We start from the raw sequence: 72,089 nt of genomic DNA on the forward strand, positions 1-72,089 counted from the left end.
AATTATTTATATTTTCTAGAAGGAAACATATATTCTCAAGATTTTGGATAATGACAAAAAAGTTTCACTTGAAATTCTTGGAGATGTTGTTTTTGCACCAAAAATAGATTAGTGGCTTAATTATCTTTTTAAAATAAAAATTAAAAATCATAGTTAAGAAAGAATACTCCATCAAAAATTTACTTAACAAATGTCTTATTTTTTTTGTTGATACTTCAACTTTTGACCATATATATACATTGTTGACGTCGTTCGATAATAAAAATTATATGTTCAAAAAATATCTAATAATTAATGTGTGCTAAAAATTAAGGTGTCAAATAAAAATAAAATAGATTAAGTAAAATTAAGAAATACATTTTATGTACTTTTAACACATGGGACTTTGTCCATTTGGCTTATTATTAATTTTTTTGTTACCCAACATAAAATTTGTAATAAAATATTTTGAGTTCAATTCCTAGCTATAATAAGCCCTAAATTACTTTAAGCTGCGTAAGATTGAACTAGTATCAAACAAGCACAATTTGTGATTACTGGACTTAGGTTACCATGATCTACAAAAACTCCAAACATAACTCACTCAAGATTTAAGAGTATAAATAATAATATTTTTTGCTCTTCAATGGAAGGCATTACAACTTTAGCTTCAACTTGAGCCACGAGAAGCAACACCCGCCTACTTATGCCCGAAAAGTAAACATTCCTTGTAAAATCTCCGATAAATAAATAAGATTGCTCTAGTCATGCTGCATATATCATACGTACGATAGTTATGATTATTATTCATCAGCTTGATATCTCCCATCTCTCTCATTTTTGTTTTGTTTACAACAATATGCAAAAAGCTGCTAGTGACTAAAGCTCTGAGGCGACTAAAAGTGATTTTGTTAGCTACTTTGATTTGGTTCGATTTGGTAGTTACTTTTGTTTGTATCAAAGAACAGTTAATTGGGATGTTAAATACTATAATTTCAATTTCTTTCGGAGGATAATGTTGTCTTTCATTGATTAAATGTTGCAGCTAATATAATTTTATTTTATTTTTTTTTGACAGAATTGCAGCTAATATAATGAATGTTGAAATATTTGTTTAATGTTGTAATAACTCATACATATGTTGCAGTAGCTCATATATATGTTATAGTTGCATAACAAAAAATGTTGACACATATCTCCACCTGGTAGAGACACGTGACAGGTATTGGACAGACACGTGGCACCCAGGTGGGCCCAACAATGGGTCCTACAATTGCGACCCACGTGTGGGGCTCATACATGGGTTCCGTTTTTTTTTAAAAATCAGACGAACTAACGTCACACAAAATTTCAGTTGCTATAGGGTAGTTAAATGTTACGATAGCATAACTTTTGTAATAGAAAACCGCATGTCACAGTAGGTGGCCATTATGTTACAATAGGGCTACGACAACATCGAAAAAAGCAACTTGAATATTATGTTGCAATAGTCATTTTTCGGGTTATTGCAACATATTTTGGGGTTATGATATCATTTTTTGCTGTTACTATAGGCCGTTTATGATGTATTTATAAGATATAACCATCATCTAAAAGGATTGGGATTTCTATTCCATACATCGAAAAGACTAATCCAAACCCTAAGCATGAGAGATTGAGATTCCGCATGAGATTGATATTCTGATTCGTGTTAATCGACCCATTAACCATGAACCAAACATCCCCAAATTAGATTTCACGAGTGGTCGAAGAAAATTTGGCCGAAATTACCACCTTGATCCTTATTTATTAAATAAGGATCCTTATTTAAGATGAGAACATCAAACTCAACCGTTAAACACCCAAATTTCTCCCCTAATAGGCTAATATTGAATTTTAGTAACTGTCAGAAAGCAGAGAGAACATACAAAGGATACAAATACTACCAACACACAAACTACTACAGTGGCTCGCACGAATGTTCATATAAATTTTAGTAATTGCCTTTGTCTTGCTATGTCCTTTGCTGGAATTAAGTCCTGCATAGAAGACTTCGACTATAGAGCATGCAAGTATTACCTGACTCGCACAAATCTTGATATGTTTTTCTACCAAGACCAGTTTTGCTGCAACATTGGTATTATGTCAAGTAAGATTTATATAAGCACCATCTATAAAGCAAAGAATCTACACATTACATTAACTGCAGTACTGACTTAAATGCTATGAAAAGGACTTTCCTGGGTTTACTGAACAAATCAGCTACACTTCTTTTTATAATCTAACTTTTCAGAACAGGAAGACTGAAAACCTTAAGATCTATGCATAAGTGGAGGAGATGCCATTCCACCACTGAAGCAAAACACTATACAGTCAGTTTGAAGTTGCTCCAACTATATCTTTGCTTTAACATGATTGTCTAGAAAGAAAGAACTCATAGTCAGGTTGCCTATTTACGGTGGTCTCGTTCCCTTTCGCTATAACAGCTCTAGCCATCAGAGATGCAGTTTGCTCTAGAGTCCTCAACCGCTCTTTCAATATTCTAGCAGGATCAGAGTTCACAACATCTTTAGAGTGCCTTTGCTGGAACCAACATTCTCCCTGTAAATAATCGATATATAAAAATCAGTGCATCATGTCTCAGCCATGTACATAATCAATTTAGGTCCCAGGCTAAAAAAAATTACAACGGCTTTGCCAAATGAGATGTAAAAGTATCCAAGATCACACTGGGACGAAATTAGGAACTCAAATTTGTGTACCAATTGCTCTCCCCATCTTGAAAAACAATGTTACAGAATCCACCCACAACATATATTTTTCTGCACTCCTTGAACACTGGGGTTCTTTTCTTTATTTTCCATTCCTTTTTCTTCTCGGGGTGGGGTGGGGGGGGGGGGGGGGGGGGGGGGTGTTTACTCTATACATGTTACATTAAGATGGTATCAGAACTTAATTTCTATTCAGTAAACAGCAATTGAAAATGAATAGGCAGCTCTACATAGAGATATGGAGCATAATACAATTTTGGACGGAAATGATATTGGTGAAGGCTACCTGAAGACTCGAATTCAACATATTAGTACCAACAATGCACCAAGGGGTAATAATTTAGACTAGCAACTAAGGCTCCTTGTCACTACCCCTGCTACTCTTATATAAACAAAATTATATGAAGAAAAAAGATCTTGAGCTGACCAAGGTCTCAAACTCACATACAAACATATATAGTATATCTTGAGAGTATATTCGCAGATTATATTATCTTCACTTCAGCGCCTAAAAGATATTTTTTAGCAGCCTAAATCTAGCATATTGATCTAACAAAGCCTAAATCCATTAGTTTTTTATATCACTAAATAACTTAGAAGCTGGGATTCTTCACTCACCCGCCGCCTTACGCACTCGATTCTTTGGAATTCCTGGGTGCGCAGGGATTGATCTACTAAAGTCTAGAATCCATTATTTTTTATATCACTAAATAACTTAGAAGCAGGGATTCTTCACTCAACCCCCCCGCTGTGCACTCGATTCTTGGGCATTCTTGGGTGCACATGGATTCTTGTTATATAATTAATTATGTAGCTAGTTGACTACTTAATTACTTAACTACCTTATAATACAACATTAGTGTTATCAAGTAATTATATGTAAACAATCATCAAAAATGTAATATTAGTTTGTCTTCGTCAAAGTACGCATAAATTGTCATCTTAAAATTACCAGACCGGGTAACAGGAATATCTGTTGAGTGTTGGAAGAAGACAGTAGAAACTATCCAGTAAACAGCAATTGAAAGTGAATAGGCCGCTCTACATAGAGATATGGAGCATGATACAATTTTGGACAGAAATGATCCTGGTGAAGGCTACATCAAGACTCGAATCCAACATATTAGTACCAAAAATGGAGTAAGGGGTAATCATTTAGACTAGCAACTAAGGCTCCTTGTCACTACCTCTGTTACTCTTATATAAACAAAATTATATGACGAAAAAAGATCTTGAGCTGACAAAGGTCTGAAACTCACAAATAAACATCACTTCAGTGCCTAAAAGATATTTTTGAGCAGCATAAATCTAACATATTGATCTAATAAAGCCTTAATCTATTAGTTTTTTATATCACTAAATAACTTAGAAGCAGGGATTCTTCACTCACGCGCCGCACTGTGCACTCAATTCTTGGGAATTCTTGGGTGCGCAGGGATTGATCTACTAAAGTCTACAATCCATTATTTTTTTTATATCACTAAATAACTTAGAAGCGGGGATTCTTCACTCAACCCCCGCGTTGTGCACTCGATTCTTGGGCATTCTTGGGTGCACATGGATTCTTCTTATATAATTAATTATGTAGCTAGTTGACTACTTAATTACTTAACTACCTTATAGTACAACATTTGTGTTGTCAAGTAATTATATGTAAACAATCATTAAAAATGTAATATTAGTTTGTCTTCGTCAAAGTACGCATAAATTGTCATCTTAAAATTACCAGATCGGGTAACAGGAATATCTGTTGAGTGTTGGAAGAAGACAGTAGAAACTATCCAGTAAACGGCAATTGAAAGTGAATAGGCGGCTTTACACAGAGATATGGAGCATGATACAATTTTGGACAGAAATGATCCTGGTGAAGGTTACATTAAGACTCAAATCCAACATATGAGTACCAACAATGGACTAAGGGGTAATTATTTTGACTAGCAACTAAGGCTCCTTGTCACTACCTCTGTTACTCTTATATAAAAAAAATTATATGAAGAAAAAAGATCTTGAGCTGACAAAGGTCTCAAACTCACAAACAAACATAGAATATATAGTTTATCTTGAGAGTATATTCGCAGATTATATTATCTTCACTTCAGTGCCTAAAACAAATTTTTGAGCAGCATAAATCTAGCATATTGATCTAATAAAGCCTAAATCCATTAGTTTTTTATATCACTAAATAACTTAGAAGCAGGGATTCTTCACTCACCCGCCGCACTGTGCACCCGATTCTTGGGAATTTTTGGGTGCGTAGGGATTGATCTACTAAAGTCTAAAATCCATTATTTTTTTATATCACTAAATAATTTAGAAGCAAGGATTCTTCATTCACCTCCCGCACTGTGCACTCGATTCTTGGGAATTCCTGGGTGCACATGGATTCTTGTTAAATAGTTAATTATGTAGCTAGTTGATTACTTAATGACTTAACTACCTTTTGATACAACATTTGTGTTATCAAGTAATTATATCTAAACAATCATCAAATATATAATATTAGTTTGTCTTCGTCGTAGTAAGCATAAATTGTCATCTTCAAATTACCAGATCGGGTAACAGGAATATCTGTTGAGTGTTGGAAGAAGACAGTAGAATGAAACTAGACACATAATAATATATGGATTACAGAATCAGTGATATGTTGCAGCTATCTGGTCAGTATAACCTTAAAAACGTAACAGTTATGAACATTGATGTTTAGTTCGTACAATGCCGATCTCATTGATCACATGTGATTCGAGTATGGGTTTGTCAAGAAAGATTATGCTTATATAACCAGTGTACAGTAACTATTTTCAATTGACATTATAATATCTACCTGAGTATTGTAGCTCTGAAGGCCCACAACAGGACTAACTACAGATGCATCCATACAAGCAGAATCAGAAACAGTCTGTCTTTGAACCAAGTGACCAAGTGAATGATAGGTCAAGAAAGCTGCACGGAAATTACCCTCTGGTATCCTATAAATGGGATACCATGCCACTGAGTACCTGATATTTTATAGAGATTAGTCTTAACTCCTAATAAATATATTTTTTATTATAGCCAGTAAGACACTTTAGTTTGTTAGATAACAGCATACTGTGTTTTTAATTTCATCTATGATATGACCAGCATTGTGATAAAATCTGTAGCATGACAATAGTTCATACAAATAATAGGGACAGAACTCTACTTACCATGACTCAGGGTGAAGATCACAGATACTCACAGAGTTCAAAATAGCCCCATCTCCTAGCACTTTACCTCTTGATGATGCATTGCCTCTAACCAGCTCATTAATCCTAAAATAAAGTAGTTAGAGAATGACCAGCTTTGGTATATCAGCAGTTACTTCATACCTTTATTCATGAAGTTGGAATAAACGTAGTTCTTCCAAACCAAATAAGAAAATGATGTACTGTATTTCAGTAGGCAAATACATATATTAAAGGGAAATTTAATTATCTAACTTAATCAAAACACAACATGAAGCCCCCATTGTGATATTAGTCCCAAAAGATATCTAGTGCCACTTTCTTTACAATTTTGCAAATATTACAACCACCTACTTCAGAAAGTCTAAACAAATGATGCCATTTGTGAGTAGTGTGCTAGAAGCCTTCTCTGAACAGTCATGTGTTTTGTTCAAAGAAATATTGCTAAGAAAGAGAATGGTTCTACATTTATACACTAGCTAATCTTCATTTTACGAGGGGGGTTAAGTGGCAGCTTTATGGCTAAGTCTGTCGATAGCTATTCAATCTCTAAGTTCTTGCGATAATGTGGCATAGAAGTTAGAAATTACTTTAAAGTAGTATTTTGGTATGTTCGTGTAAAAAGTAGAAGTGCCATAAAATTAAATTTTGAGAACTAGAAAATAGGTACTTATTAAAGAACTAGGAAATAGTTATTTATTTAAGTTTTCACTCGTAGATTTTGAATTTGAAATTTGATTTGTAAAAACGAACATTAACCTTTCGAGTTCTATTTACAGAAATTTTAGTTTTTTATATATTACCAATAAAATTATTCAAATAACTTAACAGTATGAAATTAATTTACTAAAAAGTAATAATGCTACTATTAGTAAAAAGTAATTTTGTTGTAAGGTAAGCATACAGGCACAATTTTGTCCAGGGTGCATTTGTCTCTCAAATCAATATAGAAGAGTTGTAGTCGAGACTGCATCTTGAATTAATTCTAAATGAAAAAACTTCTGTGGATGTCTAATATTAGCGCATTGTACACTGGAATCTGTTGGTTCAAAAAGGCATACACCATTTCACAAACAGAGATGTCATGTAAGGATTATCTAAGATACACAATATACAGAGAGGCCACACTAAGGATATATTGTACTCCCTATGTCCGTCTCATTTCTTTATAGTTTTCTTTCCCTGCTTGGAACGCATAAAGTATAGTTTCATAACTTATTTTTAAAACTTTCTTTTTTTGTTTAAAAATTTAAACATTAAACTTTTATCCAGAAGGAAAACAAATATATGAAACTATACTTTATAACTATGGGAGCCTTAAAATGCATGTTGAGCCCCCTGTCTCCGATGTAAAGAAATGAGGGGGGCAAAGGGAGTACTAGTAGACTCAAGTCAGTTTAAGAAGAGAGGTGATGAATTTATCATCAACAAGATGCTAGAAAAGACAAGGAGAAGAATTGTTTTTTCTAGCTACAGTAATATGAGCCAACAACTATGCTTCATCCAGTGTCCTAGTTCACAATTTTAGTTCAAAAAATTATATAGCACTAATACATGCCAGTCACACAACATGATCAAATAGCTTGATCAAGAAATTGAACACTGCACGAATTAGAAAATAAAAGATATTTCAGTGTACAATATTCCAAAATAAAAGATTTAGAAAGACCACTTACATGTCATATAAGGGTCTTCTTCTTTGAGGCTGATCAGATTCAAAATATTCGAAAAGAATCTCCAACTCATCAGACCGTCCACTGTCAGCTGGTGAGACAGATACGTCCTCAATGAAAGATCCTGAAGATGGCTTAAAACACAATTGCGCCTCTGGTGCCAACAAGCTTTCACTTTCCCGCGGCTGAGGAACAAGTAAGGAAAGTAGGTGACTGATATTAGATATTTCTGATGATTTAACCATCTCAGCTTTTTCCGTAGCAGAAGCAGCAGGGATCCCACTTCCACAACGAAGGTCCTTACTTTTGGTGAACAACTGAATGGCAGACAGGTATGGTACAAAATATGCACGAAAAGTTCTGCTATCAATACCCAGTCTACATGAATTTTCACAATCTACCTTTACTTCTAAACCATAGTTTCCATGTTTCTCATACCACTGCCACAATTTACCCAAACTGATATTTGGCACCTCATGTTCGCACAGAAATGCATGAAAAATATTATGCGAACATTTCTGACAGTTCACAGTAGTTAGTGATGTACAGATCACCGGAGAAGCAGAATGTAAAAATTTCTCAAACTCGGCAATTGGAATACCTGTAGCTAACAGAATAGCTTCGGAGGCTACTTGTGCCCTGTAAGAATCGATCACTGCAGAACACAACTTGCTTGAAGTTTTATCTGGAGTCAAAATTTGCTGGTTGCTGGATCCAGGGGTAAAGCAGTTTGCACTTTTACCATATTCTTTAACAATGGACACATTCCGATTCCCATAATCCTCAACTTGGACCACATTTTTCAGAGGGGGACTCTTAACATCAGTTTGGCTGTATGCTGAACCAGAACTTTCTGCGCAAAGAGAGCTACATAAGTCGGCAACCAAATCATCTTGTATAATGTTTTTCTGATTCCTAGTTTCACCACTTGCTTCGTCAATCTTCACCATTGACAAAGAACCATGTACATTCAAGTCCTCAAAACCTGCATTTCTTGTGGGTTCCCATTTCGGCCATACAGGTCCAGAGCCAAAGTCTTTACTGTGATATGAAGGTGCAAAAGAATTTTCATCTGCTTTGATATCTCTGAGTTCTACATGTGTATTAAGCTGTATATCTGAAAAGTTTTCAAGCCGTTCTGGTATGTTCAAAGAGCTTGATGAGGTCAGAGAATATCGGGTTCCACTATCGTGCGTATGATTAATCAAATTTGAAGTACTAGCATAGCAGCTTTCAAGTGGTTCCGCTTCATTAATACCAGCTTGTAAACTCTCAGGCCGCCTCATTCTTGTAGATCCAACTCTCCTTGAAGTTGACCCCAATTCCCCAAATTTCACTTTTGAATGAGATGTTGACTCTATGTCTGGTCTGGTCTCTCCATTCATATGCTTAGGGATAGCAAATAATTCATCGTGTTGCATATTGGAACTTTTACACATATCTGAGTTACCACCAACTTCTACGCAACCATTTCTGTAATGATTGTTGAACTCTAGCTTTGATCTGAGATTGTTTTTCCGTTTCGTCTTGGCAAGAAGTTTGCTGTTTGTTTGCTTTTTTAATGCTGAATCTGACTTTAGAACGCAGCAAACAGCATTTAGGTGTTTTTCATGTGTAGAAGATTTTTTTGACTCATTATAAAACTGTGAGCAACCGACATTCACATTTTCTAGGTCACGGTTATGCTTACAACCTTCCCTATTCTGAACTTTCTGCCAGACAGAATGAACAGTTTCCCTCAGACCATGACGAGGCAAGTTCCTAAAACTACTAACATTACATACACCTATATTTTGGGTCCCTCTTTTAATCTTTTTAACTCTCTTTTCAGGAATCTCCGAGTGACACGGCTGCCTACAAGAGTTTTTCTTCAGATCTTGAATATCATTGGCTACAGTATGATTGAAACTATTACCAGGACATTCCTCTCGCACAACACAATCGGGTGACGGTGAAAGCTTGATGTTATCATTTTTCTCTTCACACGGTGTTAAACAGTGTTCGGGTGATGTTGAAAGTTTGATGTCATCATTTTTCTCATCACAAAGTGTTGAACGGGACCCAGAATTTGGCTTTTGACAATTAGAACAGGGTGAGGGTGAGCATAATACAGGTCTCTCTGAAAATTCATCAGGATAACTACTCACTCCACATGGCATGGCCTGTACTCCAGCAGTCTGTATTTCATTACCAAACTCAGATATATGATGATCTCTACTACAATTTGGAACCAAAGAGGGTGTTAGAGATTTTGAGACACCTGTCTCCTTAGTACAAGATGTGTTCTGATAATCTCTCGCACTTGTTCCTTGAGAACAATTTTCATTCCCACTCTTCTCTGGTGATAAATCTGCCAATTTGGTTGCTGAAGCAAGTGGGATAACCCTATCATTAATGTCATTCCTGTCAACAGTTCGTGATGCTCCAAACTCAGGAACATTTTCCGAGCCAGTTTTGCCAATTTCTCTTCCAAGCTTTTTCTTACGCTTTCCTTTCTTTTTCTTCTTCTTTCCTGAATTCCTTTTCTTATATGTCTCTTCCTTCGAAACAAGAAACTACATAACACAAAATTGATAGTGTCAGCAGTGCAACAGCATCTAACTCAACAATTACATATCTGAAACACGAGGTCATTAAATCAAAATAAGTAAATTTATAACATGTCCAAGTCAGCAGACATTGGGAGCCATATATAGTCTACATGATCTAGAAGTTTACAAGCCAACGCTTAGTATTTCTTAGAAAAAATTAATTTTGCTATGAAGGGTTCAGCATACACTTTTGGCTTAGTGAAGTTTTCATTTAATTAGCACTTTGGCCCAGAAACATATTAAATGTATTTGGAACTCCTAATTTGCCAATTTCAAGGTCAGTTATTTAGTTATAAAAAGAACTTTAATCATTCGTAGTTTGCACAAGTCTATTTAATTTACTTGTTCTTAAAAAAAAATATCGAGAGGAAAAGATAAGCATTGGTTGTAGCAACTTATTAAGTGCCCCTGAAATCATGCAATTTGTTGTTTGAGCCCATATATAATATTAGACTGCAAATGGTATACTTCACTGAATGAACAAGAAAATATTTAGTTTGTCATTAATGTTTTCTACTCTTTTTCCCTGAGCGATTAGTCAGTTCTTAACAATTTATAAGTGTCACTTCCCTCAATTCGTTCTGTGAGAGTTATTGCCATTGAGAACCAGTACAGGATGTTAATGGACTTATTTTAAGCTTTGAAGATATAATTTCCTGAAAACATACGTAACTACAATAACTCACTTTGTTTCCAGTGTCACCATTTTTAGGCTGTGGGCAATCAACGGCAGTAGACTGTGTTGTGGAACCCAGCTGATTAACATGATATACATATCCCAGAGGTAATGCAACAAGTTTGCATTGTCCATCAGGTTCCGGAGTCAAAAGATACACGGCACACCTGAGAATCAGTTGGAAGATCTACAATTAGACATTTAAGAAAGAATACAATGCATGATTTAGCAACAATATATGTTTGCTACTAAAGTAAAAAAGTCCATGGACGTAATTATTATAAATGAGTGAACTTTTAGAAAGAGAATCTTTACTATATCATTGAAGCCAAACATGCAAAAGTTTGGTCGTTGGTTTGTAGTCCAGTATAGTGTACTATAACTGTTGGATCACTTAAATCAAATTAATGAGAACCGTTAGATTGAATTTTCTATATTTCATTAAGATACTACAAAAATATTAAGGTTCGAATCCCGTCAACAACATAATAAAATCAATTATTAATTTATAACACATATAAAAATTATTAACTATTAATATACAACTGTGCGATGTTATATATATACGAAAAAAGGGAATTCACCCAAGTTTGTACATATGACCATGAACTTTCTACACTCAATTCCTGAAGTAAGATCACATATCCTCCTCTAGGTGCCGGGTAAGGTAAAATACATTAAGACAAAGAAACAACTAAATTTCAATGGTTAGCTAATATGATGAGCCTGAAAGGGGGAAGGAGGCACACATAAACAATATCATTCGCTGATAGTTTTTATCAAGTTTGCTATTGATATTAGGCACGCATTAATTCATATACAAATGGCGGAGAAGGACTTTTTTGTGCCAGTTATATAAAATATTCAAGAGACAGAGTGCGGGCAAGGGTAATTACTGCAGCATCAATATGATAGTACAGAAGTATAGAGAAATAAGAAGAGGAAGGAATAAACATATATAACACAGAGGCCAAACGTCACAATGTAGGTTCTAATTTTTTCAGTCTATCTTGTTTATTTTCTAAATACTAGTCATGTAATATATGAAACAAGGAAATATTTGAAGAATATAAAACCACAGGAGATGCTATAGCAAGGTCATAAAGAACTGAGGTGAATTGCAGAAGGGGTTCAGTTCCAGGAATTACAAGAAACCAAGCTCGTTAATCTGTCACCCCTTTCTGACTAATCTGATTCTATTATTAAGAATAAATTAATTAATAGACACTACGCTATATGGTCAATACCTGAACCTGACATGTTAACGGGTTTCAAAAAGCTCTTGCTGCTTAGGTACGCGTTCTTTGTTTGCACCTTTTACTAAATATCCTTTAATCCTGTTACTTTTTATTAAAATATGGTTTTAGATGGTTCCGATCTTTATGCAGACTATTTACTTGGCTTTTCATACAATGTTTTCTTTATAAATGTTCTGTTCTTCAACAAAATTAAGATTATAAAAACAAAGACATATTTCACCTGCGATCATGGGTCCGCCAGCCAGCTGAAAGTTCAGAAGAGTCCTGCAAAAAAAATAGTCCCAATTTGGGTTGTCAGTAAAAGTTCAGAAATCAAAATAGAAAGAAAGAAGATATTTAATCAATCGAATATCCAAAACCTTTGGAGAAGAATTTATATTTTCCTTCTCTACGAATTTTCTTGACTGGAAGTTGCTCTTCCTGCCTTCCTCTTCAGATTTACTTGTACTGGTTCTAGGGAGAGTACAATGCATATTGTGACGTCCCTTTTAATTGCAACGTAAAAATAATCAGCACAGGAATAGGTAGAACGGTATGCTGATGGAATAAAGATAAAGTAAAATAATCCAGAACACATTCATACTTCACATACATGATCGTCTACTGATTTTTAAAATATGGTGAAATATAATCCAGAAAAGACAGACCTACTGAATAATAGACGTGAAAATGCTTTTCCGGGGAGTAAAATAAAATAGCAGAAGGTTTCATGTTTAGGGTAAGAGGGTATGCAGTACCCTCTATAACCAAACAGCCACAACATTCCACTCTAACGTATATATCATACATTTGATAATTTTCATCTGAACGGAGAGCAAAGAATGCTATAATTATTTTATCACGTCACCATCAACCTAATTTCATATTTTCTTCACGTTTTTAAATGTTAAATGAAGATTAAGGTCTCCAATGCATTGAACTCTATTCATCTGATCAGGTCATTATTAAAACTTATGATGGTAATTGCAGCAAAGTAATTACAAATTATTTTACATATAGTTGGTAGAGATATGGGAATCTGTAATAACGCAAACATATTTATTGGTCAACTTCTACTGATAACTTGTTTTGTTCTCAAAAACCATCTAAAAAATTTAATAAAATATATCAAGGACAGGAATCAGACTTATTCATACTGAAGCAAACAAACACTTTAATACTAATGGAACTCATGGACTCAACAAGTATAAACTTAAGCAGTTTGACAAGAAGGGCAATATAATCTGCTAATCAAAAGGCAGACATCTTACAAACTCAAAATTTTCCAAAAAACTCATATGGTTTCATTTACAATAAAGGAAGGCTACAACAGTGATCGATGTCAGTAGCATTATAACTATGATTGTCCGGAAGAACAAAGGGAACTGCTTAAGATATTATAATACAATGGAACTTTATATCACAAAGATGCTGTCTAAACCAATTTAATTTGTAACTGATCGACTCATAATGCTGGAGAAATACCCATTTTCAAATAGAAGAAGCCCCAAGCAGTTTTCCTATGGGAAACCCGATCTCAAAGCATGTTACAAGTTAAACACGGGGATAATAAATTCAGAATTATATAACAGGGACAACAATGGAGTATTAGTTTTGAGATCTATTCAAGTCAAGATTATATAACAGATATTTCCAGCTAAACTTGGACGCAGCGTATGTTGTACAAGGCTCCTGCATCAAGAGGGTGTACAAAGCTCTTCATATATGTAGCCTTACTCATGGCAAGTGTCATAAAAATTGACCTCAATCATACAAATTCGTGCATCAACTTGACCCAAATAATACACAAAAATAAATGTTGTTTCTAAATTATCAAATAAAATAACGTTTGTGCAAGATGTTTGACATAAATTGTAAAAGTTTGAAAACTGAATGCCATACCAACCGACATGAAAGATAATATTCTCCAATGTGCAAACCATTTCATCTGAAATCGTGATAAACCTCCAAGCATTGCAAAATATTATTGTAAAATAAAAAGTAGAGAATTCAAAGAGCTGGCTAGAACTCAAATTGGGTAAATCCATATTGAGGAACTGGAAAACAAACAGACCATAGAAAACCATGGAACATAATTCAACCACCAGTCCACAAAACAAATTTTAATTAATAACTACCAAACAAAATATTGTTGCAATTATAACCAGAAAATACACAAAATTATTAATAACCAATAGACTAGTATTGTCAAAAAATAGATATACCCATATGAGTCCTGATGAAATAAAAACTTTGAGATAACAACCTTAAATAGAAAAACTTAAAAGCCACCAATCTTGAACAGATTTTAGCATGTCAATTATCCTAGCTTCAATTGGGGTATTGTCACTCCAACAAACAGTATCTATGCTCTTGTATACCCTTCGAGTATTCACCTCTGAATTATACAATTATTTGAATTTTCATAGTAAAATCGTATTTACTTAAACAGTTTACTATAACTTGACCAAAATCCGAATTCACCTATGATCAACATATTTTCAACACCGTATACACGCCCGGTCCTAAACATTTTAGCCTACAAACTCTAGATATCATGATTCAGCACATAATCCGATCAAAAGTTTATACCTCACAAATACAAGGCCTCACAAAATTGACCAAAAATATAATCCAAAATGAACACAAGTCAATATACACATACATACATCATCAAACAATTTATAACATCCATACAACGAAAAAACAAAACAATTCCTGAATATGAATAAATAAATTAAAAAACAAAGAGTTCAAAATTTCCCCAAAAATCTAGCTTCGTATCTATATTTGTTCAACTAGGCACAAACAGATACTCATCAGTACTAATAATAACGAGAGAGCGAGAGAGACAGAGAGAGAGAAAGAGGGAGAGGGAGAGAGAGAGAAAGGATCAGACCAAAACACGAAGCTGGAGCTCAAGTTGCTTTTGCTTGTGTTGCTGTTGCTTGTGCTTAAGCTCATTGAGTGCCTCTTTGTTTGGACCCAAAAGGGCCCTTCTTATTAAATACTCCGTCTTGCCCTCTTTTTACTACCAATAAAATATTATTTTTTTATATGTGTGCTCTGTAAATTACTTATCAAACTCTATTTGTACATGGTTTTATTTCCACGACTGCACTGAAAATGACTATCACTGTATGTAATAATATTAGTATGTGAAAGTGACTGTATGAAGAGGTTGTGTACTAACAATGGCGGAGATTAATTTTTATGTTTATGAGAGAGGTGATGCACAAAAGATACGAAATTATATAAAGTAGTGCTAAAATACAAGATATTACGTTTGGATTATTAACGCTTGGGAGAACATTTTGCCTTGGTGGCATATTCGAGGTATCTCACTTTTGTAGTACATTTTATAACGTCTTTTTGCAATACATAAAAAAATTATATTTTATTTTATTCAAGTCAAATATATATATATAAGTTAAAATCATGGTTTGAATTTTCTAAGGGCTTGTATAGCATAATTTAAAAGAAATGTGTATTGTTTCTAAATGAGAAATTCATTATAAGTAAAAGTAACTTTTATTTTATGTGTTTGGATAAATTTTTAGTGTTTACAACTTATTTGGTATAAAAATTATTAATATAATATTAAATTTTATAAATCATCTTTTAAAGTGGTCATGTACATTTATGTAAATTAAAATTTCAAAAATAAACATAAGTTACTAAAAAAATTAGGATTTTCAAATTCTTATGATTATAAATCGTAAATTGACTTAGGCAACTTTAAAAAAAATGATAGATAATTTATAATGTTTAATCAAAAATTAATTTCCTCAAAAACTCAAATGGACATGTAAAAGAGGACAGAGGCTATATAGTCTCAACTTTTCGATCGAAAATACGTAGAGTAACATGAATAAATTTCATGTACTCCTCCGCCCAACAATACAAGTCTCTTTTGAAAGAAATTATTGTCCCATAATACTTGTCCACTTTTAGTTTCCAATGCAAATACATTGATGTTATCCCAAAATTAACCTTTTTAGAAATTGTATAACAATTAATGAGGGTTGAATAAGAGTCTACATTCATGCATTTATTAAGGGGTACAAGTGGGAAAATATTATCTAATTAATGTTTTCTTAATATGCGTAATTGTTCTAAAAGAGACTTAGAGTCAGTTTGGGAGTGCTGTTAAAAATTGATGTGCTGTCAGAAAAAATGCTGCTAAAATAAGTGTTGTTGTAGAAATCAGATAACTGTTTGGTAATTTTTTGATATTTACTTATTTTGAGTTATAATATAAAAAAAAATAATGATTTTGGTGAGGTTTTATAATGAAATCTATAACAGCATTCTGCAAAAGCTGAAAAGCAGCTTTTTCTAAAAGCATGGGAGGACCTGCTTTTTCTAACAGCAGCTTTTCAGATAAAAGCTGCTGTTCGAGAAAGCTGCCTTTAGATTTACCAAACAGTTTTACACCTGTTTTTTAGCAAAAAGCTGCTGTTGCTGTCTGCAACAGCTTGTAGGACGGATGGAGTAGCATGCTTTCACTAAGCAATAAGCATGTTTTGGTAACCGGTTGATTACTATAAGACACTCCCCGAACAAGTGAATAGTAAACTGATCTCTCAAATACATAATGTTATAAAATATTGTAATTGAAATTTTTCGTTGAAAGCATTGTTTGGAGATTAATTGGATAATTGAGAATAAATATTCAGAATTTATTAAACTTTATGCTTTAATTATATATATATATATATAATATTAATAATTCTAATATAATCAAAATAACAAATATTTATATACCAAAACAAACATGTATGTATATTAACACAGACAAAAAAATACATATTTTTAAGTATTTTGCATAATTACATGACGTAATTTAATAAAAAAAATCGTATATCATGCAGCAATTAATCGCCGACTTATACAACACTATTCACAGGCTTTTCACTGTCATCAAACCAGCCTAATGAAAGATTTGGCAGAAATCTTGATGATGTGCTAGTGGATCTTGGATAAATTAAATTAAGATGAAATTGGTGGAATCAAAGGTATCTCTGTCTAAATTCCGGAAATTTTAAATGATATGTTGTAATTCAAAGGATTATATGATGATTTGGTCCTTCCAGTTACTAGCTTAAAACAGGATTTGTCATTTGTTTGATGATTTGACTAAACTAAATCAATTAAATAGTGTTTGTGGAAAATCGCCTTCTACTGTTACTCTTAACTCAAGGACACATCTCTTGTTTAAGGTGTGTCGTGCAAACATATGTCCATGCATAGGAAATTGTTCTATCATGTCTTGTCAAAATATTGTTATCATGTCTTTTTTGTTCATAGAGCGTAAGTTTGATGTTACGGGTTTGATCCCCAAGAATATGATGGATTGTATAAAGATGAAACATAAGGCTCATTCTTATGATTTGCTTCTTATAAGAATTTCTAAATATTCTCGTGTTAAGTTAGATAATCGGGATAAAGTTGATGCTTCAGAGTTTTTTGAATCTGTTAGTCTTGCTCACTCTAGTATCCGGGTTAATGATCTTAGTGAACTCAAGAGAATTTCACTACCTCCACCACTAGCTCCGCGATGTCTACCTCCAGCCAATCGGATTCTATATCTGCTGACCTAGACTACTTCAGATGTATCAAAAACTAAAGACCCTTTATTCTGAGGTCAAACATGATCTTGCAGATACTCTCAAGGTCTCTGAGCTGAAAGTAATTAATACTGATCTTACAAAGATGCACACCGAGTTACTCAACAGGACTCTTCGTGTCAAGACATGCATGGCTGCAATTAAGGGTGCTATTCACCTCCTCTCAATACAGTTAATCCTGAATTAAATAAGAATTTTTTGGTGATCAAGGGGGAGCTAATTTCAGGAGATGCTTGATTCAGGAGGAGGGTCAGAGTAGTAATATTTTAATTTTCTATCAGACTAAGTTTTGTTTTGTGTTTTATGTGGTTCAGACTTGGTTTGCACTACAACAAAGTCAGGTATTTACGATGGAAATTAAGTCTTAAATTTGTCATAAGTTCCTGTTATTTTACACAGTACTTGAAGAAAGTAGAAGGGGGGTTGAATACAATCTTTTGCAAACTAAAAGACTCAAGAACAAGCACACACAAATTTGCAGTAAAGAAAACAACACCAAGTATTTATATATACGGGTGGATTGTTTGATCTACCCATGAAAATATATTAAGAAGAAATATGTGGATTTTACAAACTCACAGCTGCTGGTTTTCAACACTAGAACCCTAAGAAATCTCTAACTTTGCTAATGTTTCGAATAGTTCAAATATTGCTACTAACTTGGTTATATATTCCAAATTTAAAAAGTTAACTAGAATACAAGAATTGCACTTTAAACTAAATTTTGTTGCATCACATTTGTCTTATGCATGTCTTCTAAATTGTCTTCATCTTTGACTGATCTTCTTGATTTAATCTAGGTTGCATTATATAAAACAAATGTGTTTCTTCTTCTTCATTATTGTCCTAAGTAGGCTTCCATGTCTATATTAGTGAAATCAACTCATGTGATCTGTCAGATGAAGCACGGGTCGTTTTCAACGGATGTAGACTCATCCATTGAAATATGCCTCATCCGTTAATTAATTTACAAGATCCATCCATTGACTGGTTTGCATAACCCATCCGTTGAGATCTCGAACACTCATCCATTGAGAAGCTTACAGCCTTCATCTATTGACATGTTGGTGATACATCCGTTGATCATCCTTCACTTATATAAAATTACATGGCATTGGATATTTACAATTAGCCATCATATTCAATCTATCCGTTGATATATCTCAAAACGATACTAACATTGATTTCAACTGATAAATGGATAAAATATCTAACTAGAACATGTTACATTGTATTATGTTATCATCAAAACTAGTGAATCTTAACCGTTCTTAATTTACGACGGAATTTTTCTCTCATTTTTGCTCAAGTAGTAATTCGAAAAAACGTCACAATTTTTCACAAGTGTCGTAAGTATGTCCAAGCATCGCAAGTTTTACCTGGTGGGACCCACATTTTCACTAAAATAATAGCTAAACTTACGACGCTTAATTAGTTCGTTATGAGATTGAGAATTTACGACCGAATTTGACTACAAAATCCACGCATCAAATAAAAGTCATGTTTTTTTAAATTTATTCTAATCAATATTAACATGTTACAATAACATCCGTACGGTTGGATCGTCCAAAATGATTTTTAAAAATCATTTGACCGCATTCGTACAAAATCCACACAACAAAGAAAAGGCATATTTTTTAAAAATTTATTTTATTCCATATTAACATGTTACGATAAAATCCATACGGTGGGATCGTCCAAAGTGATTTTTAAAAAACTAGTTTCATGTTTCGGATAAATATGTCATTAAAGGCTAATTAATTTGACCGCATTTGACAACAAATCCACACATCAACTAAAAAGCATATTTTTTTTATAATTTATTTTATTCAATATTAACACGTTGCAATATCATTTGTACAGTTGGATCGTCCAAAATGATTTTAAAAATAATAGTTTCATGTTTGGTATAAGTATGTCATTAAAGGCTAAGTAGTTTGACCGCATTTGACTACAAAATCCACACACCAAATAAAAGGCATATTTTTAAAAAATTTATTTTAATCAATATTAACACGTTATAATAACATCTGTACGGTTGGATTGTAAGGTTGGATTGTACAAAATAATTTTTTAAAAAATAGTTTCATGTTTTGGGAAATTATTTCATTAAAGACTAAGTACTTTGACCGCATTTGACAACATAACACACCAAATAAGAGACTTTTTTTTTTAATCATTATTATCATGTTACAATAACATCTGTATGGCAGGATCGCCTAAAATACTTTTCTGAAAAATAGTTTTATTTTTCGGATAATTTTAAATAGGTGAATTTACGACTGAATATAAATAATTGTAATAAGTTTTAATACAAAAACGACATCATTTTCAGGATTGAAATTTTTTTGATTATGTTTTGAATAAAGGAAAATATTTATATAAGTGAATTCACCATAGAATACTATAGTCGTCGTAAGTTTCAACACAATTTTTTAAATTATTTTAAATAAAAATATATTTAAATAAGTAAATTTACGATAAATTGGATTTTCGTTGTAAAAAGTTACGACGGAATCCAACTTTCTGTCGTAAGTTGAGCACCCAGAAAGTCTTAAACGGTCGTGTTTGTGGTAGTGATGCCTGTGTTTTGATTTAATCAGCAAGTATTTAAATTGTTGGTTGATTTTGAGCCAAACATGTTTGAGTTGGTTTAACTTATTTTTTTTTTTTTTTTTTTTGAATATGAGAATAAATCTCAACGAGAATCGGCAATTCACCGTGATAATTCTTTCATTCAAGAAAACTTATTATCTAACCGTCGGACATGCAAGATGACCGGAGAAATTTAGACAATAAAACTTTAATGTCCGAAAAGAAAACCGGCCTTCTTCCAAGAATCCTGAAAATAAAACAATAGAGACAAAAAGAATATAAGTCGATATATTTAACAGATTACATCAAAATATTCCCACAATCATGATAACTCATGATTGAGACAATTAAGCTCTTAATTAAGGCATAATAATAAAATATTAATATCCTTAATTAAGACACAATTAACGCCCTCAAATAAGGCCCAATTAACGCCCTCAATAAAGAGGCATAATTTACGCCCTCAATAATTGAGGCACAATTTATGCCCTCAATAAAGAGGCATAATTAACGAGGCACAATTACCGCCCTCAATTAAGGCATAATTAGCGCGCTTTCCTTTCTGTAACCGGATCCCGTCCTGAAACCGCCGTCACCGCCACCATCGGCCACCACCGCTATGCTATCGATCAAGTTGCCTCGTCGTATGCGAAGCGAACAACGAAGCGTATCACATGTAACATGAAAATCGCCCAAAACACCAAAAACCAAACAAAACACAGGGATTAAACAAACAAACAAATACACACAAACAAACAAGATTAAAATCAACATCTTTCGCAATTCCACTCAAAATCATGAGAAAAAGAGAAAATATTGTAAATAATTGTAATAGAAAGGCATACCAGTTGAGCCATGAGGAACCCCATAGGATTTGAAAGTCGGAGCAGTATCATGTGACAAACCCATCTTCTCAAAGGCTTTTGTCTGAAATAATCCCTGTAATCTGACTTTTTACATATTTTGCAATCACAGATATTTCAAGATTGTGGACACAGAAAAAAAATGAGTTGTTGTAAAAATGAAACAAAAGGAGTGCAAATTGAGGAAGAAGAAGAGCCAATACGAATGGAACAGCCCCAGAAGTTCTGTATGTTCCCTAAAGCCACAATCTTTAACTTCAAATCCAACACCCATCTCTCAAAAATGATTCAGCTAGATTAAAAAACAATAAGAACTAACAAAGACCCATAAATCAGATTGATTAGTCCATATGAATAACAAGATTAAGTGTATACTTTAGAGTGGTACACTTGTGATTGTAATGTGATTTTATCCGATCAATCATACCATGTGATGAAATTTCTCAAATTTGAAGTATGACATACATGTTATATTAATGCATTCATATCATATAAAGATTAATGATAAATATATTGTATTTGTGTATATTTATGACGTTGAATAAATTCCAAATTTTATCAATTAAAATTTTCATTTTTTTTTTTGAAACTAATTAAAATTTTCATATTATAATACAAATTTAATTATAATAATTCTATATTTACTTTTTATTATAACTATTAAGAATACATTTGAATTGGTGCATAATTAACATATTACATGAAAATAGAAAATTATTATATATTCTAACCAATTATAATAATTTTAGTTAAAAGATGTGGTTTTGAATAGATGTTATAATTTTAGAGAAAAGGTGAATCGTTCTTATTGATTGCTAACATATAAGTATTTCCTTGTTATGGAAGGTTATACTCTCTTGGTATATTAGGTTCTTAGGAATTAGAAAAATTGGTCGGTTTGATTTTTTTTTTTTTTTTGAGATAAAACGCAATTGCATTAGATTAAATCATTAATGAGTACATCAGACAGGAAATTCGGAGCAACATCACTCCATTCCTATAAGTCTGGCATAGAATGAGACACTCTTGCTAACACATGAGCAACCTCATTCGCAGATATAATATATATGAAGTTAAATCGATAGAAGTGCGAGGAGGTGGGTAACTCTAACTTTTTCATGTTTTATGAGTATTCACATTTTTATAAGAATTTCTTTAATAATCATAATTTTACATATTTACTGGATATATGAACTTACTCAATATTTATGTCAACCAAATCACGTCTTAATCTCTTGTGGATCTTGTCTTTATTGGGGACATATATCCTAGAGCAAATAATCGCCCCGTTCAAGAATCCAAACATTGAATCCCCAGTATTGGTCCCAGGTCGTTGATTTGTTCTAGTAATTACTGGCGCTAACCTTGTGTTTATGTCCAGCAGTTGAATAGACTGAAATGAATCTGTTGGGTGATTTTGGAACAAAAATGATTGAAATTCTTGAATATGCATGCTTCTTTTGATTCCACATTAATTAGAGATGTAGCAAGACCGTATTGTTAGATGCCTTATTCAAAATTAAGCTGCAGCTCGAGAATCACGGATAAGCCATATCCTATAAGAAAATTGTTGAGTTTATTTTCCGAGATGATTCTGACATAAAATATTAAAAATAAAATAAAACAATCTAGGATTAATGATAACATTCATTTTCAGTACCCTGTTGCTGAAACGCAAAGGGCGTATAAAAAGTCTTTGCATCTCTACGTGGATGGCTTATCTTTATTCATTTGAAGAAGGGCAGGGCAGAAGGAGCTGAATACAATTTGCAAAAGCGAGAAGAACCAAGAGAAGTGCAAGTATAGAATTCATATTTATACAAACTAGTCCAAATAAAACTTAATTATCTTTTTTCTACGTTTTTTTTGCAGCAAAAAAACCCATATAATATAGCGTCTGTTTGATTAGAGGGAGCATAAACTAACTTTTAATAAAGTGAGAATGTTAGTTTCTCTCAGAAATTCTACTTCTTTTTATTCTAATCCATTTCTTTACTTTAATGAGTCACCTTTTAAAACTTGCCCAAACGGCCTGTGTTACCCGTCTAATTAACTAACGTGATCTTATCCATACAGACATAAAATATACTACTAGCCACCTTGGTTGTCTTCCAAGACCAAAACACTTCTATGCATGCACGTGTAAACAGAGTTATTAAAATCTCATCGTGTCACAAAATTTCTTTATAAATAGGAAGCTTCTGCTACTGCAGTTTTATAAGTTTGCAGAATAATCAACACAAAAGTATTGATAGAATGAAGAAAATTAGGCTATACATCCCATTCCTCCTTGTTGCTTTGTCAACTTGCTCTCTCGCTGCAGCGGACGCATCTCCTGATCCTGTTCGGGACATGGACGGTGATATACTCCGACCAGGTGTTGATTACTACATCTTGCCCGGTGTCCGAGGCATGGGAGGCGGTGTGACACTAGGCAGCACCAGGAATGAATCTTGCCCCCTCGACGTCGTCCAAGAAACATTTGAAACAGACAATGGAAACCTTCCCTTGTCATTCACAATGGTTGATCCCAAAAAAGGTGTGATACGTGAGTCAACTGATCTGAACGTCGAGTTCAATGGGGTAACCATTTGCATTCAGTCATTGGTTTGGAAGCTTGATAACTACGATGGAGAGTACGTTGTTAGCACTCGTGGAGTCAAAGGGAACCCGGGAGCTGAAACTCTGGAGAGTTGGTTCAAGATTGAGAAATATTCGAATAACTACAAGTTTGTTTACTGTCCAACTGTGTGTGATTTCTGCAAACCAGTTTGTGGAGATATCGGCATCTCGATCAAGGATGGTTTTAGAAGATTGGTTCTTAGCGATCAACCGTTCATGGTTATGTTCTTAAAGGTTTGAAAATATTGCTGTGTTTATCGGATATTTAAAGTTGTCTTTGTAATTCATTTGAATGCAATGCTTGTATGAAACTTCACTTGATGTATAAATCAATAAAAAGTATTCTGTTGTTTTCTCTTAACTATCTGCTGTGCCGCTTCCCCTTGCACTTCCTAATGAGACTTTCCCTGATTTACTCATAATTTCTGTTCATCAGAAAGTCAAATATTTTTTCTTAATTATCTTTGAACTAGAATATGTGATTGGGTCATCGAATATTTTATGAGAAGTATGCTTAACTCAACATCTGTATATTAAGTTCGAAGCAGAGGACTCTAAAATTTAAAAAGATAGGAGCTCCAAATTGCATGCAAATGCAAGCGATTAATTAAAAGCTAGAAATGATACAATCTGGGTTTGTAAGCGCCTATAATTTTTTCCCTTATGCAGGGCATTAAATTTTTTGTTATTTATGTTATATTCATTTTTAAATATTTAATTTATTAAATTAAGTAAAATTGTGTTCGAGCTTTGTTAACTAACGAGCCGAACACGAGCTTGTTCACGAACAATAAGAGCCGAGTCGAGTCGAGCCGAGCCGAGCCCGAGAAAAATAAGGTCAAACTGCTACTTGACTCTTAAAATAGCAAGTCAAATAAAATATTTAGTGTGTTTTATTATATGTAAATATTCTCCTGATCGATTTGATATATTATATGTTGAATTCGGCGTTCAATAACATGTATATATTATGAAATTATCTTGAAAATATTGCATATTTTCGAGTTTTATCGAGCCGACCTCGAGCCGAACGAGTCCGAGCCGACCTCGAGCCGAACACACTAAAAGCTCGGCTCAAGCTCGTTTTCTTAAAGAACACATTTATGTGTTCGAGTTCGAGCTCGAGTTCTACTCGAGCTTGTTCGCGAACAGTTCTGCCCCTAGAACAGCCCTAGAACAGATGAAGTAGAAATTCACAGGGATCTATGAAGAAATTTCATAGTAGTTATTTAAGAAGAAATTTTAGAATAATTGATGAAGAGTTAATTCAGTTATATAGTATATAGATATATAGAGATGGCAAGACATTTGACAGTAGTGGTAGGTATAGCGCCAGTTTGGGAACCAGAAACAACATCTGCTTCTAACTTCTATTTTTCTTGACCCGTATGTGTAAAGAAGTAGAAGCATTTTTAAGAAGCTGAGACTGCTAGCTTATTTCTCACAGCTTCTGCTTCTTTTCCAAACATTTTATTAATTTATAATTTGTTTCTCACTTCTATTTCACTTTTTTTATTTTAAACAAGAAGTCATTTTTTTTTTAAGTTTGACCAAACGGTCTCATAGTTTGAGCCAAAGAGTTTTTGTGATACTAGATGCAGACATGATATGACTGGTGTAGTTTAAGTGGAGAGTTTTTATGGTACTGGATGTACACGTGTTTCCACATTAGTAAAGACTTCTGTCGGCACATATGTCTTTATGTTTTTAATTAATTAATTAATTGATATGTTTAATATTTGTTTAATTTGGACTTTATGTCAACTAAAGTATCATAAACACCATTCTCTCGTTACAGGTAATATAGGATGGATATTTTAGTAAATTGTAGATTGTGTACCTGTGCTTTGCGATATATTCGATATGTGTACCTGCATTTTCGATTGTAGCAAAACTGTACACCAACTTTGACAAATTTTACATAGTGTGTACAAACGTTAATTTCTTGTTAACGCCGTTAGTTTGTTTTTTTAAAAAGGCTGGTAAGTAAAGTGTAGTTTTACCTACACTGGGTCATTTCTTCCCTAAATTGAAAAACCCTACACCTAAAATTATAATCTGGAGAGAAATACATGGACGAATAATGTCGTTATGGTCGACAAGCCGTGCAATGTACAATGTGGACTGAATTGAATGCTTGTAGGAGATTTGTTGGTTGTGTTCGAGGGAGGAGTGGCTGCAACTATTTCCGGTGGATCGACGAACCTGTGTGCCTTCGAGGTCGAGTTGTTATTTATGGTTTGCGAGAGAGGGTTAGAGCAACAAATATATGTTAAGCAGTATACAACCTAAAAGTAAATCCTAACAGAAGATAATCAAAACAATCTAGACCAAGCAACAAAAATTTTGGTTTCTAGCCAAATATTTTGGACAGCAACATAATACATCAACAGATTACACAAATATATGCACCCTATGTTGTGTTTCATATGGAACATTAATAAAAACCGAGTAAGGAAAAGCTCGAGAGATTAGATGCTCACTCCTGTAGTTGGGTGCTTCATCAGGAGCATAGACATCCGACTGATCACCATCGCGCACAAGTCAAGTCATCTCACAAACAATGCACACCTGCTGAGTTTAGCACATAATCAGATTTTTAAGAGTAAAGATGAGGTGATGTAATGGATATTGGCGGCAAATCTTACTGAAGACGGGAGTAGATTGCTTTATGTGGTGCTATTACAAGAAAGCCCACCCTTGCCTCTGTTAATTACTAACGGCGATATCAATGAACTGACGGTAGTACACGTATCGTACGTTATCTCAAAGTTGGTGCACACGCTTTGTTGTATACGAAACTACAGGTACACACATCAAATATATGACAAACTTCAGGCACACAATATGTAATTTACTCTAGATATTTTCTATTTTTTGAATCAAAAAATGTATGTTATATATAAAGTCGAATACCTACAAAATCTATTGTGTTCTTATGGAATTTGATCAAATACAGAGTAATATCTATTGTGTTCTTATGGAATTTGATCAAATACAAACCAATCTTAAAATAAAAACTAAAAACCACTAATGAAACTCTTGTAATTACTTAAGGCACACTACTAAAATAAATCCCCACACACTTCCAATTAGTAAACCCAACATAACAACTATCTCCCACCCACCCAGATCCAACCAACTCTCACAGCCTCTACCTCTCGTGATTTAAGCTAACACTCACCAGCGCTATCACCTGCGATCCGCCATCATTGTCCATCCATCTCTGACCTTGATTTCGTCATCATCGTCACCAGCTCCACCTTTCATATTCCCGGTTATCACATCATCTTCCTTTCCCCGCCATCACCACCTCTGTCCATTCTCCATCATCACCTCCATCTTTTCCTTCCCATCCCCCAATCTTTTTCGACGACCTCTCTCTTAATGTCTTGAATGACTAAAACTCGGTCATGGATTTTGGTTTTGTTAAAGCTTTGATATAGTTATAGAAATCAATGATTTGAGATATACAAATTAATTAGTGATATTTGCTTTATGAATTAGTGATAACTGTTTTATAAATTAGTGATATTCGTTTAAAAAATAGTGATTTGTGTTTTTGAAATTAGTGATTTCAATGTCTTCTCCCATGACTGCATCTCAGATTACCTATCACGTTACTTCTCAAACATAGAAATTAAAGATCGAAGAAGATGAAGGTTAGAGAGGGTGAGTTTGTGTTAATTGATAATCATTTTGTATGTATATGCTATGTATAGATTTGTATGTATATGCTGTGTATATCAGTTTTCTACAAATTATAGATAAACGGTAAGCAGCCGTGATTAGATAAATGGGCTGGACTTGTTAGAATAGTGGGTTCGATCACAAGTTTTTAGTTCTTAGATTTAGGTGGTTTGTAGTTGAATAGGACTCGTGTTCTTATGAAAGATATACACCGGAGAAAGTGCAAATTTTCTCATTGAAAATTTTTATTATACATGTCATAAAACTAGTGACAACATTGTTCTGTGCAATTTTCTCAATGAATACTTTTATTTTTGAATATTCTAAATAATATATATTTTTAATTTTTGACTTATAAGTGGTGTCCTTGTATTCTAAATTTCACGTATATCATGACATTCTGTTAACTAAATGTAAATATTTAAATAAATTACTTAATTAGCCATTTAAACTTCAATTTTTTCGCACTCTCAACATCCGTAACAATCTAGTTTATTAAAAAACATAATCATAAAAATATATGAGAAAAGCTTAGTTTAAGATTTCAGAAAGTATTTCAAGGATTATTTGTTTATTATACCCTTGTGTTATCAACTTTTCCAAAAGATCTTTTGGAAAAGTTAAGAGAATAATGGTATCTGGATACCATTATTCTCTTAACTTGTCCATATGATAATACCCTTATATTTTAATATTTGAGGAACGGAAAAATGAACTCCTTGAAAAAGCCAAAAGCAGAAGATTATGGTTGATAATTTCCTTGTTTTATTTAAGACATAGATAAAGCACCCTCTGCAAAGCTAAGATTTCTCAGGATGCTTAAGCCTTTTTAAAGAAAACCTGGAAAGGCTTTCCGGCGTTTAAAGCCAAACGTCTAGTTCCACTTTTTTCAATAACTATACCAAGGTCCCCGCAAACGGGTCTACACGTGTTGCACACCGCGGGACAGTACACCAGCTTATACCACTGGTTTCGACCGGGAAGTTTCTCAATTCTGAACCAGTTACTTACCGTAGCCCCGCCAGGGTTCCCCACAACTCCTCCTGTCGAGACGAAGCGCTGACCATCAAGCTTCCACACAGTTGATTGTGCGCAGATGGATGCACCAGAGAATTTCACATTTAAATCTGATGATACTCGTATAGTTGATTCCTTAGGGTTCACAGGTGAAAATTTTACTGGAATACCTCTGTTGAGCTCATTGGGCTCCTGGACAACGTCCATCGGGCATCGGCTAGTTCTTCCGCTGTACAATTTGAGTCCACCGCCGTTGCCTCGGACAACAGGCAAGATAAAGTAATTTGTGTCTCTCCGGAGTTCATGGCCGTCTATGTCGAGGACTTTATTGGTTTCTGCGGATGCGACCAAAGGGCTGGTTACCAGAATGACGAGGAAGGAAGCTAAGAAAATTGTGGACTTCATTTTTTACTCTGTGGTTTTGATGATATGCATTGCAACATTATAAACGCTTATTTATATAGTGCAGAGCTAGCTCATATCGTAGAAAAGTTTGAATTGTACAAGGAGCCGACTATATGTAATAGGTCCTGTTCTGACATATGTATGTACATAATTGTGTACAAAAACATGTACATAATGACATGTGGTGGATTCTAATTGGATGGCCCCTCTGCATTTACACCAACCACCCCAATTAAAACCCACCACATCATCTGCCACATCATTATGTACAAATTTTCTGTACACAATTATGTGCACCTAGCACTACTCATATCATTTTCTGGTGGTTGAATGGATGTAAGTTGTGATTCTAGCCGTGGAATATTCATGTGATGGTCAGAAAAATATATATCAGGAGAGCCCTGACATAGATGTTGATTAAAAGACCCTGGCAATCGTTTCGTTTCGTATACTTTTGTTTCGTGTATTTTCGTGTTTCGTGTACTCAAAGGTGAAACCCGTATCCGCTCGTTATCAATTTCGTGTAGCTAATTTGAAACCTGTATCCGATCCGAAACGTTTCGTGTACTTTTCGTGTACATTATATATAAAAATATTACTCCATATATTTTCAATCAAAAAATAGCTTTAATAAATATTTTTGAGTATAATTTTACTAAATATGGATGATATATTTATGCTCGCATACAATTATCTACAAATTTGTTAATGTATCTATAATATGTATCTACATATGCATATAAATATATATTTATTTAACACAATTATATATATAATATATTATAACATATATATAATGAAATCTATGTACAAATATTTCGTGTATTTCATGTACCCAAAATGAAAACCTATATCCGACACGAAATCTATCGTATAATTTCGTGTTCGTGTACTTTCGTGTATCAAAAATCAAAACCTATATCCATTTCTTTCGTGTTTCGTTTCGTGTTAGCGTGTTACGTGTCAAATTGCCGGGCCTAATAAGGACTAGAATCCATATTTAAATAAAAACAAGGCGCCTACAATATGATCCAAAATGTCAGTATTTCTTAGCACATATATACGGCACATTTACATCTTTATCATTTACTCGTATACAATAACGTTAGCAGTTCAATCATATCAACAACTTGAATCGTAACACAAATATACGTGCAATTTTTCTGTGCAATCTACTTGAATTGGAAAGTTTGATAATATCAGGTTATATTAAAATATAGTTTCAGATAGAACGTATTATCCCTCAGAAACTATAATCAAACATATGTTTGAATTTACTTTCTAGAAAGAGCTTGTCAGCTTGGATACTTTACTCCCACGAATCAATATACTTATGTAAAAGAGAAGCGAGGGACGTGTTGATGCTGTCTTCTCAGACAGTTCCGTTCAATTTTTCTAATTCTCTGGGATTTTTGGATGAAAAATATCAAAAATAAAAATTACCTTTTCTAGTTTCGGATTTATCGGAAGCAAGTTTCAGAACTACCTTTTTTCAAAATATCAAAAAAAAACTACCCACCTTTTTTAATTGGGGAATTACCTTCTATACTGTTTTTTCAATCTTATTTTCAAAAATACTACCTTCTCCAATCTTATTTTCAAAAATACTACATTCTCTAAAATCTTTCAAATATACTACCTTCTCTAAAATCTTTCATATATATATATGGGTCCTACTCTGTTACAAATCTTCTTAGCGTACAAACTACAAACCAAAATTAAAAAATCTCTAAATCAAATCGGAATATGGCACATATGGTATGGAAATTGATCGTTGCGAGATGAACAAAAATACAGTGAAGTCGGATTTCAAAAAAAGTTCACGATTGACGGAAAAATTCAAATTAAAAACGGAGGGGATTCTATGGATCATGTGTGGCAGAGTGTATATTAGCTGGTGTGTGGTTGCCCCTGCGAGGCCATTGGATTAGATTCATCCGAGGGCTCATATTGAGTTTGTAGTTTGTACATTAACTTAGTTTGTATTTGAGCACTTCACTATAAATATATATATACTAGCTTATAGCTTTTTAATTATTTATAAACTTTCTAAATATATTTTAAATGGTGTTAAAAAATTTAATTTATAAATATTAAATTAAAATTGTATGTATCATGCCAAAGAATTAAATTCTTTCTATCAAATTTTAAATTGTTTTAAGTAGAATATGTGACGCCAACTCCTATTAGATTATATTTATAAATGTATTTTATGTTAGAATTATTATAATGTGATTTAAATATTTTTCTAAAAATTTTTATGGTTCGAGATTAAAATTGATAAACATAATTTGTTTTGAATTAAGAAGATGGATCATAAACATGCAATAAGATGGTAGAATTTGTTTTGGATTAAGAAAAAGTTTTTGTATTCGTTCCTCACATAAATCGGGCTTATTATTTTAAAATATATGAGATAAAAATAATTTTGTGATGGTGCGATTTATATGATTCTACAAATAAAACTGGTAGAAAATATTTATTTTGGATTAAAAAAAATCATAAACACGTGAAAGACAAAATTTGTTTTGGATTCAGAAAAGGAATTATAAACATGCACGTAGATATCAGTTGTCTTATGGAATAGAAGTTAATTTGGTTCTAATCTAACGGTACTTATTTGTTCAATATACGATTCCATGGATAAAAATAATTTTGTGACGATGCGATTTAGACGATTCTACAATTAAAATTGGTAGAAAATATTTATTTTGGATTTAAAAAAACCAAAAACACGTGAAAGACAGAATTTGTTTTGGATTCAGAAAAGGAATTATAAACATGCAATTAATTATCAGTTTTCATATTGAACAGAATTTAGTTTTGTTCTAATCTAACGGCACTTATTTGTTCAATATACAATCCAACGGATGATAAGCTTTTGGACCATAGGACCATGCGACCAAATTATCTCACTTACGCTTATTATATATAAGTATATAATATATATATATATATATATATATATATATATATATATATATATATATATATATATATATATGCACTTGCTCAAATGAGAACTTTCTTAAAATGAGAACCGTGAGAACTTTTTTAATTTATCAAAATCTCATTCATTTGAAGGGCCCCGCCAGGGGCACCTTCACAAAAAATGTATATCATTAAGGTCTCCACCTGGCTAGCCGAAAAAAAAATTAAAAATAAAAAAATAAAAAAATTACTGATGACGTGGCAGTGGATTTTTTTTTTTGAATTTTTTTTTTTTGACTAGCTAGGGAAAGACTAGTTTTATATACATTTTTTATATTGGGTACCCACTAGTTTGATGTTTAGATTACTCAAAATATGATAAATTAAAGAAGTTCTCACGGTTCTCATTTTAAGAAATTCTCACTGGAGTAACCCTCTATATATATATATATATATATATATATATATATATATATATATATATCGATTCCAAAGATGAGATCGAAAATGACATTTGAAAATTGAAACTTGAAATCAGGATTTGTAGTTGCATATATGGTTGTATATGGTTGTATTCAGTTGCATATGGTTGCATTCAGTTGATTCTATTTCACAAAGCCGGAGGCTGAGAATAATGTGGCTGATGCGTTGAGTAGAAAGGTGATTGTGAAAGAGTTTTTTGATGTTTAAGAGTTGTGAATTCAGATTTTGTGGAGCAAATCAGAATAAGAATAATGGTAGGAAGCGATGTTTGCGTATCAAAAGCTTATGATATTGCATATCAAAAAATTTTGTGGGGGCAAAACAATACAATGATCGAAAATTAACTATAATTCCATAATGTAAGTGACAGTATTTTTGGATCAATGATTCACAGCAAAAAATTTTGTGGGGGCAAAACAATACAATGATCGAAAATTAACTATAATTCCATAATGTAAGTGACAGTATTTTTGGATCAATGATTCAAATGAAATTGTGAATAGCTCATTTGCATGTTAGGTTAACATATCAAGTATTGTGCACAATGACATTAATAAACGATTAGCACAGGTATATAATTTATTGTAACTAGCTTATAGCCCTTGCAGTGTTTTTTTATTTATTTTATGAAATTTTATTTTTAATATATTTATAATGATGTAAAAAATAATTTATCAATAATAAACTATATAATTAAATAAAAATAAGATATGAAATAATATTTTTTGACTCCATGTTTATTTAGTATCATTGTTGTATTGTTCGCGACATCGTTCATTACTAACTTCTTTGTTAATTATCTTGTGTATCTTTGACATATTCTTCATGAAAATGTCGTATGCTAATTTCTGATCAAATTTATATTTTGATATTAACAAAATCATATATAGTGAAAAAGTTGGTGACCCATGTGGAGTGGTTTATGTTCAAGATCTTGACTAGTTTTGTGTTTGGAAGATTTTGGTGTTGTAACGGATGTTGATTTGTATTTGAATGGGAGAGTTTTATACATAATATCAACTCGTATTATAGTATTTTCACATTTTTCTCTTAATATTTTTTGTTAATAATTTTGTGATGTTAACTATTTATTATGTGAGGATTAAATCCAACTTATTAATATTAATATTGTGTAAAATATTATTTTTGTTTAGTATGTTGTTTAAGAAAATATATTATATAAAAGTGAATTTGTAACTATGGGATTTATATGGTTCCAGAATTAGTAGGCAATAAATTTGTTTTGGATTAAAAAAAGAATCATAAACGTGTAAAAGGCATATTTTGGATTAAAAAAATGAATCATAGATTTGCAAGTAGATATCAGTTGACTTAACTTTCAAAAAAAATAAAATAGCAGTTGACTTATAAAATAGAACATAATTATCTTTTCAATTTTTTTTTTGTCATAAATTTTCTTTTCTATTTCAATGATGCTGTTTGTTTAGTATATGATCTCACAGATGATAAAATTTTGGCAATAACATGACCATACGAAAAGCAGTAATAATTTTATACAAATACTAGCTTATAGCCCGTGCAAGGCACGGGAGCTTTTTAATTATTTATAAACTTTTTAAATATATTTTAAATGGTGTGAAAAAATTTAATTTATAAATAATAAATTAAAATTTTCAATAAAATAAAATTCGAAATTATGATTTGTTTGTAAGTTAAAACTTTGGTAAATACATCATCACAGCCATTAATGGTTTCAAATAAATTATTTTAATCAAGCAATTCCTTTTCTCGTATGTATCATGCCAAAGTATTAAATTCTATCTATCAAATTTTAATATATTTTGAGTGGAATACGTTATGCCAACTCCTATTAGATTATATTAATAAATGTATTTTATATTAAAATTATTATAATGTGATTTAAATATTTTTCAAAAAATTTATATGGTTCTAAATTAAAATTGATAAACATAATTTGTTTTGAATTAAGAAAAGGAATCATAAATATGCAATAAGAAAGTAGAATCTATTTTGGATTAAGAAAAAGTTTTTGTATTTGTTCCTCACATAAATCCGGCTTATTAATTTTAAAATATATTATAAAAAAATTGTGACGGTGAGATTTATATGATTCTACGAATAAAACTGGTAGGAAATATTTATTTAGGATTAGAAAAAATCATATACATGTGAAAGACAGAATTTGTTTTGAATTCAGAAAAGAAATTATAAACATGCAAGTAGATATCAGTTGCCTTCTAGAACAGAATTTAATTTTGTTCCAATCTAACGGTGCTTATTTATTCAATATAAGATCCAACGGATGATAAGCTTTTGGACCAGAGGACCATGCGACCAAATTATCTCCCTTACGCTTATTATATATAAGTATATAATACAATTGGTTCACAATGTGACAATTTAGCTAATTAAACCTAGCTAAACTTGTATCCGGAATAACAATTGGTTCACAGTGTGACAATTTAGCTAATTAAGCCTAGGTAAACTTGTATCCGGAATAAAATTTGAGCATCTTCAACCTCTCTTAACTCGCAACTAAAATTGAAAAAAAAATGTTACGAAAAATATATTTAAAAAATTAGACTCCAACTACATAATTTTCTTGTCTAAAAATTTAATCAAGCCCATGATGTTCATTATATTTGTAAAAGACATAAAAAGATTCCAAGACCTACGGGTAATTTTGGTGAAAACCTAATAGCTAATACCTACGCATCCATTCTAAAAAAATTTCTTTAACCAATTATATGTATGTATGCGGATGTTAGGAATGCATCTTATAGTGCTGCCTGCCCGTATATGCAATCGTGTCTATGTCAATCTCGAGTGGCTTGCAACGCTAAAACATAAATATACAATACTTGCTTTGCGTTTGCGACAAACTTATTGGAATAACTAGGCAACAAAATGCAGCATCATCTATTCTTGGTGGGGGGGAAAAAAAGATGTTGCTGCATTTTGTTGCCTAGTCATTCCTCAATCGATGAAGCCTACTAAGAGGTGGATCCCTTTTCTCACAGTATCCATTTATATCTTTTTGAGGAGAAAAAGCAAGGAAATTTTAATCATTTTCCGTACAAACAATTCAGTTCCAACCACTAAAGGAATAACACTTTTACACCAGTCAAATAAAAAACCAATCCAGGGCACCTAGTTATAAGAATAGTTAACCACAACACTGACGAGAACAAAAATCTTCCCACCACCGCAAGATTTGATGGTTAGGCAAGTATAATCAAATCCTGATGTTGAAGTAGTCTTGATCAAAGTGATGCAATCGTACATAACCATCTTCACCTCCACTTGAGAAACTATAAACATAAATCACAAAATCAAGACTAATGGAAAACAAGAATACCATAGGAGAGAGGCGAATTATATAACTGACTAATTGAAGATGCTACGAAATAACGAAAGTACAAATACAGTTCCACAAAAATATAGAGACCTTTAGATATGGACAAGGTATCAGAGAAAAATAGACCTTTAGCTAACAAGAAAAAGAAAGAGAAAAATAGACTTTTCCGTTCTGACTTAACTGTGTTAAGTTGTCCCCAGTTTAATTGTTAGTAGACTATAGGTTCTAATCTATGTAGCATGTAGCACTTGGACAAAATCAGATTCAAATATTTTCAACAATAACCAGCACGGTAGTAGTAAAATCTAGCTTGTCCGTGCAGCTTATGACATTTATACATTTATGTCTCTTTTTTAAATTTTCTCCAAAAGATGACTCCCTTCCAAAGAGCGAGAATTGGAAAATACCGTGAGGATATTTCTCAAGACAAAAGACTATTGTCTAGATTTATCACCTCCAAAGAAAATCAAAAATAGTAATTTTGTACATAAATTAACTATCTACATTCACAGACCAACGCACAAACACACAGATTTACATGCTCAAAAGTAAAATGGAATAGGTTCTTACAAAATTCTAGACATGCGGACTTAGTATATAAAGCAGTTGATTGGCATTTATTGTGATAAACCATACTCCAAAACAGAACCATACCTCTTTCCATCTGGGTTAAATGCCAAGGCATTTATTGGTCCAAAGTGCCCTTTCACACCTCCAATTTCTTCTTCCAAGATCTTGTACAGAAACACAAAGATTAGACAAAAATGAATTTTAACCTTCTGCATTTGATACATTAACAAGAACTCGTTTACCTTGTGATAAAATTTGGCTTCAAACTTTCCAGCACGATGATCAGTTGTAGTAACAGATGATGCATCCTGACCACCCCCAAGCACCACCTGTAAACCAGTAAACAACAGAACTCAGATGCTTAGATCACGGTACATTGCTGGACACTAAATTCAGCCTAAAAATCAGAAGCTTTTTAGCAGTATCTAATATTGAACCAATCACTCACTTTGTGTTGAAAATTTCTGCATCATTTAAAGATCTTAATATAAAACTTTCTTCTCGTACTCTATATTACCTTCTAATGACAAACCTCTAATAGGCAAAACACACATAAAATTAAAGGTATCCTACAGTTCTACTAGATCATAATAAACAAGAAAACTCAGACCGGAAAAAAATTTGAGGCGAAGATGTTAAATGCTTGTATAGATAAACTATATCAGCATCACCAAGAGACTCGTAGTCCCCTCATATATATTATAAAATAGGTGCCTCCCAGCAATTCAGTTCACATAGATATGTGTAATCTCCAACAATACTCTTATACTCACTCCTTGTTTAAATTTTTATTATTAAACGCACCTCTATTAATAGAATTACAATCTGAAGCGGAAAAATATAGATTCTGCAATAATTTATGTAAAAATGGAATTTAGAGTTAAATGTTGGAGTAGACTCCTTGAGAAATGAGGGCAAAGGTAGGATCCTGCAAATGAGGGTGGCAGTAAAAATCTCCTTGATTTCTGCTCTATCAATGACTCCTCAAATTCTAACTATGGAGTCTATAAGACGGTCTCTTTTAGATGCTCTAAGGAGTAAGGACATCATGCAGAATTAGCAGTGTCAATATCAACAAATGAGCAGCACTTACATGATCAAGTATTGGCGAGAGAGTGACTGCATTAACTGGTCGTTCAGTCTTGTAGGTCTTGATAAGTTCCAAGGATCTGATGTCCCAAAGCTTTACAATTATGAAAAAAATGATCCCATAAGAATACACGATAACAAACATAATAATATAAAAAAGTGAAAATTAACAACCATGATTCTGGAGATAGTACCTTGGCAGATTTATCAAGGGAACCGGTCAGAAAATGTGAACCGTCTGATGATTTTGCAAGTGATGTAATTGTCTTTTTATGACCAGTTTCCTTATCAGACTCATGAAGCATTTTCCCTGTCTGTCAGTTAGCAGATTAAACCCCAATCATATTAATTTGGACAAGTAAAGCCAAAGCAAACTGATGCCAATTGGTATTTATGGTATATAGATGGCTTACAAACTTTACAACCTAATGATAACTCAAGACATTCGTGGTACTAAACAAATATCATGTACTTAACATGAGTAACCGAAAGATATCCAGGAAAAAAAAATTGGAAGTGAGCGCATGTTATTACTTGAGCTATAGGATTGAATTGCCTATGCATGTAATAGAAATTATAATTTATACTCATATAGAGAGTATGTAAGAAGTATAAATGATAAAACATACATTTAATTCTATTGCAGATTTGCTAAGTGGTAGATTTAATTTAGTTGTATTTAATATATTCAGAAAAGAAAGTCAAATATTTTCAAAAAAAAAAAAAAAAAAAGAAAGTCAAACGACACAAATTATATTTAAGAACACACCGAATCGATTATCTAACTAGAACAGGCCAAGCTAAAATATAATACAGTGAAGAGTGAATATATTGACTAGGAAAAAAAAAATGACAGTTATAATTTTTTTTTTTCTATTTATATTTCAAACTTATCTTCTTTATTCATTTTATAATAATTAGTATATACATACTTCTAAAATTCATATATAAACTATACTTTACCTAGAGATGAAGCCAAATAAGTTTAGAAGAAAGTCTTTACATTCACATTATCACATGTGCAGTACAGAGTACAGATTGTAAGCCCAACTAGTATAATGTTAGTGACATAACATAGAGACTAGAGATTAAGCTAGCTTTGCTGTTGGACTGTTATTTTAAAAAAAAAAAAAAAAAAGTTGAAAATTTATTAATTTAGGATTTCAGGATATGCGGGCTAGTAGGCCCGGTACCAGCTCTGCCACTGAGTGTGTAATATTATATACTAAATCAGCTAATATTTTTTATGTTGTTTGCCCATAATAGGATATTTTCCACTGATCTACAGATGTTAGATGTATATGCCAGAACGTCAAAGAAGCTTTTACCAAGATCGTCTACAGCTATCAGATACATGCTAAATATTTTTATTATGATGAGATTCAAATCAGTTAATCCAACTTGAAACTGATATACAACAAATACATAAAGTCTGCATATGATCTTTAGATATAAATATTTATAAAGTAGTAATAATTTATGTATGCAGTTCATCTCCTCAATTCCTTAATTGAGCATTTTTATATATCAAACATCAAATAAATGCAACTCATCATCTGCATATCAAGAAGATTGTAAAATAACAACACAGAAACAGTGGCAGAGCCAGAATCCCGGGAGAGCAAAAATGTTTTATTTAATATGTTTTTAAGCTATGGACTATTTTCTATTTTTTAAGTAAAATTAGTAAGTACCAAAAAAACAGAAACAGTTGTATTTAAAAAAATTTAACAAATATATCACATAATTGTATTAAGATTCTAGCTACTATATTGCCGGTGCAAAATGTCCATTACAAAATTATAAATTATTACGAAATAGAGTAAAACAGATGTTAACATGTCATTTATCAATTCTTTAAAGAGATATTATCAGTCGTATGTACAATTAAACAGGTCATGAGGCAACTAATAAGGCAGCAGACTTGAGATGGCTATTAAGTTCTTTGTTAAGCAGATTATTACATATCAGACACATACCTCGGAGTCCCAAATACGAACAACAGCATCTTCACCAGCACTTACAATAGTTCTATTCAAAGGTCCCCAAACAGCTCTATTAATTCTTCCTTGAGGGCCCTTGATTGTGAGCACAGACTCATCGCTCTCTGCAAAGCAAAACCAGAAAAGACAACTCTTCAGAATAATAAGGTACTACGATATAACAAGGGTAAGTGCCCTATCATGGACATCAACATCTTAACTATTGTATTATGCTTCACATACGGTCACTAGGGTCCGAGGAGATGCGCTTGACATGGATAGCAGAAGGCAATCCCATAAACGGATCAGTAGTGATGACCACAAGCTTGTCTCCAACACCCAAGTCCACGGACTTTGCGGGAGAATCAAATTTAAAAGTGAAAAGTTCAGCCCCTTTCTGAACATCCCAAAGCTTGGCAGTCTGGTCCGCACTCGCAGTAATCAACCGTTTCGAGTCCCCTAAAACACACACATACAAGGGGATAAATTAGCCATATGTCCTAAAACACACACATACAAGGGGAACTTAGCCATATGTAAATACAACATAAAATAGATATATTGAAAACGAAGCAGAATATAACAAACTAATTAGAATCGCAAATGAGTAATTTTATATAGAAGATTAATATAAAAAGACAGAGCAAAGGGAATATCGTTACTGGAAACATCGCAAGACCAAACGGCGCCGTTGTGACCGCGATAAGTGCCGAGACGCTCGCCGTTATCAGCGAACCAAACAGTGGGAGTGTGATCTTTAGCACAAGAGAATAAGAGGTCGCCGTCTCGATTGTATTTGAGAAAAGTGAGAGGCCTCTCGTGGCCTTTCATCAATATCGGCCTCATCTTCAGATCGATGCGTTTGCTTCTGCCTCCCTCTCTCTGTCTTTCTTGCTTGCGATACAGAGGAGTGATATGAAACCCAAACCCTAGACTACACCCCTCTTCTTCTTGTAGTTTTGTTATTCATTTAATCTTTTTGTTTCCAAATGTATATTGTATAATGTTAATAATAATTTAGTATTATCAATCATCTATATTAAATTTTGTTTTGGATTGTATTTGTTTTAAAAAATGATATTTATTATTGTACTAAAATATAAAATTTATTTTGGCAAAAAAAATATATAAAATTTATTTTAACTTAGATATATATTTAAGCAAGCAATATTTATTAATAGAGTTTGTAATTTTGAAAATCATCACTTTTTCATTCTTCGACATTCATCCTCTGTACTAATTAAGCCCTTCACTCTTTTAATCAGTTTTGTTTGATAAAATTAAGATTTAATATTTTTCGGGTAAAGATCTAATCATTTTTAGTTAGTATTTTTTAAGTACTTACTTTATTACCAAGTTTGTTATTCGTGCTCATTTTTGTTTTGGGATGTCAGTATTTTATATGTTGATGCTTCTGCGTGACTTGTTATTAATTACGATAATTTTTCTAACAAAGACTTATATGGTTGGTTTTTTGGTGATTCGTAAGGCTCGAATCAAATATGACATGATGAATAGTGCAAAAGCCGATCTTTCACCACAAAAAATTTGTTCAGATTTTGGGGGTTGTTGCTCCAATAACAGTGGATGTAACTGATAATTCTGATCATTAGACTATATATGGGGATTATATGATGGTCAAGTACGATGCAACTAAGTCATAGCTTATGTAGCTTGAAGTGATGGAGATATGATTGTAGTACTTATTTTTTGTTTCACAATTAAATTGCAATTGAAAGTTCTGAATTTGTACCGCTAGTTTTAATATTTTGTTGAATTCTTCCCTTTCGTCAAAAAAAATAACTAATATTTATAAAATATATAAACAGTTGATTTATGAATGTCTATATTACTATGTTTTTTTTGTTTTTTCCAAAGAAACACATGTAACAAATATAACATTATTTACGGTTAAATGTTTAATATGTGTTTAATATTTCTTATTTATCGAAATAAATCACCTACTTTCAAAGATTAATTTAAATATAAATTCGCGATAAGGACGATGTTTTTTTTACTAAAATCATGAATTAACTTGCACATATGACTTGGTAAAAATTTCACCTGTACCATGTGAAGTAGGGCTAGAGCTGTAAACGAACCGAACTGTTCGGTAAGCTCGCTCGGTTCGGTTCGTGTTCGAGTTCGGTAAGCTCGTCCGATAAGCTTACCGAACACGAGTTCGGACAACATTTTCTGTCCGATAAGCTTAACGAACCGAACCGAACGTTTAGGGTGCTCGGTTCGTGTTCGGTTCGTTAAGCTCGTGTTCGTGTTCGGTTCGTTATGCTCGTGTTCGTTCGACAATATATAAAAATATTTATAATATTATATGTAAATATAATATATAATATTTATATTTAGGTAATAATATTATTTTATAATTGTAGATTTATTTAAAATTGATATTGTATATGTTGTAAATATATAAATAAAATATTTGGGGTAATTTTTTTATTAAATTAATTTGAAAATAACCTGAATATTATTTTAAAATATGCATTGTTCGCGAACTGTTCGTGTTCGGTTCGTGTTCGGTTCGGTTCGACATGTTCGTGAACAGTTCGTGTTCGGTTCGGTTCGTTACCGAACTCGAGTTCGGACATAAAAATTTGTTCGATAAAATTACCGAACATTGTTCGGTTCGTTAAGATTTTGTCCGAGTTCGGTAAGAGTTCGTCCGAGTTCGTCCGAGTTCGGTTCGTTTACAGCTCTAAGTAGGGCAGTTCATACATTTTTACAAAGATAAAATGAAAGTATAAATATTATTTTAAATTTATATGTATTAGAAATCATTCTTTTTAAGTAGATTTTTATATATTTACAAATTTAGATATACGATAACTGAGAAAAGATATATATAAACTAAAATGTTAGTATGATAGTAACGAATATGAAAAGATATAAATAATAATAAATTATTTCATGAAAACTAAATATAATAGTAATACTTAATTTGTAGTGTTAGAACTAATCTTAATTTATAACGCAAAATTTTTAAAAGTTAGTTGAAAAATTCGAATAAATATGCAGATAACATAATTATAAATAATATATATATAAATTACAAATATTTATATACATATATGTATATGTTTTATATACCGCTACTATTATACCTAAAACCCCACAAAAGACACAGGAGAATTAATCAAAATATAATTAGTTGGTTAATAATATCAAATGAAATTTTAACTTATTATTAAAAATTAAATTATAAATACAAAATTCTCAAATTATATTCTGACCGTGCTATAACAGAGGAAATAAGTTGGCAGCGAACCGTGCACCAAATAATTAAAATCTACCAAAGGGAAAATACCTCTGGATGCCTCTTGACGACGACATGGAAACTTGACCTTACAAAACAACTGAATATTACTTTGTATTTTCCGTAAATTTTATAAAATACTCATCACTTTGCGTACTTCGTCAAGAGCTGTTATGTTACAGCAAAATTAATATAATTTATTTCGATTAAGAATCTTATTTCATCCTTATGTCTCGTCAAATTCACACCTCTATCTTGTTCTTCCCTGTCACTAGCTCATCATCTTCTCCTTGCCGGGATTTATTTCCGGAAGGCATACAGAAGTCACAAAAATGTTATCGAACGTGCAAATATCGTTCATCGCATTTTACTCGTTATTCGTACTTAATATCGTGTCAGTCGAAGTTAACGAGCACATATTCTTCCCTGACGAGCGCGATGCTTTGATGCAACTAAGGGAAACGATGAATTCTTCTGCGAATCTGCATGCAAAATGGACTGGTGTACCATGTCACAAGAATCAGAGCAACTGGAATGGAATAGCTTGTGAAAATTGGCATGTTACACATGTGGTGCTGGAAAATATTCAACTCACAGGCTCTCTGCCCCCTGCATTTCTGCACAACTTGACATTCTTGACTAAACTCAGCTTTAGAAACAATTCAGTTTTTGGGCAGCTTCCGAATCTCACTAATTTGATCAACTTGGAGCAAGTATTCCTGTCGAAGAACGGCTTTTCGGGTTCTATTCCATTCCATTACATTCAGCTCCCCAGGCTTAAGAGTTTGGAGTTGGAGGAGAACGTTTTGGAAGGTGGAATTCCTCCTTTTGATCAAGAAAGTTTAATGGAGTTTAATGTTTCGTATAATCACCTCTCGGGTTCGATTCCAGAGACCAGAGTTCTTGAAAGTTTCAGTGAGAGCTCCTATGATCATAACTCTGGTTTATGTGGAAAAATAGTGGGGAAACTATGTCCTGTTTTGCCACCAGCTCCATCACCCGGTACACCATCAAAACAAGAAAAAAAGAAGGTTCTAAGAGCGTATATTATTGCGTTGATTGCAGCAGGTGCAGTGTTTATGTCTTTTCTGGTTATTGTTGTTTTCTTCTGCTGTAGGAAAAAGGCAATTCGCAGGCAGAAGTTGTCCAACCAACAAGGTAAGAAGGTTCTGATCAATGGCTTCATAGGTTTCTAATATGACAAGAATATCAATATTAAAGTGATTTGTCGTGACAATCATTTAATCCGAACAGACTTGTCCATTAATGAAACTATGCTTGATTGTGATTTAATCGAATTTGTTTTAAGTGTAACATCTTGTCTCATGCCAAAATGTTGATATGATCAGTGTGTGAACAAGGCTTTGTCTTGTTTTAATCTAGATTTCGGATCTGACCTGGTTTGTTGCATGTACAACCTAGTGACTAAACTATGAACTATCTGTAAATAGTCTATAGGAAAAAGTGACATGAGGTTAGGGGTGAGTTTCACACATTCAAAAAAGAACAATGTTTTTTTAACTTGTCTTTTGTTTTGCAGGAATGAGTGCAGGAAATAGAATGATATGGTCAAGCAGCGCAGATGATCTAGAGAAAACCACAGAATTAGAGTTTTTCGACAAGGAGAGGCCCATTTTTAACTTGGATGATCTGCTGAGGGCGTCTGCAGAGGTGTTGGGGAAGGGACGGCTAGGCACCACATACAAGGCATTGTTGGAGAACGGTCCTGCTATCTCTGTCAAGCGTCTAAAAGAAATGAATTCTTTTAGCAAAAAGGATTTTGTTCAGCAAATGAAGTTGCTTGGGCAGATAAGGCATGAAAACATTGTTCATATAGTGTCTTTCTACTTCTCAAAGCAGGAGAAACTAGTTGTTCATGAGTTTGTTCCTGATGGAAGCCTATTTCAGCTTTTACATGGTCAGTATCTCTCTCCTTAAAGCTTCCTCATTACATGGAAGATGAGCGAAAGGAAATGATAAGTATAACTAACCATTTTTTTTAACAGAAAACAGAGGAGTTGGAAGAATACCATTGAACTGGAGGACACGATTTTTAATCATCAAGGACACGGCAAAAGGTCTGAACTTTCTACACCAGTCTTTACCATCTCAAAAGGTTCCTCATGGCAACCTCAAATCTTCGAATGTACTAATCACACAACAAGACGATGATCAGAACGTAACATATCAGTCCAAGCTATCTGATTTTGGATTTTTACCCCTCTTACCATCTAAAAAATCTTCAGAATGTCTAGCAATCGCAAAATGTCCCGAGTTTGCTGAAACTAAAAAGCTCACACATAAAGCAGATGTCTATTGCTTTGGCATTATACTTTTGGAGATCATAACTGGCAAAATACCTGGCGAAATAACATCAGGCTTCCAGGGAGAAGATAGCAGTAGTATTAATAACCTGTCAGATTGGGTCAAAATGGTGGTTAAAAATGATTGGTCACCTGATATACTAGATATGGAGATATTGTCATCCAAAGAAGGACATGAGGAGATGCTGAAACTTACTGAACTGGCTCTTCATTGTACAGATTTGGCCCCAGAAAGTCGACCAAATATGAGTCAAGTTTTGCAAATCATTGAGGAGATTGAGCAAATGAGTGGGGATCAACAACAGGAACAGATTGAATCATGAGTAAATATTAATATATGGTTTTTAGTTTCATATAGCAAATGCTGATTTGTATGTAATTTTCTTATTCTGACATGGAGTTAACCAATTCTTTAATACCTTCCAATTTTTTGTTCCTCAATAAAAACTTTTGGAAAGTGTGATCGGGGCGAGGATCGGGGATGAAAGGAATCTCCGTTCGGGGCGGGGTCGGGGATGGGTATTGAATTCGGGGATCGAGCCCGGGACACCACTCCCTGACCCCCAAACTGCCCCGCGCCCATCCGTAATGGAGTATAAGATTGCTTTTTAAAATATGTATTTTATTTTAAATTTTGGATTCCAAATGAGATGATTGATTTGTGATGTGAATTTAACTGTCAACTTTTATAGTAGTATTTGGAGTACAACCGAATTCTTTACATTTCAAAACTTATCAAAAATAGTCAACGATCTCACTATTTCCCCACTTTTTTTTCCACACTACTTGTACTCCACTGTCCTCTTTATATATTAAAAATGAATGAGTCCCAACGGTTCACTCATATTTTTCCTATTCCACTATTTTATACATATTTTTTAACCTCCGCATCCAAATTATATGTAAATAAATGATTGGCACGAATGGATATAAGGTTTGATCAAATATAGAATTCTAAATGAAATCCAAATTTCCAATATTGCGTGCCTCGAGACTTTGTTTCAAAGTTTCGTACACTAGATTAGGGGTGGCAATTTCGGATAACACAGGACCTTCTACGTAGAGGGGGGAGCCAACACATGGACATACGTGTCATATTTCCTGCACTTGATCTCCCATGTGTCTCATAATACATGCTAATCCAAAACCCCATGCATGCACTTTTGTCCAGTTCCTCCGTTTTTCTTAGCTATGCATCATCGTATGCCAGACACAACACATACACATCCTCATCCATTCATCCTTATCTTCCTTAACACCCCTAAATAAACTGTTATATAATCATTGATAAATACAGAATTGGTACATACATATCTCTTGTGTTGGTAAGGGATCATTAAGAAGAAGCTAAGTAACAAGATGCCTAGAGTATATGCAGTCAGGGGGCCTGAAGATGAGGAGCAGTCGAACACGGTGAGAGCTGCTTTGGCTGAGTTTCTGTCTACCTTCATCTTTGTCTTTGCCGGTGAAGGCTCCGTTCTTGCTCTTGGTATGTCATCTCACACGCATACACATATTTTTCTTTCATATTTATTCAAACGTTTTTATTTGCTGATCTCGACTTGCAAGAGTAAGAATTCATCTCAATTAGTATGATTTTCTTTCTGGAACTAAAATAACTCAAAATTAATGTGTTCGAAGCTAAATAAACCAGAGGGCTTTGTTAGTAGAAACCCTGAATGGATCGTATACTTTTAATTCTGCACTGACTAATTATTACAATCAGTTTGATTTAATTGGAGGCATAATTTAATTGGAGGCATAATTATTACAATCTTATATTTGCAGATAAGATGTACAGGGACAAGGGTTTGGGAGCTGCAAGTCTGCTTGTGATTGCACTTGCACATGCCTTATCCCTCTTTGCTGCGGTGGCTTCTGCTGCCAACACTTCGGGTGGCCATGTCAACCCGGCTGTGACCTTTGGCGCTTTGGTAGGGGGGAGAATCTCTGTAATGCGTGCAGTTCTCTATTGGGTTGGTCAGCTCTTAGGTGCTGTTGTTGCCTCCCTCTTGCTCAGGTTCTCCACGGATGGCATGGTAATACTTAACATTGTTTAATACAAGTCTTATCTCTGTTTCTTAATTCCCCTACTGAAATTATGTCTATCTTATTATTGACTAATCACGCGTTTTTCAGAGACCACTTGGATTCGAGGTGGCTGCAGGTGTGGGGACCTGGCATGCATTGCTGATGGAAATTGTACTAACTTTTGGTCTTGTCTACACCGTGTTTGCAACTGCTATTGATCCGAAAAGAGGTCACTTGGGGACAATTGCACCCCTGGCAATTGGATTAATAGTTGGGGCAAATGTGCTGGTGGGGGGACCTTTTTCAGGTGCATCCATGAATCCGGCAAGGGCATTTGGACCAGCTTTGGTAGGGTGGAGGTGGAACAACCATTGGATCTATTGGCTCGGTCCTTTCATTGGTGCAGCACTGTCCGGTTTGATCTATGAGTTCGGGATCATAGAATCAGAGGCCATCCCGCACCATACTCATACCCATCACCAGCCTTTGGCTCCAGAGGACTACTAGCTTGTTTCGTTGTTTGCTATTGTCCTAGTTTGTATTTGGTGTTCTGTTTCAAGGAGCTGTGTTAACTAAGTCTGTTGATTCAGACAGTTGTGTATTGTGCTTTGTTGAACCCTTTTGTTTGTGTTGATTTTGTTCCAGTGTTAAATAAATGCAGTTATTAAACTGTTACTGCAAGCTAGATTGTGTTTTCTTGTGATTCACATTCTTCTGCCACAGTCCCCAATCGTTCAGCTTTAGCCTGGTTTACAGAAGAATCTGATTCGCTGAATCAGATTGATTAAACACTGTAAACTCGAGTTGTTTCATTCAGAACTGACTCGTGAAAGTATGACTAATAAGCTTTCTGCCTTTTTGAAAGATCTAGTTGAGTTAGGTGTCAAAAGGGTACGCCTGAAAACTCCAGTTTTTGCAGCATTAGTTTTTAGTTGAGCACTCAAGACAAAGTACATCTCTTTTATCTAATGAAATAGCCGTTTATCTAATATGGTTCATGTTTTCTGTGCTGATAGGTGTATTAGTTTATTCTAGATTAGTTGTTGCACGGACTTTTGACAGTATACAAACAACGTTGTGGCGTGTTAATTATCGACTAATTATTTAGTAGGAAGCTTGTTTTGTTTCTTAAGGAATTAGTAGCACGGTCCAGATTGTCGTGCCCAAACCCGCCACGGATGGAATTCTTTTTACTACTTATATTCAAGACAAATCTTATTTATATTTACAATGTAGGACTTAAATTGACACCCACTCAACAGATTGGAGGGGCATATTATTGTGACGCCGCTACAAACAAAGGTATATAACTTCTGCATTTCTGGACTTTGCCTTAGTCGAATTTGCTTCCGGTTTAACTCAAATTTTAACTCAATTTGTACACAAATTGAACTTGAATCCCAATTAAGTCTGTCAAACTTAAGGAAGCACTCAAAACTCGTGAATTTGGACTTGTAAAATCCGAGTTCAGTTGAATTCATTTCGACTGAAACGTATGATACTTTCTTGATTGCGTTGGGTCTACGTTTCTTGGAATGGTTGTGCAGTTTTTCAAACTATGAGACAATTATGTTTCAGTAGTGTACAAAGAAACGGCTGGACGTGGAATAGAAGGTAAAATAGCTTAGGTATGATTCCACTCCCATGCAAATACTTCCAGCCAAGATATTCATCTTGTATGCATTAAATAAGCACTTGTCTTGTTTTGATCTATCCAAGTTTTCTAAGCCTGAGTTTGACACTTCTCTTGAGCTTGCCCCAAACTATTGTTCCCTCAGTATAAGTATTAGAATCTCTGAGTAAATCTTGTACAATTCAACAAGATAAATATTTTACTTTACGATGGGTTATTGTAAAAGTTTATCTTCTTTAGCTTTACTTGTGATCAGTTTAAGTCTTATTCTGATATTAATAAACAACATTAATGGAGCTGAAGCTTCGAGGCTGATGAAGAAGGTGAAGTTGGATGATCAGTCAAGGAGGCAGCTTCTCAAAGACGGAATTGGCCTTACTCCTCAGATGGGGTGATAAATTCTTTCCCTCAGAGTATTTATGTGCATATGTACCCAATTATAGTAATTTTCGTGCTAAAGGTGGTCGTTTTTCCTGCCAAAAAACCAGATGGAATAGCTGGAACCATTATCATTGTGATATCGACGAAGGAATGATTAGAAACACAGGTATATTTAATACTCATATTTTCAGTACCAGCTTAAAGATAAGTTTTGTGATCCAATTATATTAATTAATGTTATGACAGCGGATGCAATGGCATCCACCGGGCTTGCTGCACTTGGTTACGAGTATATAAATCTGGGTGAGTAAGTTACATAGACAATATGATAATGATCTTATTGAGAATATAGTAATTCAACATTTTAATTCATTGCAGATGATTGCTGGGCTGAGCTTGATAGAGATTCTCAGGTTAGTTCTTCCAATCTATTTAGTGTACTTGCACCGGAGCAGAGTACTCTTCTTTGTTTGAGCGTAGTTAGTGAAGCTAAAATCTTGATGACAGGGTAATATGGTGCCTCACAAAACAAGATTTCCTTCCGGAATCAAAGCACTTGCAGATTATGTTCACAGCAAAGGCTTGAAGCTCGGAATTTACTCTGATGCTGGGTAATTTTATGATCCATCGGATTTTTACAATTAACTGAAGATGTAGCAATAACAGTAGAGAGGTTGTTTATTCATTATTAGATCTTATAAATTTCTGTATTATCCAGAACTCAAACATGTAGCAACACTATGCCTGGGTCATTAGGCTTCGAAGAACAAGACGCAAAGACCTTTGCTTCATGGGTATGCAAACACAATTTATATGCATAAAGTGATTAACTATAAGATTATCTTTGATTCTAAGTCGGATTATATGTATACATATCATATACAGGGAATTGATTATCTCAAGTATGATAACTGCAATAACAATAACATAGACGTTAAACAGAGGTAACCAACTCTTTTTTGTGTTAATATATTATATGCACATCTTCAACATATATAAGGGAAATCTCAGATTTTGGATTACTTTTGGATGGAAACTAACAGGTACCCCATAATGTCGAAAGCCTTGCTAAATTCGGGAAGATCCATCTTTTATTCACTGTGTGAATGGTGAGTTACATATCTTCAGTGATTAGATAGTTGCTCTTTGTATAGTTTTTTCGTTTCACATAAAATGTTTTATGCTGTTAAGGGGCCAAGAGGACCCTGCAACATGGGCACCAGCCCTCGGAAACAGTTGGAGAACTACAGGAGATATATCTGATAACTGGGATAGGTAACTGGATCTCCCTATATACAACAAACTTTGTTTTGTTTTTATGGAGTTAGATAAGTTGATATCTTGTTCATGGTTCAATTATGTAGCATGACTTCAAGAGCAGATCAAAATGACAGATGGGCGTCGTATGCTGGTCCGGGTGGATGGAATGGTAAGAGGGACTATTACAAGTTTACTTTCAACATCATATGTTTTTTTTGGGTAACGGTCCCTCGCAATCAATTGTCAGGGATCCGTTAAACAACATATTGATTCCTGACCGTTGGATGAATATCAGCGGTCAGGAGTATAATAAAATCTTAATACGTTAACGTTTTTTAACCGCTAGATGAGGGAAATGACCCGTCCAGCGTTTTTTAAGCGGCAGATAAGTCCTCGTCTATCAATTAAAAAGCGCTAGACGTATTAAAAAAAATGTTATAATCCTAACCGTTGAATATTCATTCAACGATAAGAAATCAGTGTGTTGTTTACAATCGACTGCCGGAGACCGCTAACCTTTTTTGATATTGTACTCCTTCCATTCCTTACTATTAGTCGTTTTAAGCTATTTTGTTGAAACCAAGGAGTGACTTTTAATACTCTACAAAGCATGCATTAAGCATGAAACATGATCTTGTTTTTACTTGTATTCCCTTAAAACTTAAAATGCCGGAAACAAAGAGTCCATTTCATGAGGGCATTTGATGGAAAAGATGACATTTAATATGGATTGAAAATGTAAAGCGTCAAATATAAAGGAACAATAACAAACAGTATTAAACGACTAATATATAAGAATGGATGGAGTAATAACTATTTTAGTGATCAACTCTTAATATAGAAGGAAGCAACTGCAAGTCAGATACATAACACTTGAACTAGTTATTGTAGAAATCGGAAGGGGATGCTCTGCTTGTGTATGTATATAGTAACCGAAGATTGCGTTACATATATTGTATAAGCAATGTGAGCATGAAGATGGTGAAACTGAACATCAATGTTAAGAGAAGAACAAACTATGACTCTTGTATATTGATATGGAGTATTCAGCTTGCAGAGTTACATAAGAAGATAGCATACTTATACAGAAAAGACAAGTAGTAAAAGTCTACACTAATAAATGGAAGAACGGCTAGAACGGCTATTAACTGTAAAGCCACAAAGTCATGGCTGCTATGATCTAGGTGTTGACAATCTTGTGCTAATATGAACTGCTGACTTTAACACCCCCCCTCAAACTGAAGATGGTTGAAGAACCAACTTGAGTTTGTAAACAAAATCACTGAAAGTGGTAGGATGATAAGCTTTTACAGTTGAGACACAATGTAGATGAATCGTGTCTCTTGAAAACTTCTTGACAATCAATCTTCCGTTTTCACGGTTTGTCCCAAGAACATGTCATGTCTGAACAACCCGAAGTGACAGTGAATGCGGTGGAAGAATCAATTTTAGATAAAACCTGTTTGAGCAAAGATTCAAGCTCATTAGTTGATGTAGTTGGCGGTGTAGAATCTGAGGTTACATCAACGGAAGGATGGGAGAGCTTGTTTGACCCAGAAGATGGCTTTTTACAAAATTGTGCTGAGTGACCCTTTTGATGACAATTTTGGCAGGTATGATTGCGAAGTGTTACACACTCCTTGATAAAATGTCCATTTTGTCGACAAAATTTACAAAATGGTTTATCAAATGTGGAGGTGGATGATGAAGGTATTGCTAGGACCATGTCTTCCACAAGACTACCTTTACCGATGTCAAGTCGAGTTTCTTCCGAAATGAGTTCAGCAACAGCACTCTCAAAAGAAGGCAGCGGAATACGATGAAGCAAAGCAGCTCTAACAGGTTCAAAATCCTGTGTCAAAGCCATTAGAAACTGGATGAGCCGTTGTTGGTCACGGTATGTATGATAGAGTGTTCCATCTTCTGTGTGTAACCACTTTGGTTCAGACAATGTCAACTGATCCCAAAGTGATTGTAACTGTGACAGAAACTCAGCAACTGGTTGACCGGACTCTTGTTTCCGTTTACTGAGAGAACAAATAATCTGATATTGATGGGCAAGATCAGATGTAGTGTAACGAGATTCCAACAAATCCCAAATTTCTTTTGCGGTGTCAAAGTTTCCAAACTGTAAATTAATTTTAGAAACAACAGAGTTTCTAAAATATGTAATAGTTTGATGATTTTTGACATCCCATTCCTCAATACGATCTTTCAAATGTGAATCAGATTCATCTTTCTCTTTCGTAGGAATCGTGAAATCCCCATTAACGTACCTCCAAAGACGTTTTCCCTTGAGAAAGCTACGCATAGCTTGAGACCAAGATAAATAATTCGAGCCGATTAAGATTGTTTGAATCGGGGAACTATTTTCTCTTTCCATTTTCACTAGTGAAGGGGCTTGAGTGAAAAACTTGCAACTTTAGGAATTTTATTGCAAAGATATAGAAGTATAGGGGTTTAGAAATAAGCCAAGAAAACAACAAGGTTCAACTTAGAATATTTGAAAAGGATCAGGTACTAATGTGAATGTTTGGCTAGAAAAGAAAACTTGCGTGTTCATTTAAGTGGGTTGAATTTGTGAGGCCCAAATAACCAAATAAAGTAAACACAGTATACTGCAGTGCCAGCCCAGAACAAACACTACAAGTCTTGTAGGCAACGTTTATATAGAAAAGCCGAGTGAACTAAGGCGGCTGTCTAGATAAACACAATGAGTGCTGAGACGGAAACAATGGTGGATAGTGATGATACTTACAGGGATGAGATTCGCCGGACGGAAAAGGATGGCTGGGCGGAGGAGATGAGTGAGTCGACTCGGTGGGCTGACTCGGTGAGTTTAAAACGAGTTGGGTAACTCGGTTGGTGGATTCAAAACAGGAAGGTGAAATCAGAATTTTGATTTTGGCCTGGGTTGTTTGAAAAACGTATGCTTAGTTGCTGTTTTGTGGATGGTAATATGAACCCAGCAGGTGTTTGTATATTTGTCTCAAAGAGACGATGAAGAGAAAGCTCGCAAGCTTGATATTGGTGACAGCGGAACGAGAAGATCAGGAAGCCTATAGCTCTGATACCATGTAGAAATCGGAAGGGGATGCTCTGCTTGTGTATGTATATAGTAACCGAAGATTGCGTTACATATATTGTATAAGCAATGTGAGCATGAAGATGGTGAAACTGAACATCAATGTTAAGAGAAGAACAAACTATGACTCTTGTATATTGATATGGAGTATTCAGCTTGCAGAGTTACATAAGAAGATAGCATACTTATACAGAAAAGACAAGTAGTAAAAGTCTACACTAATAAATGGAAGAACGGCTAGAACGGCTATTAACTGTAAAGCCACAAAGTCATGGCTGCTATGATCTAGGTGTTGACAATCTTGTGCTAATATGAACTGCTGACTTTAACAGTTATAAACAATATTAAATGTAGTAATCTGGTGATATAGATCCTGACATGTTGGAAGTTGGAAACGGAGGAATGACGGCTGCAGAATATCGATCTCATTTCAGCATTTGGGCATTAGCCAAGGTACCTATCGAACTTAGAGAGATTATTGTACATAAGATCATAGATATATAACATGGGCACATTTTTTGTTCATATATATAATGCATTTATACATTCATATATAGATTTGTGTCAAGTGGAAAACACATTTTTTGTGAAAACATTGAACATAATTAAAAAGTGCATAAAATTGCAGCTCTGCGTTTCCTAAGTTATATTGTAATGTTCTCTAATTTGCTGAATGATTGTTCTCACAAAGAAAGTCGCTTTGTTATAATAATAATTAACTCCCCTTACATCTAATTGTTGAATTGATTAACTAATACATATTCATGAATGCATATGCACTAAGTAAAAATTGAAGAATAATACTACATAAGTTAATTTTAATTGGATGATTTATGTATATACAGGGTCCCATCATTATTAATGAGAGCTATCACTACTACACATTTGTACTTACATAGCGGTTATTTTTAAACTTACATAGCGGTTCTAGGCACTATGCAAGATAGCGCTATGCAAGTACAATAAGCTTGCATAGCTTTACGACATTATAAGTTTTGACTTGTTTAATTGGTCAATATGATAATATATAGGCTCCTCTATTGATCGGATGTGATCTTACCGCAATGGATAATAAGACATTGGAAATACTTAGCAATAAAGAGGTTATTAATGTCAACCAAGGTAATTGTAAAATTATATATTATTTTCAATAATTTTTGGCTCACTATCAATTGATAATAAGGTGAAATATTTGTAAAGTGCAGATAAACTCGGAACTCAAGGGAAAAAAGTTAAGACCGACGGAGATTCAGAGGTATTGTGTTCTTCATATATAATTATAAATATTGCAGAAATCATCAATGTACTTTGATGTAAATTGGTTATGTGATATGATAGTCTTCTATATACAATCCATCCGTTTAGGAAGCAACCTTACCAAATCAAATATACCAAATATAATAATAATAATATTCTTAGAACCAAACCGAATCTAATTTATATTATAAAACTAGTTCTGTTCGATTCCATTCGATACACATGCAATGCAAGATGCAAGTGCTTGTGCATGTGCATGTGCATAGAGTTTGAATTCTATGTATACCATTATTTTATTAGAGAGTATATATTCATCAATATTTTTTAAATATTAAAAACACATATAATGTCCTTAATTACTATATCTAAGTTGTTCAAATCACTCTGATTTTTTATATACATTTCAATATCATTAATTTTATAAAATCGATGCAGGTTTGGGCTGGCCCGCTCGATGGTACTAAAATAGCGACCGTATTATGGAATCGAGGATCGTCAACAACTAATATAACGGCTTATTGGTCGGATATAGGTCTTAACCCATCAACAGTTGTGGATGCACGCGAGTTATGGACGGTAATATAATAAACTTATCTGCATATTTTTATTATTTCAACATTTAGGATAAAATAAAAATAAAAATTTATCTAAAATAACTTATATATAATGTACTAAAAATTAATAGATATAGGTAAGAAACTTAAAAAAATACACTATTTGTTAATCTTTAAGGATAAACATTTCAACAAATTTCTTGGCAATATGTTGAAGTATATAAAAAAAAAATTATAACACAAGAGAGGTATTTTTGTGAATATAGCCGGTTGTTTTTATATAGATTTGTCTTAGAAGTTATATGGGGAAATTTGTAAACCCCGATTGAGGGGGTATTTGTTTTATCTTCTTTTTCAAGCTTTGTTAACGAACTTATATTTCAACTTCCGACTTATAAGTCCGAATATGAAAAAATTCGAAATCCTTGATTTATTATTTTTGAAATTTGATTTTACGAAAATATATAGGACAACTTCTAATTTTTTATATTGTTATTAACGATTTTTATACTAGATAAACTGGAAACACCATATCTTTTATTCAAACACATATATCAAAAGTTAATTCATATTTATAACTAACTTCTCAATTATAAATAATAAATATTTTTATTAATTGACGTCAACGGTCCCTAAATCACGTCACCTTAATCTTTATTATTCTTAATTTTATAAACATGATCTTCAAGATAGAATAAATAATTATGTTAGAATATATAATTATGTTTATGTATATATGTGCAGGTGAATATATTTCATTACGTTTGTATTAACTAAAAATTTGTTTGATTATGAAACTACAGCACCAGACTCAAAGCTCAGTTAATGGTCAACTATCTGCAAGTGTGGATTCACATGATTGTAAGATGTTTGTACTTACTCCGCTATGATCCATTAGATCAAATTATTTAAAGGACATGGTGATGTATTATGTGATAGTGATGTACCATGTGCGAGATTATCATGTGAAAATTATTTACAAATCAAATAAAGAGAGTTTGTTATACTGTATAATTTAAGCCAATCATTGCAAGTTACCTTTTTCACAATTCAACGATCTACTGTCCAACAATTCTAGGCATTTACGACAGAAAAGGCGGAGCGCAAAACTTACGATGGAAAATCAGTATCCGTCATATGTTCTCGTCAGTACTTACGACATATCCAACTTCCGTCGTATGATTCGCTAAAATTCAGGTGCAAACAAATAAAATATAATAAAAAATTTCCCGCGGAAAAAACTGTCGTAAGTTATGTTCTCGTCATAAATTAACCGTCGTAAGTTAACATATTTAACTAATTAAAAACAAAAAATAAATGAAAATAAAATGGTTCTCATTCAGTTGTAACTACACCTTTAGTGTTGGTTTTTCCACAATACTCAACTTCTCTCGTTCATCTTCCCATTCTACCTACCTTTTCACTCTCTCACTTTATTTCGATCTCTCTCCCTCATTTTCTCTCTCTATCTCCCCACCAATTTTATCACTTATTTTCTCTTTTTAACTAAACCGACTTACGTTTACTCATTTTAACTTCCACTTTATATTTTTATTAGTAATTTAAATAAAAAATATTAAATAAATAAAAATAAAATAAAAATTATATTAAAATAAAAAAATATTAAATAAAAATATTGCATAATATTAAAAATTATATTAAATAAATGCATCACATAAATATTAAAATAAAACATATTACATAAAAATAAAATACATCACCTAAACATTAAAATAAAATTCATTACATAGGAAATAAAACCCCAAAAAAAGCACAGATAATTAGAACACATCAACTAATCACCATATATCCCGGACATCGTGAACTACGTCTTGTGTGCCCCTCTTGTCCGCATGGCCCACAAACTATCATTTTTCGAGGATCATTGTCAGTTTCTCTACGAATACGTGAGCTTTGACCCTTCTGTCCTCGTTTATTTTTTTCCCTCTTTGTGGCTTCATCAGCAATCAAAATCTCATACATCTCCCCATTGTTTGCTAGCGGAAATGTACAATATGCTTGACTAGGGATCAGTTAAATTCATATTTCCACGTACATTTCAGAAATTGTTGATATATAATGGTATGATTCAATATAGTGCTTCAAGTCAAACAACCTGACATAATATGTGAACATAGAAAATGATATTAGCTACTCCATTTTCCGCAAGTGCAAAAACCTCTATACAGTTACACATTGTGTTTGTTGCCGCCTTTTTAAGATCCATTCTTGGTTCTATATTGTGTAGTAATGATTTCGAAGACACCCCTTTGTTCATTGTAGGGAATAACCCTATGTGCAGATGCTTTTTGGTGAACGGTTTCAAATAACTCTCTTGATTTTTTACAAAAACTTTGACTGTTTTGAAGGTCATCTAGAGTTTGAGTCCTTCTCTTAGCAATTAACTTCACAAATCGATAATATATGTACTCCACCATTGCCGTGACCGGTAGAAATCGAGCGGAACATAAAAGTACATTGAAACTTTCAATCATTTTTGTTGTTGCTTGACCATAGCTATAACCTTCATCACGAGAAGTCCACATTTCTAGTGGAATACTTCGCAATCATCTTTCTACATCAAGATTAAGCTCTCTAATATGCGTCATGGCTATCTCAAATTTTCGTCATTGAGATGTATTACCAGCCACCCAACACAACATCTTCAAATGCGAAGCTGGAACAGAAGAACTAAAATTGCTACGTACATGCAACAGACAAAATCGATGTATGCCCCATTCACCAGCAAATCCATTTTCGACCCTTTTCATGGCTTTGATGATTCCAGGATGTCTGTCAGAAATAATACATACACCCATTTTATTTTGACATACATATATTCGAAGGTGTTATAGAAACCAAGACCAATTGATAGTTGATTCTTCATGAACTAAGTCACATGCGATACCGTTGATTATTTGAATCTGATCCCATTGCAATTAATAGCTTCCCATTGTATTTTCATTTTAAAAAGGTACCGTCAATGCTAATAACATGTCGGGCATGTTGTCATCCGTCAATCATTGGCTTAAATGCCCACCAGACACGTTGACACATAGATGTTGGGTTTCATAACATTAATTAGCTTCAGCATGAATAGAGCAATTGTGCCTGGATTAAAATGCATTATAGCACTAAGAAATGTCAGAAGTTTATTATAAGAAGTCATCCAATCACCATAAACATCTGAGATTGCCTTTTGTTTTTCGATCTATGCCTTTTTATATGTAACATTGTAGTTGTACATGGATGTGATTTGACTCATGATGTTGCATTCAGATATGGACTCTCTGTAACCTAATTATGCAAACATAATAAATAAACTTAATAGTTTTATGAAATAAACACTACTATAAGTATAAGAAAGTTATTCATGTTGTTTAATTACGTCAGCAATCATCCTTGATGTAAGTTGATGTAAGTTGCTTGTGATATCGTTGAAGAGTTAAGCAGTTATGTTCAGCGGGTATTTTAGTGATTACAAAGAGTCCAGATCGCTTTGATTTCATAACTCGGACTCTCCATGAAAAATCTTCCACATCACATTTTGCCTCATATCGTGATGTATCACTTTTGGCAACATGATAATTTATAGAATTTTTTATATAATTTGCTTTTATAGCACTAATTGCAGTTTTCTTATCTGCAAAATTTTGACCATCAAATAAATCATCATTGAGGGGATTAATGATTGAACAAATACCTGATGAGACATTAATTTCTTTAGTTGTAAACCAGGGAGCAGCTGGAATATGCTCTTGCTCGTCATCTCAATCCTCTTGCTCGTCATCTCAATCCTCTTGCTCGTCATCTAAATCATCTTGCTCGTCATTGTCTATTTCATCGGCCACATCTCCCATTTGTTTCTGACTCATGATAATAGTCTTGATCATCATCAGCCGCACTTAGATCATATATTGCAGTTGATCTTGCGATTTCTTTGAGTAGGAAAGTATTCATGATAACAGAAATTTAAAAATGTAGATGATGAGTTTGTATGATTCTAAACTCCTGTGGATGTTATTTATAAAATATTTTCATGCAAGCAATTATAATTTGAAGGGACAACACAATGAAAAAATTTTAAGTGACAACACACTGAAAAACTAATAATTTTTTTTTAAAAAAAAGATTGAAATTGACTACCCACTCTAAAGCTACTCACTCAAAAGTTGAAGGGACAACACACTAAAAAAATTTAATTATAAATTTTAAAACTTTTAATTATAAATTCAAAAAGAAATTATTAATATTGTTTTTATTATCATTAGATTTAAAACTATTTAAAAATTAGTGACATGTCCATAAGGAAATTTAAATTAATTTAGTGATTTTAAAATATAAAATATAAAACTTGAAATAATAATATAATTATAATAAATATATTTTAAAAATAAAAATAATATTGTTGTGAAATATAAAAATTATACATTACTATTTGTTTTGAATAAAAATATAGGAGATAGGTTGGGTGGAGGTAGGCATGTCAACGGGTCGGGTTTGGATCGGATCAGCCTAAATCCATATCCATATCCATTTATTTTATCAGATTCGGATCCGGATCGGATTGGGATCGGATTTTTTAAAGACCAATCCATATCCAGATCCATTAGGAACACGGATCACGGATCGGATATCCGAATTCATTTAACTTTTTTTGATTTTTTTAGATTTAAAAATATTAAAAAAAATTCATGTGGTTCTTCAAGTTCCGGAAGGACAAGATTAAACGAGATTTCATGATGTAAGTAGCATGATATATTTTTCTTCTATAAAAAAAAACCACAAATTAAGTTAGAAAAAAATACACAAAATAGTATAATTTCAAGGATACTAGTTGCTCTAACTTTAAAGCTCATACACACTCCTTTTGTTTGTTAATATAAGATGTTCGAATTTTTGGCACACATTTTTAAGTGATTTGACCGGTTAGTTAACTGTATTTTTAATATTTTTTTATCTTGAATAAAAATATGTAATCAAAATTTTAATTTACAAAAAAATCAATTAAAAAATATTTTATACTATCCGATCAAGCCACCTAAAGATACGTGCCCAAGTCAAAAGTGTCGTATAAAAAAACAGAGGGAGTCCTAATTAATTAAATGATTAATCAAACATATTTACAATCCAGGACTCACATAAATGCTATCCAGTCACTACTACAATTTAAAAAAATTATAATATATATATATATATATTCCACCGGATCGGGTTATTAACGGATCAGATCACCTTAAATCCATATCCGCTCCATTTATTATCGGATTTTTATTATCGGATCAGATTTCGGATCGAATTTGTTTTTGACGAATCCATATCCACTAAAAAGACCCCGGATCGGCTCGGATCGGGCCGGAGCTCCGGTCCATTGACAAGCCTAGGTGGAGGGGAGAGAGAATGAAATAAGGTGAGAGAGTGAAAAAGATGGATAGAATGAAAAGATGAACGAGAAGTTGGGTGTTGTGAGAAAGTCGGTGTTAAAATTGGGCAGCGGATCCTTGTGGAGGATGTTAAAAGAATTGAGAATGGCCGGAAAAACAGCGGTCACATCATAAAAGCTGATACTCTAAACCCTAATAAAAACCCTTCTCTTCTTCCTTACAACACCATCTAATCAGTAGAATTAAAACATGGAATTTTGTCATTGTGGTAGGCTTGCAGCGGATAGGTTGCCTGGATAAATCTAGTTACATCAAACAGAGAACTTAACTTATAATTTCATCAGCTCACATTACATAACCATTCACATGCACGTAATGACATCAGACAAAAGCATTTCCAATACACACACAACAATTTCACACACAATGCACACAATAATACTAAAGCAAGAGGTGCAAAAGTTGGGCTTCAAACACAAGCATTAAGTAAACCACTCCACATCCTCAAAAACATCACATAATATTGCAACTTCTGGGATTGTCGTCGCTAAATGTACTATAGAATGGGTGACTATAAGCCAAATCCTGTGGAGGCGGCGGTGCTGGTGGGGGGTAATATACCGGAACCTCTGGAGGCGCTGATGGAAAGTACCCTGGCGGGCCTCGCCACGGGATCCCTTGCGAAATATTCCCATGTGAAGCCATGCATCCACAATTCTTTGGCCGGCCGCACCCATCACAATACTGCTTGTACCTAGCTTCGTTTCTCGAGCAACAAGATTCTTCACCATCATACCTCTCATGCATGGCTTTTCCGGGAGATTTTCTTGCCGAACAAGCTTCACTTTTGCCGCTGAACCCCTGTCCATTTTCATAATCTTCTTTGAAAGTTATCTTCACCCCATCTCTAGTGAGTTCAACAGACTTCAAGCCTTTGATTTCAGACAATTTTTGCAATCGCGATACAACGTCTTCATCATGAATACCATGATACTTATTCACAGGCGACTTGGGTCTTCTCATAATCTTCAAGTCTTTCTGATCAATCAGAGGCTCCCACACCAGCTCCGATTTCTTCCCATTTTTCTGGAGAAGCTTTAGAAGTGTCTGGGGATCTATAGTGCCTGAAATTTTAATCTCTCCCTGCGCCGCATCGATAGAAATTCTGTGCACACCTCCAATATCTTGCAGTAATTTCTTTATTTTCTTCTCACAGCCGCTGCAGTGAATATTGGTCTTCAGAACGAAAGTCTTCGCGGCAACCATCGATTGATCCATTTCAGCGATAGACTTCTAGCTGCTTTGTAATCTGATGCATGATAAAAATGATATCATCAGTGAGTGTATATATAGTGGTAATATTTATTACTTAAAACTAGATCAAGGAAGAAATAAGGGGGAGTTTTGGAATAATAAATTATAATACCTCCGTCTCCTTTTATATGTCTAGTTTCGCTGACCAGTCAACTTTACTTTACTTTTGAATGAAATTTACATATATCATATAATTGAAGAAATTAATAAAAAAATATATCATTAGAAAGTATATTTAGTCTATTTTAATATGAAACTTTCAGATTTTAAAAATAAAAAATATATTATTTGTAATATTTAGTTAAAAAATAGTCAGTTTAACTCTTGAAAACTAAAATAGACATGTAAAAAGGACCCGGAGTATATCATCTTTTTTTACTACGTTCCTGATCTTGTTGTTCCACGAAACATTATTAAAAAACTGGAGTTGACATAAAAATTCTACCTAATCACGAAGACAACATAATAGTTTACAATATTGAAATACCTGAAGTTTTCCAAAGGATAAGTATATTTTTAGACTTCAATATTTTAGTGCAGAGTTTCTTCTTCTCAAATTAAAATTGAGAACATGTCTTGGGACCCCGACTTGGAAAGGAACTTAAAGGTTCATTAAGATTTAACAATGGATTAAACTCTAAACAGCTAGCAATCGATCACTAATATATTCAATAGGCATTTCTTTTTTATTGTTGGTCAAAAAAGAAATCCTTATTTACAAATACGAGTAATAACTCCTTACAATAAACGACAAAGTGGTGGTTATAGTTTCTAAATTTTACAAGATGGTGGGGACTTTAATAAAAATTACATAATAGTGGCCGGAGTTTACTTCCGTCTTTTAATAAAGTGGCGGCCATGAACCTCCGTTAATTTTTCTCCGTTAACTCCAAAAAATTAACAGAAGTTCACAGCCGCCACCTTATTAAAAGGAGGAAGTATATAAAGTCCGGCCATCATTATGTAATTTTTAAACTCCAGCCACCATTATGTAAAATTTGAAAAATTACTTTCACCACTTTATCATTTACTCTAACTCTTTATAAAGCTTGGTAAATTTCAGTCAAAATTGGTTCAATTGGACAAAAAGAAGAACCAGCTAGCTAGCTTATGCAAAACATAAAACAAAAATTGCACTAAAAAGTGAAACATGAAATAAACTGGATACACCTAATTAACGTTAGGATACTTACATTAAAGTTTCTTAGTAGCTTTATTAAAGATATCCGAGCAAGAGGACGAGGGGAGTGATATTAAACAAAGAACTTGGAGATTGAAGTTAAACTTTATTGGTTCGCTATTTATAGACTTAGTTAAAGGCATACTCCATGCTGCAGAAAAAGAAGAAGATGTGAATCAATTATCGAATATAACCTAAAAGGTCGGTGTAGCGCGTCAGCTGATAATGTTAACTTCTAGACATTACATTATACACGCAGTTACGCAGACATAAGGTATACAAGTAAGTCTAGAAGTTGAAAATACAAAGTTTCGATGAAACTGTTGGGTCATTGTACAGCAATTGCACAAATCTACTTCCACAATCTACTCTGAGTATATACATGTATTATGTCATCCATCACCATCAGTGTCGAATTCTCAGGCATTAATTTGTATAAAACTCTTACAATGATGTACACATATAGGTCTCGGCCGACCGTTTTGGAATTTCTGAGAATCTCATTTTTTACAGTCAAGTTCTCTGCGTGCGTAAGTAAACTGCTGAATGTTTAGTTGCCCACTTGCTTGTATAAATTCATAACATTTAGAACTTTATAATACAATAACGGTCATTTTCCCGGCTTTTCTTCCTTTTTCTTTGAAGTGTGTACAGATATATATATATATATATATATATAGGGGCTTATTCCACTACAAACCACACTCTCATACAAACCCAAAAACCACTATTTCCACTCCCATTTTTGCTATGAGCACTCCAATCTTTTTATTATTTTTTTTATTTTTCCGGGGGTCCACTGCTGACATCATCTGCCACGTCAGCGCCTGCTGACGTGGCACTGCCACATCAGCTGCCACGTCAGCACTGGGTCAGCCCGCAGATGACGTGACAGTGCCACGTCAGCAGGTGCTGACGTGGCAGATGACGTGGCATTGCCACGTCAGCAGTGGGTGTGACCCGGTGCTGACGTGGCAGTGCCACGCCAGCAGTGGGGGGACCCCCCTGCGCTGACGTGGCGGGGTGGAAAGTGTAAGTTTGGGGAAGTTGATGGCAAAGCTAGGGGGGTGATATTGTTAGTTTTTAAGAGTTTGGGGGGATATTTGTTTAGTTTTGAAATTGGTTTTTAGGTTTTTATGATAAAGTTGGTTTGTATTTGAACAAACCCCTATATATATATTCTGCATTTTTATTCAAGCAATTCATGTACGAAAAGTCAAAGTCTTTGCCAAATGGAGTATGGTGCAGAAATGGTCCCAACAATTTTTAGGGCAGTCAAAAGAATATGTACCAAATCAGATTATTTAATTTAAAAAAATTGCACTTACAAGTTACATCAGATTTTTTTTTGACATTTACAATTTTTGTTTATAATATTTTATAAATTATCTTTTAAAGTGGTTCTTTACATTTTTATAAAATCAAATCTAGCTCAAAAATTAAAATAAATTATTAAAAAAATGAATGGACGAGTAAAATACCTCACATTGTATAGCATGCGATTATTAATGATGTTAGAGGAAACGTAAAACTTAAAAGAAAATAAAATCGGGAATCCTATTTACTAAAACATGGATTTATTGTGGTTCATTGATCACTCTTTCCTCAGTTTTATATTAATATTTTGACTACTCATTTTTTATTTCTGTTATTTTTTTTAAACTATTTCTATTTCTGTTATTATTTCACAGAATCACTTAATTTATTTTCTTTAATGCTATCGGATGTGTTCGTAAATTAATCTTTTATATCTCAAATTATCAGTATTTGTTTTCAAAAACATGATTTTCCTTAGATAAATGTTTATGGTTGTTAAGGACTATTAAATTAATTAATTAGTGGATATTGAAAACTTTTTTAGAAAAAGAAATATTTTATATATTGTTAAAAATATATTTAGAAATAGTAGATGTAAAAGTAATCATTTTAGAGTTAAAATTTGAGTTGGAGCGAGTATTTCTAGTTGTCAAGGCATAAGGTATCGTATATATTTAGACATATATTTTAATATTTAAAAAATAACTAGTGTAAGAAATAGTTTTAGAAATAAAGTGTGAGTTGGAGTGAGGGTTTGTAGTAGTTAAGGATAGTTCGACTAATTAATTGTAAATAATGTTTTATTCATTATAAGAAATCATTTTAGAGTTGGAATTTTATTTGTAACATTTAAAAACAATTTAACTAATCAATTAATTATGAATAGTGTCTCTTTTGATTATGGAGAATGTAGTTAACTAAATTAATTACACTAATATACCTCATTTCGATTTTAAAACTATTGTATAACTCTTGCAATAATCATCTTTTCGAACTAGTTATATATATGTGTGCCTGATTTTGTTTTGGGCTTTTTTGATAAATACCCAAGTCTAAATTTTTTTTTTGCGAAATACCATTATTATTTAAAACAAAATTGCAAATATATTATCTTTCAAAAAAAAATTGCAAAAATACGGTGGTTGCTTATGCAATCATGTCTGCAACTGCTAGAAACCATATATGCAATAACAAATTCAACTTTGAAATAATCTGTTGAAAATTACATTTTAGTTGCATAATAAGTGGCAAGCGGTTGCAAATGACGAAAAATGAGTGTCCGTGCGGGGCTGATATTAACAACACAAAAGTAACCTGAAAATCAACTAAAAACAAGCACACTTTCTCACCACTAACTCAACAAAACCACGTCCAAGGCTTCAACCACCACCACTTTCCCACCACCAGCTGCATCCACTTCTTCACCTCCATCTGCCACGAGTTCTCCGTCACTCCATCAACTCCGGTACCATCAACGTCTCCACGGACTCCGTTTACCTCACCCTGAAAGACGCACCTCAAACCAGTCACGTCTTCAATCCTCGATTTCATATGCTTTCAGCTCGAGAAAGGGGGAGAAAGAGACAATATTGTTTTGTGGTGTTTAGGGTTAGGGATGAGGAGAGAAAGAAATAGAGGGGGAGGGTTAGTTTTGTGTCCTAAAACTACAATGCAGATTTCTTAGAGAAACAAATAATTGAAGATGGAGTAGTATGTTTCTTATAAAACCACAATGTGAATGCATTCAAAAACAATACAACATATCATTTAACATGATATTGAACAGTACTTATATAGGTTAATCTGATATTTTATATTTAGATAAAAATAAAGATAATTAATAGCACATAAATATTGTTACACATTATGTTATAATAATTTTTACACATTTAATATAGAACTTTATATTAATGATTCAAATAGTTTGATTTTAACTCCTTTGTCCATATTTCCTTCTCTTCTTTCACAAATTTTTAAGTAGATGTTTACCTTTCTTGATGATAGCTAACAAAAATGTACAAGAATCTTTATTTGGTGATGGATGAAATTAGTATTTCCACATCGTCGTCAAATTATAATATGATTTAATATATTATTATCGGTAAGATAGCAATTATACGTGAATACGACGAATGATACGATTTTATTTTTCACGATAACATAAACTACTATGTGGATATGAGGATAACAAAATAGTCTGAATCGAAATCCAAAATTTCAAATTTACTAAATTCAATTTTTTTAATTTGGATTTATTTCTTAAAGCTTGAAAACTATTATACATTCTAATTCAAAAATAGTGAAATAGATAAATTTAAATTATCTTATTTAATTTTTATATACACTTATTCTAAATATAGGAGACTAATTTTGCTAAATAAAAAATGTTAGACCCTGTTGTATCCTCGATATCAAAAATTATTATACGAATGTGAATATTTTATAAACCAAGCCATTATTTTCATGAAAAAGGTTAAAATTTCCACGTACACATTTGAGTTTTACATTAATTCTTAAAATTTATGATCCCTTTTTTAAACTGTATTTGTTTTTCATAAAGTTTTATGTACTTGCAGTTAGTGTGTCACACCAATTGGGATACTCTACTTCGGAAACTATCACATGCTATACTGAACTTCAATTTTCGTTACGAAGTGCACCTTTCCGTTAAAATACTTTAACGCCGTTAATAAATAAGCTCAAAAATAGGGGTAAACTAGTCACTCCATCATCTTCTTTCTCCGCCCCATCAACCCCAATTTCACCATTAAAACATACTTTCAAAATTAAAAATCTTAATATCTCAATGAGTTTTGAGTGATCTAGAAAGTAAAACCCATCATCTTTGTAATCAAATTGAACCTCTTGAGAAACTCTATCAGAATCTTGCATCAAATCTCCTGAAAAATTGGCAAAGTTTAACTTTGATTTGAGGGTTTTAATTCGAATTGGACCTTTCTTGTTCTTTGATTGTTCATGTGTTTTAAGGATGTCTAGTTATAGATCGTTGGATTTCGAGTCTATTGATATATTTCTCTTTTCGATAAAGATTTAGAGTTCGCAGAATTTTTCTTTTCACCGGAGTTCTTCATTTTCTCGGCTAACTTACTGAGTGTTTTTTTATGCTAACTAGTCCATAAGTTTGTTATGACTATGTTGATCGACATTTGTTGAGTTTTGTTTGGTTTAGTTTGATTTTAATATTGTCAGATTTCAAGGAAGTCACTAGCTTTGTTTTGGTTGGCCAAAATCGAAGAAACAAGATGGGTTTGTGTTGATTGATGTGGTTCGAGTGTTGCTCGGTTGTTGATGAAATGATTGGGCTGAAAATTGAGAATAAACAATAATGATTGGGGCTAGTCAGGGCTCGATCGTTTTCTTGAAACTAGCTACCGTTAATCCAATAAAAGGATTGTTAATGCTGAAAATGGGATTAGAAAAGGAGATGACTATTAAAAGACAAATATACCTCTGAATATTCTAACAGCGTTTAATAAAATTGACGGAGATAGACATAATGTAACGAAAATTGAAGTTCAGTGTAGCATGTGATAGTTTCCGAGGTGGAGTATCCCAAGTGGTTTGACACATGACTGTAAGTACACAAAGTGCACTAACCTCTTTTCCATACAAAAATCAAATGAGAAAATAAAATTTTTTTATCACTCAACTTATTGTGTCTTTAGAAATTTACCAATCAACTATAATTTTTTTTTATTTTACTCGCTAATGTGAGGTTCATTTTTTTTTTTTGCCACTAAAGTTAGCTTCAGATTTGATTATAGCATTATATTAATAATTTATAACATTAATAAAATATAGTGGTAGTCTATAATATTTTGATGATTTGATATATGTCTATATCTTTATATATAGTATTTTTATGTCTCCGAGGTCGTTTACCTTGGGTGATAAGAGTTTGACACGCATTTTACGGTTTCCAAAAGATGTAGTTTCATAAATTATTTTATTTATTTCTTTCGAATAAAAATTTAGCGTTTGAATTTTTATACACAAAAAGAAATTCTCAAAAATATTAAGTTATGAAACTATGTTTTATAGGAGTCATAAAGTACTATTACGTAGTAGAAATTGGAAACAAATGAGAGGGACGGAGAGAGTATTAATAACTTAAAATGATATTTTAATAAGATAAAGTTCTTAAAATATATGAAGATAAATTTAAGAGAAATCTCTGACTGAATTGGTCAATCGAAACTTTAATAGTGAAAGATAATGCTTCGTATCATTCAACTAGACTTTATCTTATCAAGGAGGATGAATTATTTGCAGTCATTGATCCATATTGATGATTTAATGAATTTGTAGAATTCTAATTATAATTTATCCTGATATTAGTTTTTTATCGACTCATCTTATGTTATTAGTGTTATATGTATATAACGAAAAAAATATTACATGCTATCACTATTTATTAATGATGCTCCAAAATACGTATTATTATAATGTTAGGCACCAAATCCGAGCCTAAGTTAGTTGGGGGAAAAAAAATCAAAAAAAAAAAAAAAAATTAGTTAAGGAGTAAGTCTCCGAACAATAGATCTCGGTGACAAAAAAATTTACACGAATCAAATTAACTCGTAAACTGCTCGTGTCCAAAGATATTTCTATTTATCGAAATTTGAAGATCAAAAACAGAGCGGCAGAAGATGAAGAAGAAATTCGGAGGGACAAAGCCAGTAGGAACGCCGTCATTGGGCTGGTCAAGTGTCGTCGTAATTGTCTCTCTTCTCGCCGGCGCCTCTGTCGTCCACAACATCTATAAGCCTGATTTGGTACATCTCTCAACCTAATTTCGTGATTAATGTAGTGTTCTCAAACTGTTTGATGAAGTGACCCAAAGAGTAATTGCATTTACTTGTCAATATTATATTGCTTACGCTAGTTGATATTGTACTTGTGGCGAGAATAGTATAACATTGAACCTTATTTAGCATAAAGCAAAAATGTCGGATTAGTTTTGTTTGGGACATAAATTAGTTGCAATCAGTTCATAGTTTTCATATTATAAACCTGAATGGAAGGAAGGTGGAAAATGCAGAAGGGTAATAATCTGGATGATTGTTTTTGTTTTCTATTTAACTATATATGAGGAATGTGGCGCTTAATTCTTCCTTGGATGAGTGATATCATATTTTTTTACGTAACAAATATACTGATGGACTGCATAGGGGACACACACACGCATTCACCGACTTACGGACTGCATATAGTTCTGTTTGTGTTTTTTAGCCTAAACTTTGTTCAGTTCCTCAAAATTGAATATGTGAAGTTATACTGAATCATCTTTCTCAGTAACGAGTTCTGCACGTCTAAGTGACATGCTAGACTGTAGAGGACATATGATGAATTGATGATAGTCTACTGTAGCGTAAATGTATATTTGATTCCCGAACTTTTTGACAATCTGATTATAGCCAACCTATTCATGATTTCTTAAAAAGACATAAACCAGCTAGAATGCTAACAGAAATGCCAAGAGCTTTGGATTATTAGCTTGCTGACGGACATGTTTATGTGCCATATCTTTTATTTTTATATCTATTATTTTTGTATTTGTAGACCGTGTAATTATTTAGTATATGTAGCTTTATGTGGTTCCTATGTGTGAAGATTTGAAATTGGACTGATGAGGAGATTAAGGTGGAAATATTTTATGTGGTGTTATGCCATTGTAATAGCTCAGAATTGATCCTCCCTGTGCTTGAATGTGTTTGTTATCCCTTGTCCATACTCCATATGTCCCCTTAATTTTATGTCATATGTTTTTAAATCTGCATTCAAAATTTTACTTCTGATCAATAGAGAAAGAAATACTCTCTCCGTCCCCCTCATTTGTTTACATTGGGGGACGGGGGCTCGGCACGCAATGCTCTTTAAAATGTAGTTCTTTGGTCATCCATCATGTTATGGACCTTTTTGCCTCCTGGTCCTTTGCTTTTCTATCTGTAGTTCTCATCGCTTCACAGGACTCTTAAATGGTAACAAAAGCTTTGTTATGGGTCAACCTCTACCCCTTCTGGTTTCTTCAGGTTCCAACTTGGTTTTCTTGTTAATCTTGGTTACGCACGACCTACCTACTCAGACTTCAGGTTCATTACTTGGTTTTCTTGTTAAACTGATTGCCCATGACCTTCCTTGGTTTTCTCATTAATTTGATTACCCATGACTACCTACTTGGATCTGGTTTACCCACATCCATGGTACCATTATCCTTGGTTCTTAGTGAAGTGATCTTACGTATGGTGACTGTGTCTGTGTATCAAGTTGGCTCAGTTGGTTGTTTATTTGAGTTTGTTCTTAAACCTTGTTCTTGGTATCCTGGTATTTTCTCAATTTTGCCAATCGGTTCTTTATATCCACGATCTGTTTGTGTTATATTTGTGGATACGATGGAATTGTTTGAACTTGAACTTGTCTTTAATGGGTACTTCCCATTTGTTTATCGGTAAATATTCCATTTGTTATTTGATATTACTGTTATTATTTGGTTGCTTTCTCATAAGAATGTTATTGCTAGTACTCGTTTAACCTGGTTTTTCACATGATTTAGCCATAACCTTCATTTTTTTATCATATTAGTTGAATTATTGCTTTTTGTTTTCGATCTTTTGGAAGGGAACACAAATTGTTTTCTTACCTTTCTAGAACTGTGTCATTCCTCATCTTTCAGTTTTAAAATTTTGTTTTTCTTGTTACTGCAGACTCTCCCTCCAATAGATAGTGTTGGTGCAGCCAAACCAGGACAACCTGAATAACATTGAAGTCCTCTTACCATTGGATCATTTATTTTTGACAGTTGTATTAAAGTATACTAGAGAAATAAAAATAATTATAAGTATTGTTGTTTTTTAGTTGCTGATCGAATTTTGTAGACATCTAATCTAAGCATATCTGGATTCGAATTACTTCTTCTTTTTTCTTATATAAGCCTTTTCTTTTGTAGACATCTATCTAAGCATATCTGGAACCAGTTGGTCGTTGCTGATCAACTGGTTTTAACACCTATTATTTTCTGCAAACTAATGAAATTTGTGCAAGGGAGTGAAGTCCTTTCAATGTGAGAAGTGCCGCATTAGATAATGGCACTAAAATTGAACTCCAATTAAACTCTCTTTCTCTTGAACAAAAATAGAAACCGTGATTAACTGAACAAAACTTGTAAGAATTTCATGCATTCCATTCACTCATCTGTGTAGAAATGGAACACATCTTTCACAAACATTCACCAATCCTCAATGAGGATTACAATGCCAAGGAGAGTGGTGTAATGAACAAATATTCTCATCTAGATCATTTGATCACAGTTGCAGCCTCGTCAACATCGGTGTTCAACTTTTGCTCTAAGAAACCTGTGCAGAATTACCTCCATTTATCAAATACGCAACCTACACCAACCCGCACGAGTCTCTTGAGATTCAATTCAATTGTCTTGATTTTGTATATCTCTGTTGCAAAATATGTGGCATTCGGGTAACGTGGAGTTGTTGCAATTGGGATTTTCTGCATATGTTATGTGTCTACTTGAAATGTGCTATGTTCCATCTTCGGTCCTTGGAGGACCTTAAATTTCATCATCCATCTCATGCGTAACACCCACTAATTTGAAGGCGTATTACAGAACACCATTTATAAACAAATATCTTGTGTCCCATGAGACACAGTCCCGTGTTGCCTGTTCTCGTACTTTCCGAGTCGGACACTTTGACACGTGGATAGATATCGTGTTTGACATTGCAGTCCTTCCTCA

At 33.3% G+C, this 72,089-nt stretch overlaps 8 protein-coding genes and 1 long non-coding RNA gene across 10 annotated transcripts; 5 read left to right on the forward strand and 4 right to left on the reverse strand.

Moving 5' to 3' along the window:
- Positions 1-2,098: 2,098 nt before the first annotated feature.
- LOC108214271 (uncharacterized) lies at positions 2,099-15,157 on the reverse strand. 2 transcript variants are annotated; one of them, XM_017386192.2, is made up of 8 exons: positions 15,010-15,157; positions 12,491-12,616; positions 12,352-12,395; positions 10,883-11,039; positions 7,609-10,160; positions 5,915-6,019; positions 5,551-5,725; positions 2,099-2,559 (listed from the first exon to the last, which is right to left on the reverse strand). In XM_017386192.2, the coding sequence occupies exons 2-8, from the start codon at positions 12,602-12,604 to the stop codon at positions 2,365-2,367; spliced, it is 3,342 nt and encodes a 1,113-aa protein (XP_017241681.1). In that variant the 5' UTR covers positions 12,605-12,616; positions 15,010-15,157; the 3' UTR covers positions 2,099-2,364. The 2 variants fall into 2 exon arrangements, with proteins under 2 accessions (XP_017241681.1, XP_063945460.1); XM_064089390.1 differs by lacking the exon at positions 15,010-15,157 and adding an exon at positions 13,596-15,003.
- Positions 15,158-23,391: 8,234 nt separating this feature from the next.
- On the forward strand, positions 23,392-24,181 carry LOC108213265 (kunitz trypsin inhibitor 5). The gene has a single exon (XM_017385041.2). The coding sequence runs from the start codon at positions 23,455-23,457 to the stop codon at positions 24,058-24,060; it is 606 nt and encodes a 201-aa protein (XP_017240530.1). The 5' UTR covers positions 23,392-23,454; the 3' UTR covers positions 24,061-24,181.
- A 4,054-nt stretch (positions 24,182-28,235) lies between these two features.
- Positions 28,236-28,986, reverse strand: LOC108213540 (miraculin). Its single transcript, XM_017385342.2, has one exon. It carries the CDS (start codon positions 28,930-28,932, stop codon positions 28,330-28,332), a length of 603 nt encoding a protein of 200 aa, XP_017240831.1. The 5' UTR covers positions 28,933-28,986; the 3' UTR covers positions 28,236-28,329.
- Positions 28,987-35,337: 6,351 nt separating this feature from the next.
- On the reverse strand, positions 35,338-40,322 carry LOC108210478 (eukaryotic translation initiation factor 3 subunit I-like). The gene is made up of 8 exons (XM_017381783.2): positions 39,990-40,322; positions 39,571-39,786; positions 39,325-39,452; positions 37,540-37,659; positions 37,350-37,439; positions 36,499-36,585; positions 36,341-36,420; positions 35,338-35,639 (listed from the first exon to the last, which is right to left on the reverse strand). Exons 1-8 carry the CDS (start codon positions 40,171-40,173, stop codon positions 35,564-35,566), a joined length of 981 nt encoding a protein of 326 aa, XP_017237272.1. The 5' UTR covers positions 40,174-40,322; the 3' UTR covers positions 35,338-35,563.
- Positions 40,323-42,844: 2,522 nt separating this feature from the next.
- LOC108212694 (probable leucine-rich repeat receptor-like protein kinase At1g68400) lies at positions 42,845-45,338 on the forward strand. Its single transcript, XM_064090743.1, has 3 exons — positions 42,845-43,756; positions 44,139-44,516; positions 44,605-45,338. The coding sequence occupies exons 1-3, from the start codon at positions 42,931-42,933 to the stop codon at positions 45,243-45,245; spliced, it is 1,845 nt and encodes a 614-aa protein (XP_063946813.1). The 5' UTR covers positions 42,845-42,930; the 3' UTR covers positions 45,246-45,338.
- Positions 45,339-46,144: 806 nt separating this feature from the next.
- LOC108213199 (probable aquaporin TIP3-2) lies at positions 46,145-47,634 on the forward strand. The gene is made up of 3 exons (XM_017384970.2): positions 46,145-46,411; positions 46,711-46,961; positions 47,062-47,634. Exons 1-3 carry the CDS (start codon positions 46,282-46,284, stop codon positions 47,458-47,460), a joined length of 780 nt encoding a protein of 259 aa, XP_017240459.1. The 5' UTR covers positions 46,145-46,281; the 3' UTR covers positions 47,461-47,634.
- A 1,092-nt stretch (positions 47,635-48,726) lies between these two features.
- LOC108211888 (alpha-galactosidase) lies at positions 48,727-56,137 on the forward strand. Its single transcript, XM_017383600.2, has 15 exons — positions 48,727-48,977; positions 49,075-49,133; positions 49,214-49,270; positions 49,346-49,380; positions 49,475-49,578; positions 49,686-49,761; positions 49,853-49,911; positions 50,011-50,076; positions 50,159-50,242; positions 50,332-50,396; positions 53,683-53,765; positions 54,344-54,434; positions 54,518-54,567; positions 55,005-55,145; positions 55,927-56,137. The coding sequence occupies exons 1-15, from the start codon at positions 48,796-48,798 to the stop codon at positions 56,011-56,013; spliced, it is 1,239 nt and encodes a 412-aa protein (XP_017239089.1). The 5' UTR covers positions 48,727-48,795; the 3' UTR covers positions 56,014-56,137.
- A 4,676-nt stretch (positions 56,138-60,813) lies between these two features.
- Positions 60,814-63,162, reverse strand: LOC108213914 (heavy metal-associated isoprenylated plant protein 3). The gene is made up of 2 exons (XM_017385697.2): positions 63,015-63,162; positions 60,814-61,816 (listed from the first exon to the last, which is right to left on the reverse strand). Exon 2 carries the CDS (start codon positions 61,783-61,785, stop codon positions 61,021-61,023), a length of 765 nt encoding a protein of 254 aa, XP_017241186.1. The 5' UTR covers positions 61,786-61,816; positions 63,015-63,162; the 3' UTR covers positions 60,814-61,020.
- A 5,723-nt stretch (positions 63,163-68,885) lies between these two features.
- LOC108213452 (uncharacterized) lies at positions 68,886-71,288 on the forward strand. Its single transcript, XR_001805276.2, has 2 exons — positions 68,886-69,114; positions 71,044-71,288. It is a non-coding gene; the product is annotated as an uncharacterized LOC108213452 (long non-coding RNA).
- The last annotated feature ends 801 nt before the right edge of the window (positions 71,289-72,089 follow it).

This window comes from Daucus carota, chromosome 3, assembly GCF_001625215.2.
Source record: "Daucus carota subsp. sativus chromosome 3, DH1 v3.0, whole genome shotgun sequence".
Taxonomy (NCBI): Eukaryota; Viridiplantae; Streptophyta; class Magnoliopsida; order Apiales; family Apiaceae; genus Daucus; species Daucus carota.

Coding starts and splice junctions, on each gene's coding strand:
- LOC108214271 (XM_017386192.2), bottom strand. CDS start 12,604: ATGCATTGTACTCTCCCTAGAACCAGTACAAGTAAATCTGAAGAGGAA. Junction 6,020..7,608: donor AGAAGACCCTTATATGACAT/GTAAGTGGTCTT, acceptor ACTTTATTTTAG/GATTAATGAGCTGGTTAGAG. Junction 5,726..5,914: donor GATCTTCACCCTGAGTCATG/GTAAGTAGAGTT, acceptor ATAAAATATCAG/GTACTCAGTGGCATGGTATC.
- LOC108213265 (XM_017385041.2), top strand. CDS start 23,455: ATGAAGAAAATTAGGCTATACATCCCATTCCTCCTTGTTGCTTTGTCA.
- LOC108213540 (XM_017385342.2), bottom strand. CDS start 28,932: ATGAAGTCCACAATTTTCTTAGCTTCCTTCCTCGTCATTCTGGTAACC.
- LOC108210478 (XM_017381783.2), bottom strand. CDS start 40,173: ATGAGGCCGATATTGATGAAAGGCCACGAGAGGCCTCTCACTTTTCTC. Junction 36,586..37,349: donor TCTCGCCAATACTTGATCAT/GTAAGTGCTGCT, acceptor ACTGGTTTACAG/GTGGTGCTTGGGGGTGGTCA. Junction 36,421..36,498: donor AAGCCAAATTTTATCACAAG/GTAAACGAGTTC, acceptor TTTCTGTACAAG/ATCTTGGAAGAAGAAATTGG.
- LOC108212694 (XM_064090743.1), top strand. CDS start 42,931: ATGTTATCGAACGTGCAAATATCGTTCATCGCATTTTACTCGTTATTC. Junction 43,757..44,138: donor GAAGTTGTCCAACCAACAAG/GTAAGAAGGTTC, acceptor TTTGTTTTGCAG/GAATGAGTGCAGGAAATAGA. Junction 44,517..44,604: donor CCTATTTCAGCTTTTACATG/GTCAGTATCTCT, acceptor TTTTTTTAACAG/AAAACAGAGGAGTTGGAAGA.
- LOC108213199 (XM_017384970.2), top strand. CDS start 46,282: ATGCCTAGAGTATATGCAGTCAGGGGGCCTGAAGATGAGGAGCAGTCG. Junction 46,412..46,710: donor AGGCTCCGTTCTTGCTCTTG/GTATGTCATCTC, acceptor TTATATTTGCAG/ATAAGATGTACAGGGACAAG. Junction 46,962..47,061: donor GGTTCTCCACGGATGGCATG/GTAATACTTAAC, acceptor CGCGTTTTTCAG/AGACCACTTGGATTCGAGGT.
- LOC108211888 (XM_017383600.2), top strand. CDS start 48,796: ATGGGTTATTGTAAAAGTTTATCTTCTTTAGCTTTACTTGTGATCAGT. Junction 50,077..50,158: donor TTTTATTCACTGTGTGAATG/GTGAGTTACATA, acceptor TATGCTGTTAAG/GGGCCAAGAGGACCCTGCAA. Junction 55,146..55,926: donor ATGCACGCGAGTTATGGACG/GTAATATAATAA, acceptor ATGAAACTACAG/CACCAGACTCAAAGCTCAGT.
- LOC108213914 (XM_017385697.2), bottom strand. CDS start 61,785: ATGGATCAATCGATGGTTGCCGCGAAGACTTTCGTTCTGAAGACCAAT.